The 72,089-nt window shown below is 36.6% G+C and overlaps 2 protein-coding genes across 18 annotated transcripts; one reads left to right on the top strand and one right to left on the bottom strand.

Moving 5' to 3' along the window:
- Positions 1-3,612: 3,612 nt before the first annotated feature.
- On the top strand, positions 3,613-10,756 carry LOC112777250 (uncharacterized). Of its 2 annotated transcripts, XM_025821583.3 has the most exons (9): positions 3,613-4,170; positions 4,251-4,385; positions 5,561-5,677; positions 6,015-6,143; positions 6,834-7,010; positions 7,335-7,475; positions 8,617-8,802; positions 9,719-9,790; positions 10,400-10,756. In XM_025821583.3, exons 1-9 carry the CDS (start codon positions 4,075-4,077, stop codon positions 10,556-10,558), a joined length of 1,212 nt encoding a protein of 403 aa, XP_025677368.1. In that variant the 5' UTR covers positions 3,613-4,074; the 3' UTR covers positions 10,559-10,756. The 2 variants fall into 2 exon arrangements, with proteins under 2 accessions (XP_025677368.1, XP_025677369.1); XM_025821584.3 differs by lacking the exon at positions 8,617-8,802.
- A 12,853-nt stretch (positions 10,757-23,609) lies between these two features.
- Positions 23,610-26,708, bottom strand: LOC112775832 (protein SENSITIVITY TO RED LIGHT REDUCED 1). 16 transcript variants are annotated; one of them, XM_025819723.3, is made up of 4 exons: positions 26,287-26,706; positions 25,725-25,932; positions 25,039-25,191; positions 23,610-24,559 (listed from the first exon to the last, which is right to left on the bottom strand). In XM_025819723.3, exon 4 carries the CDS (start codon positions 24,490-24,492, stop codon positions 23,662-23,664), a length of 831 nt encoding a protein of 276 aa, XP_025675508.1. In that variant the 5' UTR covers positions 24,493-24,559; positions 25,039-25,191; positions 25,725-25,932; positions 26,287-26,706; the 3' UTR covers positions 23,610-23,661. The 16 variants fall into 16 exon arrangements, with proteins under 16 accessions (XP_025675508.1, XP_072082510.1, XP_072082505.1 ...); XM_072226409.1 differs by having other exon boundaries at positions 25,039-25,160; positions 25,725-25,789; positions 26,287-26,702; XM_072226404.1 differs by having other exon boundaries at positions 25,039-25,160; positions 26,287-26,697.
- Positions 26,709-72,089: the final 45,381 nt, after the last annotated feature.

Raw genomic sequence — 72,089 nt, forward strand, 5'->3', positions numbered from 1 at the left:
ATGGTATGAACAGTGATTATACATATTAAGTGGTGTTATAAGTAACAATGGCTGAAGCTATGTAAAACTCTTAGTTTTTGGGTTGGTGGATTGTATAATACATGATGAATTTTGCAGATGTTGGGTTTTTACATAGAGAAATGTGAAGTTTTTGGTACTTTCATGCTTCTAACAAGGGAATATGGTTTTTTCCTTAGGAATTTGTGAATTTTCTGTCTCATGGCAAGTTTCAATAATGATTTATATTATTTTTGGTACTTTCATGGTTGAATGAAAAAGTGATCATTTACTTCTTTATTTGACTATCACAAAAATTTTCTCATTTGCTACCCCAATATGATCATTGCTCATTTTATGGAACTGTTGATGAATCCTTTTGGTAAGTATCATATACAGAAGTTGTTGAATGTGTGTTCACTGTAACGAACAGAGGGTGAAGATCCTCAAGTTGATTGAATTTCGTTGTTCATCAATTGTTCTTGTGCAAGTGAGTTTTATAAAATGATAAAATGGTACAATGATGTTAGGTTGATGAAAAAGTTAATTGGATGCTGTAGGTTGGGCTGTATTATGAGAAAGCTTTAGTTGCATTGAATGTTGGGTTGTATTATGAAAAAGCTTTGGGCTATATTGTGAAAGAGAAAAACTAGGAAGAAGGAAAATTGGATAAGAAGAGAAATCAGGAATATGAAGTGTTTATAGGTGGAAGACAGGTTATACAAGTAATTTCATAATTCATTAACGTTTTTTTGACGTTTAACGTTAATAGGGACCAAATTGAAAATAAAAAATGTCTAGGGACTCAATTAAAAGGAAAAAAAATATAGGACCTAATTGAAAATTTCGTGAAATTATAAGAACCAACAGAGTAATTAAACCAATTTAAAAAAAAAGTGCAAATTCTGCAATAATTTATGATTAAATTAAAATGGCAAAACTGATATAGCATTTAATAATAAGAAGTTGCAAAAGTGATAGAGTAATATTTCACCCCTCTTTGGTTGCACCTCCAAAGAGTTTCAGAGTCTCGAGATATGTGGTCTTGAAGTTGCTGTTCCAAAATTCGGATAGCATTGTTTATCCAGAAAATGACTATTTTTTAAAAATCATATCTCTCAAACCACACATCGAAAAATTCTAAAATTTTAAAAGAATAATTTAGACATTTCAAAGTTTCATAGAAAAATAATTTCACTCATTTTGAGTGGCTAGATTGTTCTTAGTTTTGTTCACAAATTATTGTCTAAAACTGCATAATTCTACAAGACTACAACATGTAATCTTGAATTTTGAGAGGTCAAAAATTGATTCCTAACTTTTCATTCACTCTAACCTTCCATTCTAACTTTCTTTCACCTATTGTGACTTATTGAAAAGATTAAATCAGCCCCAAATACTCAGGATTAATAAATTATCATTTTTGGTCACTTTCACATTTAAGCATATTCATATAAAATAAAAAATTTCTGCATTACTATAGCAATCTAACCACAAATTACTCAAACAATTCACATATATTATCATCAATTTATTGCATCATATATAACAAATAGTCGAGCATCATCTCAAGTAATCATTAGTATGTATTATCAATTAATTCAATCATGGAACAACTACTGCAACATTGTACACAACCGTTATCAATTTGCCATATTTCACATCATTGAGGGAATTTATTTTTTACACCCAAAAACAGTTACAACATGAATTGAACTTAACATAGACCTCTCTCACACACGTCAAAAACAATGAACCAACTCAAAGGAATCGGAAAAGTTGCATTCCAAAAAATAAAAACGTGCTTGCATTACCACTTCCTACAATGATCCATCTAAACAAACTCAAATTAAAAAAGAATCCATAATTACAAAAACCAGAAAATGGATAGAAAACCTCTACAATTTCAGTTGAAGAAACAAAGCATCGATTTAAAGAAATTATCTAATTTGAGAGAAACGATGAAAATGATCGAAAAACACACTTTTGTATTGAGAAGAAAGAGATGTAGTTGCGATAGACCTGTGACAGTGATGATGATGTCGCGATGGCGTTGTGGACAACGACGATGAGACTTCGATGAGGCTGATGACAGTTTCAAATTTAAAAAAAAGTAAAATGGAAAATTTTGGTTTAGAACAAATATGTCGGGAGTGGATTCTCTCCAGTGAAAAAAAAACTGGATGCTATCTAGTGTTTAATTTGCTTTCTCTCTCCTATTTAATTTTGGTCCTACTTAGAGAATTAAAAGTGAAATATCACACTTTAATCTCTCAAGTGTTTTTTCACTGCAGAGAATCTATTTTTTAAATATGTCATTGTGTCATTATTTGTTCCTTTTTCATCCGTTTTCATCTCATAAGAGAAAAAAAAAAAAACTATACATCACTTCACTTTTTTCATTTTCTCTTAGGGTGTGTTTGTTTGAGGGGAAAATGGGAGGAAAGAAATTGAAAGGAAAAAAATTGGAAGGATTATTTTCTTTTGTTTGGTTAAATGAAAAAGTCAAAGAAAAATAATGAATAGTGTAAAAAATGGGTGGGACCCATTAAAAATTTTTTCCCTCCGACAATGGATGGAAAATAGAAGAAAAATGTATTTTGTATCAATATTTCAATATTATCCTCTATTTTTTAATATATTTTAAAATATTTAAAGATAAAATTATCTTTTCATAACATTATATACTATTTCCTTCTTTCTCATTTTTTTTATTCAAACATATTTAAGGAAAATAAAATTCTACTCAATTTATTTTCTTTCTTTTCTTTCCTTTCTATTTCTTTCTTTTTTATTTTTTTTCCTTCCAACCAAATAAAGTCTTAATTTTCTTTGGTGATCCAAACGGAAGAAAATTTAATTTTCCACCCATTTTCCTTTCTAATGTTTTCTTTTCCCCATATTCCCTTGAACCAGAGTTTTCATCCTTTTGTTTGGTATTCCTTTGCTAGCAAAGGAAGTTTGAAACCAATTTCAAAATACACACTCATTGTCCATACGTCAGAAAAAACTAATGACAGACCCACACTCTATGAAGCACGGATTCTCCTATGGTGCCGGTGTATCCGTGTCGGACACGAATCCGACACTGACACTCGACGAATACTTCAAATGAGCGTGGCGTGTCTTTTTGCGGTGCAGAATTTTGGTGAAGCTGTCACGAATCCGAACGAATCCGACCCGATTTTGTGGTTTTATGGTCCAATTAACTGATTTTTTTTTAAATTTTAAAATAAAAACAAATCAAAATTTAAATTTAAAAATAAAATAATTAATAGAAGCAGAGTTGATGACAATAGTCCAGATCTGAGTGAGGTTTCGTATTTATCTTTAAATGTACCAAACATAGAAGCGGTGGTATATGCGGATAATGGACTTGGAGGAGAAAAAATTGATACATTTTCTATTAGCGAGATGGCAAGAGTAGATTAAAATTTTTTATTTTTTTAATAATTGCATAATTTTTAGACTTTTTAATGCAACTATATTTCCTTTTATATTTACAATATGATATTTTATTAATTTAATATATTATTTAAATTTTAATTCACAACGTATCCTAAACATATCATATTCAATTTTTTATAAAAAAGAACGTCTCGGCATATCCGTGTCGTGTCGTGTCCGTATCGCCTGTCATATAGGTGTTTCCTGGCCCACACTGAACCCTATCAACTACCGAAACCCACGTTCTCCATCGCCCAGGTACTCTCCGTCGGCCATACGGTACCGTAGCCGCCGGACTAGCCTAACCTTTTCATCCCACTTCAATTCTCCCATTGGCGTCGCTCAGGTTAATGTGAGCCATGCTGACGGCCTTTTTTTGCCGGCGCACCTCAACTCCGTTGTGGACTCGCGTTCCTCTTGTCGGAGTCGCGGTCGTTTGATCTCTCCTCGCCGTGTTTCTCTGTTAGCAATCTCTCGCCGTGTTTGACCCAATCAACTCCTCTGGTCTACTCTCTTCAAAAGTGCCACGTGTTCCTTGGCCACCTTAGCCATTGTTTTAGTCTGGCCACCACAGACGTCACCTTATTCTTATATTCGTTATATTTCAAAGGTGGATTAACAGGCACATCAATGGCCGCAGCGCTCATGTCTCCGACTCCTTTCTTTCGCCGCTTCCTCACTCAACGCTCCAAACCAACCATTTCCTGCTGCTCCCATTCCTTCAAGGTTAGTTGTCACTCCATCAAACAAATTTCAGGGATAAGCAAAATTGTTTTCCTTAGGTGTGACCTTTTGTGTGTGTGCAGTTTAAAAGGCAGTACACGAGCGTGATGATAGTGCCTACAGGGATTGGAGCTGCTATTGGTGGTTACGCTGGAGATGCTTTGCCCGTTGCTCGTGCTCTCTCCACCGTCGTTGATTGTCTTATCACTCATCCAAATGTATGTATGTATGTATATGTATTAATGCTGCTGCTACTTTCTTATCACTCATCGCTGCTCCTTTTTAACTCTTTGAGGCTGTATTTGGATTCTGTCTCTAAGACATTGAGAAATGTTAGGGACAACGCTTTTTATCAATGTTACCTAGCACTTTTAGCCAACACTTTATTTTTATATTATTAGAATTTAGGGTCTATTGTTTAGGGTTTATAATTTAGTACTTAGGGTATAGAATGTTGGCCAAAATGTGATAAATTTTGTTGGTCATGTAGCATTGCTCTAGGACAAATATTACGAGCTGCGGAGTAGAGACATTTGGGTGAGGAAACTTAGTAGGCACGTTAGTAGGACTTTTGGCCATTCTTTCTTCAATCTCTGGCTGTACATGGATTCTTGGCATTCAAATGCACTTGTTTTTCTTTTAAATTTTGTTTTCTAGTTAGTATAATAGTTCATAATCCTTTTGAACACATTCTTTATATCTTTGATTGGCGCATAAATAACTGATCATTAATATATACTATGAAGTATGAATTGATTAATTATCGGTATTTTTAAGTTCTATAAAAGATTGTTGTTTCTAGTTTTTCTTCAATATGTGATCATTTGCTATTTATTAATTATTTATTTTAAAGCTGATCTCATTACAAGTTTTTTGTAAATTCTGATATATGAACAACAGAATGGTCTTTAGATAAAAGAAGAGAAGGTGCTAGAGTGAAATACAAGGAGACTTCGAGGGAAAGGTGTGTAGTTAGTAGTAGAATTACAGGGAGGAGAGGCTGGGAGGAATCTTGAACTTCCTGCCATATTTGTATCTTTGTAGATCACCACATTGTTCTGGGATCTACAAAGAAATACATGTATATATATTATACCTTTCGCTACTTAACTCAACCTATCGTATATCGTTAAGAGTTTTCGATACATTTTTCTAAGAAAGATCTTATCATTAAAAAGGCAAAACAGTGAAGTACTGGTATTGCTTGTTTGTGTTAACATATTGAACCAGCATGGATGATATAAATCCTATATTGTTTTTATGTAATTTAAGCATGAATATCACAAAATGGGATGGTTGCATGTTACTATGTTGTTCAGTTATATGATAAATGATTATCATGAAGAAATGGGCAGTTGATTTTCTTGGTTGTTTGATTTTTTAAATTCTGCAGGTTCTTAATGCAGCAATGCTATACTGGCCCATGACAAATACATTATACGTTGAAGGTTATGCGCTTGACCGCTTTGCAGAAGGGTTGTGGGCTTTACAACCTGTTCACCAAAATAGAGTATGGCTCTAATGAGAAGTATCTAGCGAAAGGAGTGGTCTTATAGGAGAGTGAAAGCATGAAATTTGGACCCTCGCACTTTGCACGAATGGTCAAGATTAGAAGATAAAGTTATGTGACTTTCTTAAGTGGTCTTGTGATCTTCTAGTACCCTGCCCATCTGTGCATGGATATACGGCCCAAATTTGCACCTTTAACTCTCCTACCACTCCTCTCAATTATACACCCTCATGGCTATCATGACGAGTGTATCTCATGTAATGTTGCAAACTTTAATGGTTCTCTCTTCATCACACTATTTTTTTTCCTTTGTTTATTTATTTTGGGTGTTAAATAGGTGGGAATAGTTCTTGATGCTGGAATAGAGGAGGACCTTCGACTTCGCCATTTACAAGTAGCTGATGCTGCTAGGGCATCACTTGGATTACCCATCATAGAATATATTGTCACTGACACTCCACTTGAGGTATTCAATTTCATACATTTTCCTATAAAATGTAAACCACCATGCTTTTTCAGACAATTTTCTCTGTGCAACATACAGACCTTTGTCTACAGTAACTGACTGCAGAACTAATGATTCGATTCTTTAATAGAATTGCAATGATTCATTTGATAATTAGAAATTTGATGTCACTGAAGTTATATAAAGCTCATGATGTCCCACACATATACTCCATTTGTCAAATTTGCCTTTGCCATAATCACTTGTGTTGCATTATAATTGGTGAAATTTTCTTCTTGTATCCTACATATTGATAAAGTATGTTATGAAAATTGCAAATTGAAGTTAAGTTGTTAAGTGTAAACATTTCATAAAAGTCATATTGTGCACTAAAAAGATTCTAAAGAAAAAAAAATATTATAGTTGGACCTAACAATGGTAGGTCATGGTAATATATTTTTCAAATAAATGTCTTCTCTGCTGTTTATCTCTCTATTACTCTCTATTTTCAAGATAATATTCTTATAGTTGTATTTATTTTGTTCTCACCTCATGGAATTTGTTGTTTTGAAGTTGGATTAAAAGAATTCTTCATGCATGTCTATAGCATCTAAGATTATGATCTTGCAACAATTTAAAATGCATAACCAAAGTCAGCTTTATAGTTGTCTTCCTATGAGATTCTAGTACTTGATTCGGCAAATTATACAGGTGGAGAAGTGGATTGATCCAGAAACTGGAAAATCAACAGGGAGGATTAGGCACCCTGATTCTTTGATTAGAGCTGTACGGAATTTAGTGAATAGGTCAAAAGTGAATGCCATTGCTGTTGTTGGGCGTTTTCCAGATGATGATACTGATGATGTAGATGACTATCGGCTGGGAATGGTACGGTGCTAATGATTACTGAAATGAAATAACACTTCACTAGATATCGAAGAATATAATTTGATTAAAAGAAAATCATAGGATATCTCACTCTTTAACTTTCTAGGGCCATTGTTCTAAGTTCTCCATTTTTATCATTGTCATCGGTTCTTTGCTATTTGCATTTGATTGATTTTTATGCTAAAAGATTTTCAATCTTTAGATGATCTGAAATTTTTTCTTTAATACCTTTGCTGCTGGAGTATGTTAAGTGTTCCAGGAACGATTCTTATCCCATTCATTCCTTGCTTACTTACATTTTCTTCCTCCACCTGAACTTCACAGGGAGTAGACCTTTTGGCAGGAGTTGAGGCAGTTATAAGCCATCTAGTGGTAAAGGAGTTCAAAATTCCCTGTGCTCATGCTCCTGCTATGTCTCCACTTACCATGAGTTTGTCTCTTAGTCCAAAATCAGCAGCAGAGGAGGTTGGTAAACTCTGGATAGCAAACAACTTTATTTTTGGCGGTTCAATGACACTAGAATTTGGTAACTGATTGCAAGTATGCAACCATCTACCTTTGGTGGTCCAAGTAGAGTTTATCAAATTTGAATTTTGCTTAACGTAGCTTCATTTTCTTTTTCAAAATTAATTTAATAAGCATCAGGTAGAAGAAGTAAACAAAAAAATAAAAAAAAATAAAAGTGATCCTGGTAAAAACTAGTTTGGTCTAAATGCCATATTTTCTTTTTTCTTATGCATTCTGTGGATATTGTGTCATGATAACAACTTCCATAAAAATATGTATGCATATTTTGTCAAAATCAATATATCCTATGAATGTGGTGATCTAGGGACTTTCCACTAAAGTTAGCTGTTATTCTACTGCAGCATGTAACCTATTTCCTGCATGGGAATTCAAAAGGATGAGACTAGCATATTGACTTTTGTATTTACACCTGTATTCTTCTTTATTGAAATATCCACCATATCATTCATGTGCACATTCTGGATTGTGATGAAAAGGCTACAGTGTTTCAGAAGGTAGGATCTTAGAAACATCTCAGTTAGCCATTGTGTTCATTGATGCCATGTTTGCAGGTTTGTACAATTTGGAAAAATTTTCTAGCAATTTATGATCAATATATTTCCACCCGTTTCATTGATTCATGCTGATTTTTGCATACCTTAGCAAATAGATATTGTTGTAATTAACTAATTAAGTATTAGTGTCTTAAGTTAGTTGCATAGACCATTAGCATCTAAATTAGATCCAAACACGTCTTATGTTGTTGACATCTATATGTTGTGTTCACTAAACTATTTCCCTTACCTGGTTAGGAGAATATGATTTTTAGTTTAGTAGTGAAAATTTCATTTCCTTTTGTTAAGGTCTAATTTGTTTGGAGCAAAATTGAGAGGAGCATTTTAAGTGTTTGCTCTTATAATTGAAATCATTTAGATGCAACCTGTATGGATTGACTATGGAAATTGTTGAGTGGATACAATTGCAAAATTTTATTTATCTAGTTGGCGCGAACTTGGTTTATTAATGTGTTATTGCAGTAAAAATTATTTCTCGTTTCTTTGCATTTTGGTTGGGTAGATAACTTATCCATGTCTAATAGATTGGCTACACCTTCTTGCCATGTGTACTTGCTGGCTTAAGTAATGCTCCTCAATACTTGGTTAACCCCTCTGAATCTACGGAGAGGAATTTCATATCTGTGAGCGATGTCGATTCTGTGATCCTTCCCAGAGATGCTTGTGGAGGTGATGGAACTCTGGCTTTTGCAAGAAGTGAAAAAAATAAGGTATAATTTCAAACATATAAGTAGGGGTGCACAGACCCGGCTCGGCCCGAAGGCCCGGTCCGGTCCCGAACACTTTAGGGACTAATTTGGTGTGATTTCATCGGGTTTAGGGTCGGGTACGGGTCTCAAAAATAGACCCGGTCATTATTTCGGGTCGGGTCTGGGCCATAGCTCGGGTCACCCGAAGTCGGCCCGGTGGCCCGGTCATCATACACAATTAATATTTTGTGTTATTAGTGATGGATCATGATTATTCTTATGTGGAATTTAAGTATTGTAAACCTTAATATTTTGTGTTATTAATCATTATAAGACTATAAGTTAATGTTTTATGTTTAGAATGCATAAGACTTTAGACTAATACATAAGATTATGTTATTTGTATTGATTTAAATATTTGGTATTATTAGACAATATTAGTATTGATTGTGGTTATACTTTAGTATTGATTGTGGTTATGCTTTAATTTTGAAGAATGGTTAGTTTTTGTTATATTTTTCTAAGTGAATTTTACCATGTTAACCAATGGTTGGAGTCTTGGAAATTTGGATATTTTTACATGCTAGCTTACAAGAAGGTATCAACGTAATGTAATGTTAACGACCTGGTTTTCACCCGGTATAATTATGGCCCGAAAGTGTATTGGTTTCATCGGGTCTAAAACCGGGTTCGGGTCTAATAAATAGACCCGGTGTATACTTCGGGCCGGGTCTGGGTCACATCAAACCCGGCTTCACCCGGCCCATGTGCACCCCTACATATAAGCATTTGGTTTTCGGAAAAAAGCAATGAATTTTATTTACAAGAAACAACGATTATTGCCTGATAACTTTTTTATCTTTCTTTTGCTCAAAGTTGTCTAACCAGCAATTTCTGTTACAATGTTGTTTCGACATGACAGTATTTTTTCTTGCAGCCTCTGATGATTACAGTGGAAGAAAATGATACTGTTCTCAATGATACTGCAGATAAACTTGGTTTTGAAACGGTACAGTTTTTTCTTTTGTTTTGTGCATCTAATACTTTATCCACTTGAATTAATATTCTCAAGAAATGAATTTGCTGAAATATTTGCAATCTTTTTGAGTTAAAAAAAATGGTGGAAATGCTAGACAAATGATATATATGGATAAACTAGTAAATAATATAATACTACCTCATGTTCATAATATCAGTTACTTTGGTTATTTGCATGCTAATTAGAAATCCAAAATCAATAATACAATACCTTTATTAATGTACTTACTACTTAACAATAATGCTCAATGAACATTACATTAAATTGTGAGGATTACGAATATTAAACCAAAAAGAATTCTTTAAAGTGTTTGGTTTGGTTTGTATTTTTATTTTTAGTGTCTTATTTATAAGATTTATGAAGGAAAAATGAAAATAAAAGCACTTTTATTATTTTCACTGCTTTTATTCCCCCCCCCCCCCCCCTTCTTTCAAAATTCGAAAAACAAGGAAGAATAAAAATGGAAACAAAAAATGTTTTCTCAAACCAAATTGTCTTTTCCTTTTAGAGGTGATGCTTATACCATGTGCAATGAAATGAAACTGTGTTGGTTAATGAAATTGTTGTTTCTTCTTTCAGCTGCAAGTCTCAAATTATTGGGAGGCCATTGGAGTTGTTGCTTCTCACAAGGCAGGGATCAATCCCTTCTCGCTTAGACGAAACAAAATTCCTAACATTGGGTGTGCTTCTATGCATCTCAATGGTCACTCCGTTTCAAGAGAAAGAGCTATCTCTTAGGTTTTTTTTTTCCCTACTATGTAAATCACGAGCCAAGTCTATAAAAATTTATGTTATGTTGGTCTTATTTTGAATTTATTTATCGTGCTCTGCCAAAAAAAATTTATAAGTTTTTTTTCAAATGAATTTCAACATATACACGAACAATCAAAACGTTATGTCATCTGAGTGCGAAAGGTCATGACTGAGTTAGCTAAACATGTTATATTGTCAATGTCTAGTGTTAAAAAATACATATTTGCATAAATGTTCTTACTTACAGTCTCTTTCAAGAGTCACCATTGCACCAACCTTCAAGGAAGTTAGAAATACTTGATTTGGTGCATTGTGATGTTTGTGGCCCAATGAAGACTGTTCTGTGCCATGGTGCTGAAGTTTGATTTTTTAAGCAAGTGCTGAAATGAGTTAGCTATGCGGGAAATCCGACGCGTGGAGGCGTTGCTGCTGGAAGAGGAAACAGCAACTGAGTTGAAGCAGGGGTTGCAGTAAGTTGTCGGATGGAGAAGGTGTAATTATGTTGCAGAATGGCACAATTAGTATGTAGTAATTTTTAATTTTGGTTACAATTGGGTTGGTCCTTTTGTTGGGGTTGCGCTTTTTTGGTATAAAGATGGGCTCTGATGGATAGAAGGATTTTTAAGGTGGTAGAGGAGCAAGAGCAAGTCGAGCAGACGAGTATTCGACAATGAATGACGACCTCGCGGGACACCTTCATAAATGCAAATTTATTTCCTTTTTCGACATTTTACCTTCTATGCACAATTCAAAATAACTATATCTCATCTCTTATTATATGTTCTCACATTATTAACTTTATTTTTCATTAAAAAGATAGCAAAAATGCTCTTTTTTTTTTTTTTTTTTTTATCAAAAACACAATAAATATACACAATTCTTGCTTTATCGTAACATTACTACGATTCATACTATCAAATGTTTTTCATGGTAGTAATGCAATGAAATTTCTTTTCTTCTAAATATTCATGACAAGGTAGTCTATACCTTACCATTAGTTATTTGTCTCTTATTTGTTTTCTTAACACTTAATGGCATATCAAAATCTACCATGCACATTTCAAACATTAAATACATTACACGTCTCAAATTTTCAGCCGCTATTTATACATTCAATTTTCAAACCATTTTTTTTGTTTTTTTGGTTCTCAACCTTCTTTTTGATAGGATCCACAAAAATCCAACAAGTGAAATCTTCATAAAATTAGTTCAATAAACCTAAAATCCACTTTTATGGCCAAAAGAACCCATTGCAACAAAAAAGTCCAACCCAACCACCTAATCACCATTAACAGATTAGCTAATTAGTACAATTATTAATGTTTGTAAAGACTTATATTTTAATTTTAAGACATTATTTTAATTTTATTCATATATTTTTTTTAGTTATGATTAGGTTAATCGAGTGAATCAGTAACTCATCAATTAAACCAGCGATCCGGTGATTCGGTCATATAACCAAATTAATTATAAGTTCGATTCTAATAACTATGGCACAAACTACAAGAAGTCAACTTCCTGTCTACGCGTGGAGCACCAACCATTTCCTCCATCGAGTAATTCCACCTCATTATAGCACATGCTGAATATTTAAGCCTTCAGCACACTAGCATTGACCCTTTAACATTCATTGATCACGTTTCCAGAAAATTGTGGTTTATACTTTGAAGACCAAGACCAAATTGTGTGTATTGAGAAACGAGGAAAAGGTTAAAATGCATTCCTACCGACAATGACAAAGAATATTTGGGTCTATTTGATGGTTATTGCAGAGTATGAAATCCAACGTGAAAGAACTTCACCAAAGACTCCTTGATTGAATGGTTTTAAAGAAAATCTCATGTCCTGGTCTTGTTCAAACGGTGATGTTAAAGGTTTTAATGAACTAAAGAAAAAAGTTGAAGAGTAAACGTTGACAGAAAAATGGAATCTTCTCATTTCTAAAAAATTAGAGTGAAAAACTGAACTGTTAATTAGGTGCTCACATTGGTGGAGCTTTTCATAGGCAATGGGGGGTCATGGCCCCAAATAATTTTTAAAAGAATGAGTAATTCCATTATATAGATAATGATTAGCTCATTTGGTTGAAAGCTTTTATTGAAAACTAAGTTACAAGTTCAACACTCACATAACCCATTTGTTCCGTCCAGAATATGCCTCCGAGGTATGATCGGTGTAACGACTGAGATACGACTCGGAAGCGCTCTCCTGTGAACCTTAGCCTCGGTGTGGACCCTGCAAAAAAGGACTCCGACGCTCAAGTCAGTTGCCAGAATAATAAGCTCACAAAAAATAACGTTTAAGAAGATAAGGGGTGAAGAATAAAGTAGTAGGTAGAGATTGTGTTCCTCTTTAGGCGAGTTAAGTTCGCCTGATTAAATAGGCTGTGCCCTGAGTACGGTTTGAGTTGGAAGTTACGTTATCCCCAGATCTCGGCCTCATTTGAATTACTGGATTTATTCTCGGTTATGCAGTTTTGGTTGCCGAAGATAATGGGAGATATTGCCGAGGATATCGGTTAGGTACACAGCCCCCAAGCTCGGCATGAGGAACATGTTGGGCTTTTCTATATCCTCGGCAATGTTGGTGTTTTTTGTGTAGATGTATTGCCTGGGTAGCCCCCAAGCTTAACGTGTTGCTCATGCTAAGTTGCTTTGGGCCTGAGTGAATGGGCTTTATGTTTTGTATTGTTTTTTATTTATTTTTTGTTGAAGGCGGGAAGTTTGGGAAACGCCAGTTATGTTTAATGGGGAAGTGGGAAGGTTACGTGGAGTAACGTGTCGAAGTAACTCCTTGTCTCCGTATCCGTTAGGCTCCTGCAAGTTTGGCTTTTGAGTGTCAACATGAGTAAGAAAGGTAACTTCTTTTCGTCTTTCTTTTGTCTGTAGCGTTACTGTTGGCAGTTTGTTGGCATGGGTAAGAAGGGGGTTGAGGTTGATGAAAATGATCCTTACGGCTGGGTTGACAGTGATGTCAAGGCCCGGGCTTCAGTTTTCAGTGGTTATGATATGTTGTCTCAGTTGAATAATGCGCGGTGGGTTAGGGGTGGGGATAGCTTGAGGGTTAGGTTCTTGCCCTGCGAGAAGAGTGATAGGGTGTGTGAGAAGAGGAGTGATTGGTCGTACTTTTACATGTATACCTGTTTGTTGACGGAATTAGGTGTTCGCTTTCCCTTTACTGACTTCGAATGTGGCATATTATCATTGCTCAATTGCGCTCCCACACAGCTCCACCCTAATTCGTGGGCATTTGTCCGTGCATTTGAATGTCTGATGGAGTATCTAGGGTGTTATCCGTCTCTGGGGGTTTTCTTTTCGCTATTTCAAGCGAAAGGTGTTTGGAAGGGAGGTTGGGTGAACTTGAGTAGTCACCCTGGACGGGCTATCTTCAGTTTGTACAAGTCTTCTTTTAAAGACTTTAAAGAGTTTTTTGTGAAAGTTCAGATATGTGAGGAGTGCTATCCGTTTTATCTTGATGCTATGATGGAAGAAAGATTTCCGATTTACTGGTCCCCTGAGCCTCGGCAGGTTTTAGAGTGTGAGGAGAGGGTAAAAAGTGAGGACTATGTCATTGGTTTCCTGATGTCTGCCATGTCATCTTCCGAGCTGTTGTCTATTCAGTCTCTACTGAGGCTTGAGGGGGATAGGGAGGCGTTAGAAGAATATTTGGGTATGTTTTTTGTAAAAGTTAGCCGTGTATAATATTTTCAGCAGTTTATTTGATTTGGTTTGGTTTGTTTTTGTCAGGTGAAAAGGCTTCAACCCTAACTACTGCTAATTTGAAGGCTTTCGTTTCGAAGGCTAGGAAGAAGGAAAAAGAAGGTTCGTCGACGAATGTAGGAAAAGAGGGTGGGGGTTCTGTTGGTCAGGAAGCTCCTCTTAAGAGAAAGAGGGGTGGAGGGGCTGCAAAGGTGGTTGATCTGACTGGGGCAAAGGAAGATAACGCTGTGTTTACGGCGGAGGAGATTGAGGCTTCCTACCAGAGCCAACTTGTCCTTCATGGTTATAAGGATGGCCCGAGTAATTCGATATGGTCGGCCTCATTTCCCTTCATGGCGGTGGCTGATGAGTTCGCGCAGGTTGATGCTGATGTGAAGACGATCCATGATGCTGGGAAGATAGGAGTCGCACGTTATCTGCAGGTTTGACTTTATCTTAGCTTGTCCGTTTTAGTGTTTTTGAGTATTGGTTGATTAGATCTATTGTTGTAGGTTATGGGTGCTCGTTTGCTGTCGATTGGCCGTACCTCTGAACTAGATGCCATATTGGATGCAGATAATCTGGCTGCTGTGAAGAAGCTTAAAGATTCGTTGCAGGAGAGGGACTCGAGGATTGAGAAGTTAAGGGCTGAGGTAAGGAATGTGAAGAAGGCATCTGAAGTCGAAGTTGTTAAGCTGAAGGGTGATTTAGAGGCGAATGTTGCCGAGCTTGTGGGGTTGAAAGCGAGAGTTGCCGAGCTTGAAGAGGAGGTTTTGACTGCTTTTACTCTGGGTTTTGATCGGGCGGTTGCTCAGATTGGTGTCGTCGCCCCGGATGCTGATGTGAATTTATTGGACGTGACAAAAATTGTGAGTGATGGTCGTTTGGTGGATGATGGTACTCTGCCTGAGAATCAGGGTGATAGTGAGTCGGTGGAGAAAGGAGCAGACTAGAAAACTGCTTTGTAATTTATTTTGTTGAATTTTGAGGTAGGTATTTTGTACCCGCTTAAGGGGTTTGGTATTTTGATTGTAGATGTGCGCACATTGTTTTGGGATTGACACTTTTAGCGTGGTATTTATGATAATGTTGATATTCTGATTAGGAAACATGTGTTTGACTATTATAGTACATGAATGATATGGGGTGGGGGACCTCATTAAAACCTCTCCAAGAAAAAACCCTTGTTTTCGGGAAAAAACCTTGTGAGTAGGAAAAAGAGTGTCTCCCCGTTTCCATATCTGTTTATGAAAAATATGATCGTAGAGATGATACATTCCATATTCCAGGGACGTCGTTCCCTTGTAGTGTTTGAAGTTTGTATGCTCCTTTGCCGAGCACTCTTGTTATTCTGTAAGGACCTTCCCATGTTGCGGCGAGCTTTCCATGTGTTTGTGGTTTCCTCGCCTCCTCTGTTCGTCTTAGGACGAGGTCCTGTTCTACGAAGGACCTGAGTTTGACTTTCTTGTTGTATTTCTTTCTTATTATGCTTTGCATTGCCTTGTGTCTTATCTCGGCCTTGTGTCTGTCTTCCTCTATTGTGTCTAGCTCCATTTGTCTGGCTTTATCATTGTTTGTTGCCGAGGTTGTTGTTGTTGTTCTTGCCGATGTTAGGGCGACCTCGACTGGAATCATTGCGTCGGCGCCATAAACGAGTCGGTAAGGTGTTTCCTTGGTGGTTGTTTGTGTTGTTGTGTTGTAACCCCATAGTATTTCTGGGATCAGCTCTGCCCATTCTCCTTTGGCTTCGCCGAGTTTTTTCTTGAGTGCCATAAGAATTATCTTATTAGCTGCTTCGGCAAGTCCGTTTGTTTGTGGGTGTTCTACTGATGAGAAATGATGCTTGATCTCGAAACCCTGCAAAAATCCTGCCAAGCTTTGATCGGTGAACTGCCGACCATTGTCAGTTATAATGGCATGTGGTATACCGAAACGACAAATGATGTTTTTCCACAGAAAAGCTCGGACTTTGTCGGCTCCTATTTTAGCTAGTGGTATGGCTTCTATCCATTTCGAAAAATAATCAATTGCTACAAGTAAATATTTTACCTGTCCTGGAGCTTTGGGGAATGGGCCAAGAATGTCAAGCCCCCATTTATAAAACGGCCAGCTTACCTCCGAGGTGTGCAGGTTCTCGGCTGGGTTGTGAGTTAATGGTCCATGCTTTTGGCATCTGTCACATCTTTTCACTTTTTCGACACAATCGTTCTTCATTGTTGGCCAATAATAGCCTGCTCTGGCGACTTTCGATGCCAGGCTGATCCCACCTATATGGTTGCCGCACACTCCTTCATGGGTTTCATCCATGGCCAGCTTAGCTTCGTCCGTGCTTAGACATCTCAGTAGTGGTTGGGAGAATCCTCTTTTGTATAACTCGGTTCCAATCAGTGTGAAAGATGCTGCTCGCCTTTTAAAGGTTCGTTCGTCTTTTATGGTTGTTGGTATGGTTCCTGTTTGTAGAAATTGCTTGTATGGTGTTCGCCAGTCTTGTTCCTGTGTGATAGAAAAGATTGTTTTGCCAAAACTTGGTTCTGCAAGGGTTAGCTGAGATATGACGGAATCATGCATATTTTTCCTGGTTGTTGCTAGTTTTGATAAAGCATCTGCTCGGGTGTTTTGTTCCCGAGCTATGTGTGTGATTTGTATGGAAGTAAAATGAGATATGAGTTCCCTTACCAACGCGTGATATTTTTCTAGCAGTTGGTCTTTTACCTGAAAGTTCCCGGTTACCTGTTGTACTACCAGTTGTGAGTCGCAGTATATTTGTAGGTGTGTTATGTTTAGGGATTGTGCGAGTTGGAGGCCGGCTAGTAGGGCTTCGTACTCGACTTGATTGTTGCTTGTTTGAAATAAGAATTTGATTGACTGCTCTGTTTGGAGGTCCGAGCTGTTTGTCAAGTACACTCCTGCTCCCGATCCTTCTGAGTTTGAGGCTCCATCTACATAGAGCTCCCATGTGTGTGCGTGATCCTCCTGCTCTGTTAACTCGGCTACAAAATCTGCTAAAAACTGTGCCTTCAACGTTGTCCTCGGCTCGTATACTATGTCAAATTCAGATAATTCTATAGACCATTTGGTTAGTCGTCCTGAGACCTCGGGTCGAGTGAGAATTTGTCGCAAGGGTTGATTTGTTCTGACGATGACCTTGTTGCTCTGGAAGTACTGTCTTAATCTTCTTGCTGTGAGTATAAGTGCATATGCCAGCTTCTCCATTGGTGGATATCTGAGCTCGGCATTTTGCAATGTTTTACTGACGAAGTAGACTGGTTCCTGCTTATCCTCTATCTCTGTGACGAGTACTAAACTGATGGCTTTTGGTGAGACTGACAAGTATAATAGTAGTGGCTTTTCGTGATTTGGCTTTTGTAAGGTCGGAGGGGACGAGATTATGGCCTTTAATTTCTGAAAAGCAGTTTCACACTCTGTGTTCCAGTTGAACTTTGTTTGTTTCTTCAGTATGTTGAAGAAATGTTGGGAATGTGTTGATACATTTGGTAGGAATCGGGAGAGTGCGGCCAGCCTTCCATTTAGTATCTGGACTTCCTTTATTGTTCGGGGAGGTCTCATGTTAATGATCGCTTCACACTTCTCCGGGTTTGCCTCGATGCCTCTTGACGTCAGCATGAAGCCTAGGAACTTTCCACCCTTCACCCCGAAAGCGCACTTGTCCGGGTTGAGTCGCATGTTATGTTTCCTCAGCTGACCGAACACTTCTTCTAGGTCGGTATCATGGGTGGTTTCTTTTTGGGTTTTGACGACCATGTCGTCAACATATACCTCTAGATTTCTCCCTATTTGTTTGCTGAAGACTTTGTCCATGAGGCGTTGATAGGTAGCCCCTGCATTCTTGAGGCCAAAAGGCATAACAGTATAACAGTAATTTCCTAGTTCAGTTATGAAAGCTGTTTTATCCTTATCTTTTGGATGCATTAATATTTGATTGTAACCAGAATATGCATCTAAAAAACTTAAAATAGGATATCCTGATGCATTGTCTACCAATTTATCTATGCATGGGAGTGGATAGGCATCCTTGGGGCATGCTTTGTTTAGGTTAGTGAAATCTACACACATGCGCCACTTACCTGAGGCCTTTCTTACCATAACTACGTTTGATAACCATGTAGTGAATCGGAGCTCTTCTATGAATTCTGCTTGGAGGAGCTTCTGTGTTTCCTCAAGGCATGCTGCACGCTTCTCGTCTCCCATGTTTCTTTTCTTCTGGGAGACGGGTCGTGCATTCGGATTGATTTGCAGCTTGTGGCAGATGAGGTTTGGATCTATGCCGGGCATATCTGCTGGTGTCCAAGCGAACAGGTCGGCATTTCGCCGAAGTAGGCTTGTTATCTTTTGTTTTGTTCCTGAAAGGAGGGAAGAACTGATGTGAGTGTAATGGTTAACATTGTTATCTAATTGTACCTTTTCTAGTTCGTCTGTTGGTGTTGGTTTGTCATGGAGATCTCCTCGTGGATCGAGCTCGGCAACGCCCGATATGTTGGCGATGTTGTATGTGCCTTTGGTTGGTTCGGGGTTTGGTCGGGTATCTGTCCTGATCTTTAAGCTCTCATTGTAACATCGGCGAGCTTCAATGTGGTCGGAGTGTATGGTGGCTATCTGCTCCTCCTGTACCTGAAATTTGACACATAGGTGCAGTGTGGAAACGATGGCGCCAAAAGAGTTTAAAAAGGGTCTACCCAAAATAATATTGTATGGGCTAATGCAATCTACTACGAGGAACTGCACGTCCTTAGTTTTGCTCATTGGATGTTCGCCTAAGGTCGTCTTTAACCAGATGCTGCCGAGGATTGACACTCGTTCCCCTGAGAATCCGACCAGCTCTCCTGAAGAGGGTAGAAGGGATCGTTCGCTGAGTTTCATTTTCTTGAAGGTTGAATAAAAAAGGACGTCGGCGCTACTGCCGGGGTCGAGGAGGGCTTTTCTAACGAGGAGGTCCCCTGCTTGGATAGAGATTACGACGGGGTCATCCAGATTATCGGAGTGGGTTTGACAGTCTGTTTGTTTGAAATATATGTTAGGTATATTCGGATTGGCCGTCGATATCTCGGTCGTTCGCTGCAGTGTTAGCATATCCCTGTATCGTCGTTTTCGCGCCGAACTAGTGTTGCCTCCACTTGCGAACCCCCCAGAGATGCAGTTGATGACCCCCCTCGTTGGTGGGGGTAGGGTTCTGGTTTTATCCAAGGTCGGCTGCTTTCGCTCCTGGTGCCGATTATCAGGGTCGTCGGAGGTACCCCTTGCTTTGCCGCTGATGTATTTGTCTAGGTGTCCCTGTCTCGCTAGTCTTTCCAGGAGGTCCTTTGCGACCACGCATTCGTCGGTTGTGTGGCCGAACTTCTGGTGAAAAGCGCAGTATTTGGACTTGTCCACATAGCGCTGGTCCTGATATGAGCCGGCTCTGCTCGGCGGCTTTATCAACTTGTTATGTAGTATCTCCTTAATGATGTCTTCCCTCTTGGTGTTGAATCTGGTGTAGGAGTCGTATTTGGGTGTCAGCCTGAAGGGCTTCTTTGAATCTCTGGTGTTTGTCCTATCTTCGTCTCTTTTGTTCGGCTGCCTCTCACCCTTCCGAGTTTCTCGTAGTTCCTCTATCTCGATTTGTCTGGTCGCTTTCTCCCGAAACTCCTCTAGTGTTCTCGGCTTTGCAACCGCAATTGCTTCTTGAAATTTTCCTGGGCGCAGGCCACTCTTTATGGCGTGTAATTGAACTTCTGGGTTAAGGTCGGGGATCTCCATGGCTGCCGTTGTGAAGCGAGTCATATAGTCCCGCAGGCTCTCGTGCGGTCCTTGTCTGATGGTACTGAGATAGTCTGAGTCTCTTACATAAATCTTGGAAGCCGCGAACTGATTGATGAAGAGTTTGGAGAAGTCGTCGAAACTTGTTATTGAACCTGCAGGCAAATTGGAAAACCACAACAGCGCAGCACCGTCTAAAAAGGTGGGGAAAGAACGACATAATATGGGATCGGAATCGCTATTGAGGAACATCATGGACTCAAATTTGGTCACATGAATCTTAGGATCTCCGATCCCTTTGTAAGGTACCAGTGTCATAGGAAGCGTGAAGTTCTGAGGCATTTTGAAACTCATGATTTCCTCAGAGAAGGGGTTAGCTCGTCTCCTTCCGGTCTTCGGGGTTTTCTCCTCTGTTTTGTCATTGGATTCTGACTGGTGTTCGTTTTGCTGATCAGTGTTCACTTCCTTGTCGACATTTTTCCTTTCACCTTTGTTTTGCAAGGTCGCCAATAGTTCGGCCATTCGCTGATTCTCTGCCAGTAGTGCCGCGTTCGCAGCGACGAGGTCGAGACCAGCTTGTTGATGGGTGCCCGATTGGTCCGTCATGCTTCAGTTCCTGAAAAAATAAGGTAGAGCACAAGGTATGTGTGGGTTATATTCTAAAGTGAAGAAAAAATCGGGCCCCACGGTGGGCGCCAATTGTTCCGTCCAGAATATGCCTCCGAGGTATGATCGGTGTAACGACTGAGATACGACTCGGAAGCGCTCTCCTGTGAACCTTAGCCTCGGTGTGGACCCTGCAAAAAAGGACTCCGACGCTCAAGTCAGTTGCCAGAATAATAAGCTCACAAAAAATAACGTTTAAGAAGATAAGGGGTGAAGAATAAAGTAGTAGGTAGAGATTGTGTTCCTCTTTAGGCGAGTTAAGTTCGCCTGATTAAATAGGCTGTGCCCTGAGTACGGTTTGAGTTGGAAGTTACGTTATCCCCAGATCTCGGCCTCATTTGAATTACTGGATTTATTCTCGGTTATGCAGTTTTGGTTGCCGAAGATAATGGGAGATATTGCCGAGGATATCGGTTAGGTACACCATTCATTCACATTTTTTTGGTTTTTCTTCTCCTGAGTGCTCGTTTCGATCTAAAGACTTTATGGTTCAATTTTATTTGGCACACATCTTTTTTTCTTCTTCTGAATGCCAGTTTCAAAATAGGAGTTTTACGACTAAGTGTGTGTTTGAATTACAGGAAAGTTTGCATAGAATTAATTTTGCAAACTTGATTTTGATGAAAAGTAAGTTTGTGTTAACGTGATTTATGTTTGGCAATCTTTATATTAAAATGGATTATAGTAAAATAAATGTTGTTTGGATTATGCTACTCAAAATCACTTTTAGAAGAAAAATTACTAAAAAAGACATCAATTTAAATAATTTTTTATATTATCCTATCATTTTACTTTAGATATTTGAATAGATCTTAGTAATTCATTTTATAATAAAAATATTTATCATATAAATAAACATTATTATTTTATAATAATAAAATAATATATATCTTTGAAAAAAAATACAATAAAAAATAAAATTATAAAAGAGAATACATACTATACATTCTATAATGTTAAACAAAAAGAAAATGTTCTATAATCTTTTTAGTACGTTATTACTCTTTACTTTATATCATTTTGGAATATACATTTTTATTATTCATGACTCTTTTGTTACTTATAATTAGTATATAATAAAAACTAAAATAAAATACAGTAAAAAATACAATAAAAATAAAAAAAATAAAAAATTATATAATAACTACAACCAACAACATGTATCATATGAACAAAAAAAATTACAATAAAAAGTAGATAAAATTCATATGAATAAAATAAAATTAAAAATTAAAAATTTTATACACAACATAAATATAGTACAATAAAGAATAGAAAAAAAGAATTTATATAAACAAAAAATAATAAAAATATCATAAAAATTAATAAAAATAAGAATTTATATCAACAATAGTTGTCATATGAATAAAAAAGTACAATAAAAATATAATAGAACACTAAAAAAATAATATAAAAAAATTTATCGTATAAATAAAAAATACAATAAAAATATAAAAATCAAAATATGAAAGACAGTACTAAAAATAATAAAAAAAAAATTAAATTTTTTACCTTGGCAGTGATTAAAACAGATCTGAAAAATTTTGAAAAATTTTGATAGAAAAAAAAATTCAAAACAAAGAATATACACAATAAATGAACAAAGAACTACTGTGAAAGTTATGGTTACTTACATCTTTTTTATAGAAGAGAATGGAGGGTAGGGTTGGTAGAAAAGGAATAAATTTTTCACTTAATTCCTTTAACGGTAATCAACTTTCTCAACGTGAAGGCAGAAGCTAGAAATTTTAGCTTCACGTGCGTACGTTCAAAGGTAAAAGCACTTCTGGGTTGCTTCTGGGTTGTTCCAACAAATTGCCAAACATAAAAATGGGACGTTCAAGACACTCAAACGGACTTCTCTCTTCTTCAATGTGAACCCAAACACACCCTAATTAGTTGAGGAAATACTAATAGTCATTTATAACTTTTAAACTAATTGAGAAATCAGCTTTGTACATAACATTAATTAGTCATTTACTTAATAGTCTTTTAGTTTAAACTTAGTAAGTTCGACTAATAGACTTTTTTTAATTGTCTAATTTTTTTATCAATTTAATTTAATATTATTTTATGTTTTATTTTTTAAAAATTAATTTTTTTACACAAAAATTAAGATATTCAATCATTATTGATACTATTATATCCAAAGTGTCAATCTTTCAAGTTTTAATTATAATTTTTTTATTATTTTAAGAAGTTGAATAACTTTTTATTTATTTAATTTAATATTATTTTATATTTTCTTAGTTCTTTAATTAAATTTTTTGTTGCTAGTAAAAAAACATTAAAATATTTAATAAGTATATATTGTAATTTTTAATATATATCATTCGGGCTATATATATTTTTTTAAATTATTGTTGGCTCCCCAAAAATTTACTTCAAGCACTGCCACTGGGTGGTCATACCTTATATGCTCCTGCTACAATTAATTACAGCCACATTAAATAATTAATAAACTAAACTAAACTAATTTTTATTTTGATTGGTATACGCTGAAGTGACTAACTAACTATAGTTAAGCCTACATCTACTGCTAATTGAAAATTATTTAGGTGACAGGTTTAGTTGAGAGAAGGAACAAATATTTCTTGAACTCTATTTTTTTCAACTTCTTGATGTCTTTGGACTATTGTTGGTGGCTAGTTGATAATCCAAAAGAGCTGTATTGCTATGCTCAATTATTGCATATTTTCAAACACTTTGTATGTTTGATTTGGTTATAATGGAACATTTTATCATCCTGTGGTTTTTTTACCTCTCATAGTGAGGAATATTTTTCGACGTGAAATTTTGGTATGGATTTTCAGTTTTCCATCACATTTGTTGCTGTTGTTTTCATTGATATATTGTGTAGAGTTCTAATATTGTGCATAGGGTGTTTGCGTGCCATTCTATTTGAAATAAAGGACATATAAGTGCAACATCTTAATTAATCACTATTGCGGGTGGTAAAAAAATACACCATCAAGAATCTGAAAGTTGCAGCTCAGTCTCCAGGACAGGGCTAAAAAAATGCCAACTAGAATCATGAAATGCATTATAATAATCATCTGAAACTGTTTTGATTCTAAACTCTGTTGTGAACCTACGAACAGACAAAATATGCTCCATTGAGTTAACACGTGAATTCTTACACAATGAAGCATGCTCCTTGTATGTTTCAAAGCTGTTACCAAACAATACCATGTTTCTTAATAGATTCAGTTTCCAATTTGCCTGCAACAAGTTATTATATAACTCTGCCTCGCAATGAGGCATGAAGAACATAGTCGGTTTTTGTGCCTCTCGCCTCCCATGCTCATTTACTGACATGACAGAACAACCGAGGGATTCTATAACCCGAGACTCAGATAGAGATAGAACAGGATCATACACCTCTATGTTTCCGATCCAACTGAAATCTCTTCTCATCAATATTGCAAGGCTAAGTTGCAATCGAGGGGGCTCGTACGATTCGATGCTGCCAATACCATAAATGACCATTTCCATCTTTGTCTCTGAGCCTAACACCCTATGGACATAATCAGAAAGTGATGTTTGGATTTGACATCTCATAGTACTATAGAACTCGGAGCTCCCAACCCTATTTATACATCTTTCCATCTTCTGCATCATTGATGTTTCTCGGCTTGGATCAGTCTGAGAATCCGTTGGAGCCCATGGTTCTTGTTTTTCTTCTGAAACTCCAACTTTGGTAGCTTTACTTCTTTGTCTGCCACGACGGGGTAAAACAACTGTCCATCCTCCATCAGAAGTGCAATTGTGAATTGTTTGAGGTTTTGCCGAAGCTGCCATTGGAATTCAAGAAATCTCTTTACTCGTTCGGATATACTGCTTCAACCTCGAAATGCAATACCAAATTCTGGATAAGAACATAGAATATTAGCTCATGGCTTCACATGATATGAAATGAACAAAATGTTATGGATTACATTAGCGAGTTAGTTAATTGATTGATCAGTTAGTCAACAGCTGGAGTTAGTTAGAAACCAGTTAAGTTAGTTATTTTCTGTTATCCACCCAGCTGTCATATTCATTTCGTAACGAATCATTTCATTCAATCCATCTCTAGTTTCAATATGGTGTCAGAAGTAAATTCTACGATTTCTCTCTCTAATTATTAAATACATATTACACTATACAGTATACACTAGTCAACATGAAGATCAAATATCATATAAACAAATTTTAAATGTTAAGCACTCATGAAATTGCAAAATCAGCAGCAGTAATAAGTTAGTAATAGTTATACATGTGTTGTCAAAAAATCAAAATGATATAAGCAAACATGATTACATTCACATGAAACAAGAGGGAGACGCAATTCAGTGAATTTCTCACCCTGCAGAAGAACCAGAAGCATAAGGTAGCAAACTGGCGACGAGGAGGCGGAGCAGACTGGCGGCAGAAGAGAAGAGCAGCGACTTAGCTTTCACTGCTGCAACATACAAAGCATAGGCAAACTTTCCAGCCACCAAACATAACCATTAGGACCTATAGATGCAATCAAGAAATAATAAGACTAAAAAATTCTGATCCCATGAAAACAAGCACAATGGCTCAAGGACGAAACAAAATTTTTTAGAACAATTCAATGACCTAAATGAAATAATAAAATCAACAATTCATTGAATTTAAATGATAAACGTAACAACTACTTAAGTGAAAAGTCATTGAATTTAGATTCATATTCAATCAATTATAAGTTCATATTTTCTTCTTCTATCAATCACAGTCTAAGCACAATTTCTTCAACATCAGCCTGAAATGTATTGAAAAAATATGATTTATGGCACAAACAATATGTCCAATTTAAATGGTGCATTACAGTGTCACATTACATGTTTTTTGTGCATAAAATTTTATTGTGACCATCTTAGAGTCAGAATTATTGTTCACATTACAAGACACTATTATATTATTCTGATTTGAAGCTTTGTTGTTGTCAGCTACCCCGCATTCTACAAACAAATGCAATTGCAAGATACTATGGACTAGAGAAAGGGCAAGTAGTTAAGATAACTTACAGTGGTGATATCACTCAGATGCATGTCACCTATCGATGCGTTTGGTGATGCTTATTTCTTGTATGCTGCTGGTAGAATTCGTAGAAATGCTTAAGAACTAGTTAGTATATGATTTGTATAATTATAAGCTTATGTAGTAACTTGCATGCGGTTGTGTGAATTTCACTCGAGCAGATGAACAAATCCGCTGAACAGTTTCTTTGTATGACTAGTTTGGAAATCACAAAACAGGAAAACACAACACAGCAAAACCAGCAGCACATCACTAATCATAATCAATAATCAAAAGACATTCAATAATCAATTATCACAAGACCTTCAATAATAAATAATCAGTAAAATAACTATTCAATAAAAAATAAAGAAGACACAAAACAGCAACACAGCAGAACCAGAGCTCATTCAATAAAAAATCACAACACAGCAGAACCAGAGCTCATCGGTAATCAAATAATCGTTCAATAAAATATTAAAACAAAAACATTCAAATAATCAGTAATCAAATAATCATTGAACAGGGCATAAACAAAAAACGCAGAAGACGGTGGTAGGTTGGAAGAACCTGCGGCTGAGCAAATGAAGAGCAGACTCAAAGACGCCGAGCTCGAGGAAGAAGCTGCAATTGGTGGGTTGGGGACTTCGAGCACGACGACCAGACAAAGACGGTGGTGCCTGAGCGCGCGACGGAGCAGATGAAGACCAGGGACTGACGCGCCGAGCTCGAGGAAGAAGCTGCGATTCTTGAAGGAGGAAGAAGCACGAACGACCAGACGACGATGGTAGTGCCTGAGCGCGACGGACGGCGGCAGTCCTTGAGGCGGTGGTGGAGAAGCTAGGGTTTCATGTTTCAACTTCCTTCTGATTTGGGGAGAAGCTGTTAAGTGTTTGGAGTGAAGACTAAACGGAAGGGGAAGGAAGGTCACGCGTGCGTGAACCAAAAATAATTTTTTTTTTTTTTGGTAAAGTTCAAAACGACGTAGTTTCATTAAAACGATTGGTTTCAATTTCACTTCAACCGATCAGTTTTCAGACTGATTCAATGGTTTATTAACGGTTTTTTAATTAGCGATTTTACATGATTAACTGGATCGTTAATGCTGCCAGTTCACGGTTTGACTAATCGATCCGGTCCAGTTTTTAGAATTATGGATTACATGCATGGCAGGTCGCGGTGAGAAGCAGCAAAGAGGGACACGGTGAGTACATAGGGGAAGAGGGAATTTTCGGTGGAGTGGTGAAATGCGTAAAGATTGGAAAGAACACCAACGACGAAAGCATCTGCTGGGCTGACACTGACACTAAGAGACGAAAGCTAAGGGAACGAATGGAATTAGATACCCTAGTAGTCTTAGCCGTAAACGATGGATACTCGGGATTGCGTGTATCGACTCGTGCAATGCTGTAGCTAACGCGTTAACTATTCCACCTGGAAAGTACGTTTACAAGAATAAAACTCAACAGCAAGGCTTGGCGCAAAGATCGGTGGAGCACGGTGGGTGGCTGCAGTTTGGCTGTGAATTACAGAGGAGGCTGAGGTAGGATTTTATTTTTACAAAGAAATAAATGAAGAGTGAAATGGAGGGGGAGGGGGTGAGGGGGAGGGGATTTGAATATGGCCTGGATTTTGATGTAATGCCTCCGTATGGGCTGCTGGGTGAAATTTTTGAAGAAAAAATATAGGCGAACAACGTTTTTTCTGAACAATGTAAACAATAGGTTAAAAAAGAAATGTTAATTTTAAAAATTAAATTTTGAATTAATTAGGTTTAATCATAATAAAAGAAAAGTTAATTTTAGTTTTAAAAATCAAATTTTGAATTAATTAGATTTAATCATAATTTTGAATTAAAAGCTAAAGGAGCGAATGGAATTAGATACTCTAGTAGTCCTAGCTGTAAACGACGGATACTCGGTGTTGCGTGTATCGACCCGTGCAATGTTGTAACTAACACATTAACTATTCCACCTGGGGAGTACGTTTCGAGAATGAAACTCAACAACAGCAAGGCTTGGTGCGAAGATCGGCGGAGCACGGTGGGCGACTACAATTTGGCTGTGAATTACAGAGGCTCATCTAGGGTTTTATTTTAACAAAGAAATAAATTAAGAGTGAAATGGGAGGGGGGATTTGAATATGGCCTGGGTTTTGAGGTAATGCCTCCGTATGGACTGCTGGGTGAAATTTTTGAAGAAAAAGTATAGGAGAACAACGCTTTTTCTGAACAACGTAAATAATAGGTTAAAAAAGAAATGCTAATTTTAAAAATTAAATTTTGAATTAATTAGGTTTACTCATAATAAAAGAAAATTTAATTTTAGTTTTAAAAATCAAATTTTGAATTAATTAGGTTTAATCATAATTTTGAATTAATTAGGTTTAATCATAATCAATCCTGTGCCACCGTCGTCGCTGCTGTATCGCGACCCTGGTGCCCCCCACAGCTGCTGTCTCGTTACTTATTTCTTATCAACCAAGTCAGATGTTTATTTTACTATGTATGTGAATGGTTCTTTTCATTCTAAAGTGGATGTTTATTTGGGTATACTGTTGATATTTTAATTGATTTGCTTGATTCTGCATGCACATGTTTCGCAGGATGTTCATTTTACTATGTATGCAGATGGTTCTTTTCATTAAGATGTGGATGTTCATTATTAAACACCACTCAAAGAAAATCTCCAATTTCTTCTCCCTCCAATATATGGTTTGAAAAAATAAACAGGTGCGAATGCGATAAAAAACATAGGAGACTCATGGTAGGGAGGGTGGTGGCGCAGTTGACGGAGAAAAATTGTCGGTAAAGAATTTCACAAAAATGTCGCGTTGCAAGTATAGTTCTAAACCGACAAGCAATCCTCAATCAACGTTTAAATTCTTTGTCACTTAAGCAAGCCCAATAAAATTAACCGAAATATTTAAACTTTAGGTCGTCTCTCAAAGGAATTGCAGGGAAGTGTAGTTTATTATTGGCTATGAAAAAATATATTTTTGGGTTTTGTAATAAGAAACAAGAAAGTAAAATGGCAAGAAAATAAACTAATAACTAAGAAAGCTCTTACCAAGGAAAGAGAATTAGAAGTCCTATCCTCATTATCATCGTCAATTGTGATGGTAAATATAAATTGCTTTCACTTAGTTATCCTCTAACAAATGAAGGAAAGTCAAGCGAGCAAAATCGACTTAAGTTCACAAGTCCTAATCAAAGACTAGATTTTAGTGAGGCTCAAGCCAACTAGAAACTTTCAATCACCAATCAACAAAAGAATTTTGATAACTCAAGATTCTCTAATTAATCAATCTAAGTCAAGAACATAAAAATATAAATTAAAATCCACCCAAACATTTTATCAAACACTTGAAGGCATAAAATAAAAACATAGAAAATTGACAAGACATAGGAAATTCTAAGACTAACCAGAGCAAAGAAAGAACAATAACAAAGCAATTGAACAATAAGAAATATGACACATAAATTGCATTAATGAAAATTGAGAGTAACACATGAACTCATAAACTAAATTAGCAAAATAAAGGGATCAATAAGGGAAGTAGATAACTCAAGTGCTAGAACAAATAAAAGTAAGAGAAAACTAAATTAAAATAAGACTGAAACCTAAATCTAAAGAGAAATTGGAAAAAGAAACCCTAAACCTAGAGAGAGGAGAGAGCTTCTCTATCTAGAATTCTACATCTAAAACCTAAAGTATGTATGAATGAAAAGTGAATGGTGAATCCCCTTCCAGCTTCACTCTGCAACCTATTGTCCTCATTTTCGGGACTGAAACTGGGTCAAAAGCAGCCCATATATCGCCCCCTAACATTTTCTCGTAACTGAGGCATGTGATGCTTGTCACGCGTACGCATTGATGGATATTGAATTGGCCACGCGTACGCGTCATCCACGCATGTGCGTCATTTGTCTGCTGCGCCAGTCACGCGTATGCGTTGTCCATGCGTGCGCGTCGGCTCCAGCTTGTCAAACTCTCAATTTCTTGTGTTCCTTCCACTTTGGCATGCTTCCTTTCCATCCTCTAAGTCATTCCTGCCCTATAAAATCTGAAAACACTTAACACACATATCACGACATCGAATGGTAATAAGAGAAGATTACAAATTAGCAATTTTAAGGCCAAAGAAGCATATTTTCAATCATAGCACAAAATTAGAAAGGAAACTTAAAAACATGCAATTTATATGGATAAGTGTGAGAATACTTGACAAAATCCACTCAATTCAATACAAAATAAATCATAAAATAGTGGTTTATCAATTTCTCCACACTTAAACATTAGCATGTCCTCATGCTAAGCTCACAAGAACCAAAAGAATGAAGAGGGATGGTAGGACTTATTAAATGCAACCTATCTATATGAATGCAACTACATGCAAAAATGCTTCTACCTACTTGGTTAAAAGTAAATAAATCTTTCAAGAACAAATATGAACTGGATTCCACTAATTCAAATCTCAAAATAAAGTACAAGTATACTTGCAAGAAAAGAGCTCGTGAAAGCCGGGAACAAAGAATCGAGCATCGAACCCTCACCGGAAGTGTATACACTCTAATCACTCAAGTGTTTGAGGTTCGATTCTCTCAATTCTCTACTAATCTTGCTTTCTAAGGCTTGCTATTCTTCTACCAATCAACAAAAGTTTAATGCACGAATACACATATCAAGAGGTCCTTTAAGGGTTGTAATGGGGTTAGGTCAATGTATGATTGTATTTGGTCAAGTGGACTAAAATCTGAATCATTGATTAACCTAAACTTCCCACCTAACTTCAGACAATTCATGTAATCAGAATATAAAATCTAACTACCCATTAACTATATTTTCCACATATTCATGCATCTGAATTTGAGTACAACTCATGCATTGCTACCACCATTTACTTTGGGGGCATTTTGTCCCATTTTTATTATTGTTTTTCTTTCTTTTTTTTTATTTTTCTTATTTTTCTCAATGCATATGATTAAGGTATTGGATGTAGAATATGTGCTCAACTATCTTTTTCACATTTTCACAAAAATATACAATACCCAATTCCCAAACCAAATATTTCCAAACCCAACTTCCCCACACTTAATTCATGTACACTCTCACTAGTCTAAGCTAACCAAGTACTCGAATTCAAGACATTTATTATTTTCCACTTAGAATCAGTGATGTGCCACAATAAAGAACAAATGGGATAAAATAGGCTCAACATTGGTTTGCAAAGGATAATGAAAGGGTAAGGCCATATGGGAACGTGAGCTTAGTGAAATAAAGGCCTCAATCACATAAGTGCATGCATACATCAAACAATGAAAATATAGAGTCAAGCAAGACAAATATCACAATTTTAGAGAGAACAACACACACCGAATCAAAATATTGGTTGATAAGATACAATCAATCAAATAGGTTCAAAAATCTCACTGGGTTTGTGTGTTCGAGCTCTAAAACCATGTTCCAAAAATAAATTTCTTCAAGCAAATTCAAAGATTTTAATTCAAATTAGTGAAGTGCCTTAAAATAGTTTCTTGGAAAAGAAATTATTACTTCAACCAAGTAGTACCTAAATGCAAGCAACTAACTACATATGCAATCTATCATGCAATGCAACAACTCACTAATAAAGAAAATTAAGAATTAGTATTGAGAAATGGAATTGTTACCCACGGAAGTCGGTATCGACCTCCCCACACTTAAAGATTGCACCGTCCTCGATGCATGCAAAGATGAACAAGGTGGGTACGGAAAGTTGGGCTGCTACAACTGATGAGTTTCTTCAAAGGATTGTGCGGAAGGATTTGTTGTTCGCTCTTTTGAAATATTTTCCGTTCTCCTTTTGGTGGCCAGCCTGAAAAGAGAGAAAAAGGAAGAAGAATATCCCACAAACAAAGATATGAAAACAAATAAAATATGGGTGGGCTAATGCCAAATAAGAGTGATGTTCTCAATTACATGGTAGCTACAACATGTGAGTGAGAAAGCAATATAAACTAACGGTATGTCAGCTAAATATCAAACAAGTCAAGAAGTACTCAAAATGATTCAAGAATTATTCAACAGTCGAGTGAGAAAATTCAACAACAATATTAAGATATCAAAAATAGAAAAGAAAATAAGAACAAGTATAAAGTAAAAATGCAATGGATGAAAGTTTACAAATGTAATAAACAAAGGAGAATGAAAGATGAGAAAAAAAATAAAAGTGAAATTTTGAAAAGAGGGATAAGAGGAAGATAGAAAGGGAAGAAAAGAAATGGGAGGAGGGAAGAAGAAGAAAGGAAGAAAGAAAGAAGAAGAAATAAGAAAGAAATAACAGACAGGGATGCGATGCGGATGCGTCGCCCACGCGTACGCGTGGTGTGCAGTAGAAAGGAGGGACGCGTACGCGTGGATGGCCAAAAATAGACAGTGACGCGTGAGCGTCGGTCACGCTTGCGCGTCACTCTTGCTTCTCAAACCCTCAATTTCTTGTGTTCCTTCCACTTTGGCATGCTTCCTTTCCATCCTCTAAGTCATTCTTGCTCTATAAAACCTGAAAACACTTAACACATATATAACAACATCTAATGGTAATAAGAGAAGATTAAAAATTAGCAATTTTAAGGCCAAAGAAGCATGTTTTCAATCATAGCATAAAATTAGGAAGGAAACTTAAAAACATGCAATTTATATGGATAAGTATGAGAATACTTGACAAAATCCACTCAATTCAATATAAAATAAACCATAAAATAATGGTTTATCAGCAGTGATGGACCTGGTCAGACTTGACCATTAAAGATACGCGGTAGGGAGGATGATTGGCACTGGTTCGAGGCTGTGGCAGCGACCACACCGGGGAGGGACGCGGCGTTGGGGAGGACGCTGGACAAAGGTGCGTCGAGGCAGTGGCAGAACGAAAAAGGAGAAGGTGGCTTCGTTGCAGTGACAGCAAGTGAATGCGGCGCTAAAAAGCTTCATGCCGGCAATAGTGAGCGACGTCACAGGAGAGGCAGCAATGAGCGTCGTCAAAGGGGCTGCGGCGATGGAATGATTGTGGTGAAACTAGGATTTAGGATAGTTAAAGGTGAAAATAAGTAAATGTGTCATTGGACCTGCGGGTGCATCCCGTTATTCACATTGTTTACAATCTCGTTGTCTACCTAGCAGAATTGAATTTCGAATATGGGCAAGATGTTTTTTGTGTTAACATTTTTTATGGCTTTTTTTATATAAATAAATATCAAAATTATCTATTAAATAGAGATTAGATCTGTGATGGATTAGTCTTTAATCTGTCGGGTTAATAGATACTCTAAGTAACTAAAAAAAATATCAAAATTATCTTATTTCCAAGAATATGCATCTCTCTAAAGTTGGACAAAAATTTGCATGGCCCAAATCATCTAGACCACGTGCAAAATGGATTTCACCATCATTTCATTGGGCTATCCATCTCGGTTTTTGACAATTTCTTTTAAAAGATCACGAAGTTCCAACAAATTTTTTTTTTTCGATTCTTAATCTTTAATTTTTTAATTTTGTAAGACTGGTTAGTTCTTTTATCGGTGGTCTCTCTTGAGTTAACGGAGCGTGCCAATGTGACATGTTAATTGGTTGATTTGTTCGTTAAGAACAGTTTATAATTTTTTTCTCTATTCTTTTACCTTTTTTTTTATGTAAATTAACTAAATTTTTTTTGTAAGAATTAAAAAATATTAGTGATTTTTTATTTTTTTATTTATAGAAATTGAATAGGATATACATATTAATAAGAATGGCATTACTTTGTATATTTGTAGTTTTTTCAGCACATTGTTTCTCACAAGTTACGATTTTAATTCTTAGTTATTTCTTAATTCTTAATTTACGTTTATGGTAGTTAACTTAGCGATGAAAACATTAGGGTTCACCAATAATAGTATTATTTTATAAATTATTGTCAAAGCTAATATGATTGCTTAGGCTTAAAATAATGAATATAATAGTATAAGATTAATTTTATACTCTCTTAAATTTAAGTAGAGAGTTGTACGAGTTAAACCCCAAAATGGTTCTTGAGATTGGCGTCATGTATTAAAATTGTTCCTAAGATTCCAATTGTATCAATTACGTTCCTGAGATTAAAAAAAATGCACCATATTAGTCCCTGACCTATTTTCCATTAACGACGTGATGACATGGCATGATAACGTGAACTGTATGTGACACATGTCACTTCATGATTTGGCCACTTGTAATGGTATGATGATGTGGTGACCAGTGAGGGACTAATTTAGTGCATGTATAACGATGACATAATGGATGACACGTGGACGAATACTGTTATGACACGTGGCACAAATGAACACGTGGCACAAACGAACACGTGACCAAATAACATTGTGACACGTGGCACAATCATTCACGTCAGCATGCACGTGTCACTGGTCACCACATCATTATACCATTACACGTGGCCAAATCATGAAGTAACACGTGTCACTTACAGTTCACGTCATCATGTCATTAATGAAAAATGGGTCCGAGACTAATATGGTGCACTTTTTTCGATTTCAAGAATGTAATTGGTGCAATTAAAATCTCAAAAATGATTTTAATACACAATGCCAATCTCAAAAGACTATTTTAGAGTTTAATTCGAGTTGCACACAAAAAATGGATAATTTATACGCATGATGTTTGTTTTACTTATATCCGTGTTTTCACTCTATCTATGAATAAATGTTAGAGAGCATTTAATAAGTGATTTTATATTTGTTCTGGTGTATCCTGCTGTTTACTTGGTAGTTTTCATAAGGAAGATTCCTTGAACTTTCTTAAGGAATACGAACAAACAAATAGTTAATGAGGAGAATTGATGTTTATGTTGTCACGTCTCTTTCTTTTTGCTCTATATTTAAATAAGCGGGATGCTTTTATGTTTTAGGTTGTTTTTCTTATCCTATTTTTTTAGGTTCCTTTTTTCTTCGTCTTTAATATTAACAATTTTTGTTGATGACCTTCATTAACTTTTTTAAGTTCTTTTTATCCTAATTTTTTTCGTAGGTCTCTTTTTTGTTCGTCTTTAATATTAATAATTTTTGTTGATAACTTCCACTAATTTTTTAAAGTTTTTTTTAATTTTAATTTTTTTTTGTAGGTCTCTTTTTTCTTGTCTTAAATATTAACAATTTTTTTTTATGATTTTCACTAATTTTTTTAAGTTCTTTTTATCCTAATTTTTTTATAGGTCTCTTTTTTCTTCGTTTTTAATATTAACAATTTTTGTTAATGACTAATTTTTTTAAATTTTTTTATCCTAATTTTTTTTGTTAATCTCTTTTTTCTTTATCTTTAATATTAACAATTTTTGTTAATGACTTTCACTAACTTCTTTAAATGAGGATTAAACTATGTTTGTCTTTTGTGATATAATATAATTTATTCTGTCGTATACTTATTTAACGGTGTTGTGATAAGTACTGATGTGGATGTCCATTTTCAATAAAGTTTAGTTTATCAAAAATGACTCTATTAAATGTAGTTTAAAAATGTGTCATCATGTACACATATAAATAGAGGCTTAAGCCTCTGAATGAAAATACACTACAATTAATAATAAATACTATTCTCTCTTTCTTTACAAAGCATCAATAATAGCAACGTTCTATCTCTCGTATATTTTCTCTCTCTCTCTCTCTCTCTCTCTTATATTTTCCCTCTCTCTTTTTTTTTTTCAAAGATAAGAGACTCGAACCCACAACCTCTTAATTGAGTATGTGGAGACTATGCTATTTGAGCTATAACTCATTGGCAAATACTCCTCTCTCTTACTCTTTATATATAATATTAGTAAATATATTAATCATCTCTATTATATTGAGATAGTAATTGTGGTGAATATTGCTATCTAATTATACTTTCTTATTTTATATTACCTCTTCCTTATTTATTTATTTATTTATTTAGTTATTTTACAACACGTTATCAGCACGAGACTCTGATCAAATTATTAGGAAGACTCATGTAACAAATTTTTATTATGTCGAATCTCTTTCATCTTAAATATAATGCTTTTGATATATTTGGAAACAATTATTTATCATGGATACTTGATGTTAAAATCCATCTTGATTCAATGGATCTTGGAGATACCATTAAGGTTGAAAATAATGCATCCTAGAAGGATAAAGCCAAAGCCATGATTTTTCTTCGTCGTCATCTTGACGAAGGATTGAAAAATGAATATCTCACATTAAAAGATCTCGCAGATCTTTGGAAAGACCTTGAAGAAAGGTATAATCATAAAAAAACGGTGATACTTCCTTAAGCCCGATATGAATGGACGCACTTGTGTCTGCAGGATTTTAAATCTATAAATGAATATAATTCTGCAATGTTTCGAATCACCTCACGAATGAAATTATGTGGAAAAAAGATATCTGATATTAATATGTTGGAGAAAACTTTCTCAACCTTTCATGCCTCGAATGTGCTCCTGCAGCAGTAGTATCGAGAAAAAAGGCTTTAAAAAATATTCTGAGTTAATTTCTTGCCTTCTTGTTGCTGAACGCAACAATAAATTACTTTTAAAGAATCATGAAGCACGTCCAGCTGGCGCCGCCCCATTTCCTGAAGTAAATGCGGCAAATTACCCCAGAAGAGGTAAATGGCAAGGTTTTAATAACAAGAAAAATTATGGAAGGAAAATAAATTATATTCAAAAGAGATGATCTCACCAGAAGTGGGATAAAGAAAGAAATTCTGGGCAAAGTAAATCAACTGAGGATAAATGCTTCTGTTGTGGTAGAAAGGGCCATTGGTTACGTACCTGTCGTACCCCAAGGCACCTAGTTGATCTTTACCAAGCATCTTTGAAAAATGATGACAAAGGAAAGGAAACAAATTTTGTTTCAAATGATGCTGAAAATTCCACCACTCATTATGATGTATCTGATTTCTTTGAGGATCCTGAAGGAAATATTGGTCATTTGATCAATGATGGAATAGTTTAATATGTGAGATTGTTAAGTATCCATGTAAATAAATAATGTAAAGAACTTATTGTTAAGTATTATTTTCTATGTATTTGAGTTTCAAATATGATGTATATAAATAATGAAATATTAGTGTTTATAAATTTTGAAATCATTAAATGTGACAAGTTTTAAAATAAAATTTCAGTATATGACATTATTTTTATGTACAGTATTTCTTAGAAAAATAATTTCAATCAAGTATTCAATTTAACTATGCATATTACTCATTTTATTATTATTTGTCTTTGAAGAAAATGGCAAGGATATATAATGAAGATGTATGCCTTGCGGATAGTGCAAGTTCGCACACTATTCTCAAAAGTGATATATATTTTACCCATCTGGTGCCAAAAGAAGAATGTGTTAATACTATTATTGGCTCAGACAATGTGATAGAAGGCTCCAGAAGAGCTATAATTTTGTTTCCTGGAGGAACAAAATTTATAATAAATAATGCACTATTATCTACCAAGTCCCTGAGGAACTTGTTGAGTTTCAAAGATATTCGCCGAAATGGATATCATATTGAGACAATGAATGAGGGAAATCATGAGTATTTATGTATCATAACTCATGATTCAAATAAGAAAGTCATATTAGAAAAATTATCCTCACTTTCATCTGGGTTATATTATACCAATATTAGTGCAATTAAATCACATGCCACTGTAAACCAGAAGTTTACTAGCCCAAATGAATTCATAACTTGGCACGATCGATTGGGTCATCCGGGAACAACCATGATGCGGAGAATTATTGAAAACTCCCATGGACATTCACTAAAGAACCAGAAGATTCTTAAATCTAGTGAATTTTGTTGTGCTGCATGTTCTCAAGGGAAGTTAATTTTAAGGCCATCACCAATAAAGATTGGATTTGAGTCCCCTGAATTCCTAAAAAGGATTCAAGGTGATGTATGTGGACCTATTCATCCACCATATAGATCTTTTAGATATTTTATGGTCCTGATAGACGCATCTTCGAGATGGTCACATGTATGCTTATTATCTTCTTGCAACCTGGCGTTTGCGAGATTACTGGCTCAAATTATTCGATTAAAAGCACAATCTCCAGAAAATTCAATCAAAGCAATTCGTCTTGATAATGCTGGTGAATTTACTTCCCAAGCTTTTGATACTTATTGTATGACTAATGGAATAGGTGTTGAACATCCAGTAGCTTATGTTCACACACAAAATGGGTTAGCAGAATCACTTATTAAACGCCTCCAATTAATTGCTAGACCCATGCTTATGAGAACAAATCTTTCAACCTCGGTTTGGGTCATGCTATTTTACATGCCACAGCACTTATTCGTTTGAGGCCAACGAGTTACCATCAGTTCTCTCCTATGCAATTAGCTTTTGGCCAGCAGCCAAATGTTTTCTATTTAAGAATATTTGGGTGTGCGATATATGTTCCCATTGCACCACCTAATTGCACCAAAATGGGACTCCAAAAAAAATTAGGGATATATGTTGGATATAATTCTTCCTCTATAGTGAGGTATCTTGAGATACAAACTAGAGATGTATTTAAAGCCAGATTTGTAGATAGTCATTTTGATGAATCAAAATTTCCAATATTAGGGGGAGAGAATAAGCTTCCTGAAAAGGAACTTAATTGGAAAGCATCATCGTTGATGCATTTAGATCTTCGATCAGGGCAATGTGAACTAGAAGTTTAAAAGATTATACATTTGCAAAGAATAGCAAATGAATTGCCTGATGCATTTTCCAATACAAAGAGGATAACCAAATCTTATATACCAGCGAAAAATGCCCCAATAAGAATTGATGTCCCAGTAGGACAAGTAGCCACTGAAGCAAATTCACGCCAGAAGCGTGGCAGGCCTGTCGGTTCCAAAGACAAAAATCCTCGAAAGCGAAAAGAGGTAAATACTATTCCTGTTGAAAAAAACATAGTAGAGACACCTGCAGTTGTCCAAAATTCTGATATAATTTTAACGCCAAAAGACGTTCAGGTACCTGAAAATTGTGAAAATGACGAGATCTCGATAAATTATGTCTTTACAGGAGAGAAATGGGACCGAAATAAGACAATTGTCAATGAAATATTTGCATATAATGTGGCATTAAATATCATGCATGAAAGTAAGGATCTTGAGCCAAGATCAGTCGAAGAATGTCGACAAAGGAATGATTGACCAAAATGGAAAGAAGCCATGAAGGCTGAGTTAGACTCACTTGCAAAACGTGAAGTCTTTGGACCTGTAGTCCGTACACCTGAAGATGTAAAACCTGTTGGATACCGATGGGTATTTGTGAGAAAACAAAATGAGAAAAATGAAGTTGTGCGCTACAAAACTCGACTTGTAGCACAAGGTTTTTCACAAAGACCCGGTATAGATTATGAAGAAACGTATTCCCCTGTAGTGGATGCGATAACATTGCGTTATTTGGTCAGTTTATTTGCATATCATAAACTACATATGCACTTAATGGGTGTGGTAACAACCTATTTATACGGCTCATTAGATCGGGATATCTATATGAAAGTCCCTGAAGGACTAAAGATATTTAAACCATCCAATGAATATTCGCAAGGGTTATACTCAGTCAAATTGCAAAGATCTTTATATGGTCTAAAGCAATCTGGACGAATGTGGTACAATCATCTTACTGAGTATCTGGCCAAAAATGGATTCAAGAATGATGATATTTGTCCATGTGTTTTCATAAAAAAAAATTCGCATCTGAATTCATTATAATTGCTGTGTACGTTGATGATTTAAATATCATTGGGACTCCTGAAGAGATTCCAACAATTATAAAAACTCTAAAAGAAGAGTTTGAGATGAAAGATCTTGGAAGGACTAAATTTTGTCTCGGCCTGCAGATCGAGCATATAAAAAATAGGATATTTATTCATCAAACAACATACACAGAGAAGATCTTGAAAAGATTTTATATGGATAAGTCACATTCCTTGAGTACCCTAATGATTGTAAGATCTTTGGATGTGGAGAAAGATCAATTCCGTCCTAAAGAAAAGAATGAAGATATCCTTGGTCCTGAAGTACCATATCTTAGTGCCATTGAAGCGCTAATGTATCTTGCTAATAATACACGACCTGATATATCATTTGCTGTGAATTTACTAGCAAGGTATAGTTCCTCTCCAACTAGAAGACATTGGAGTGGAATCAAGCAAATCTTTCGATATCTTCATGGGACAGTTGATATGGGATTGTTTTATCCCTATGGATCCAAGTCACTATTAGTTGGCTATGCAGATGCTGGATACTTGTCTGATCCATATAAAGGGAGATCTCAAACAGGATATCTGTTCACATATGGGGGTACAGCTATATCAAGGAGGTCCGCGAAACAGACAATTGCTGCAACATCCTCTAATCATGCCGAAATACTAGCGATTCATGAAGCTAGTCGCGAGTGTTTTTGGCTTAGAAGTCTGATCCAATATATTCTGTCATCATGTGGACTGATTGATTATAAGATAGCTCCAACTATCTTGTTTGAAGATAATACAGCATGCATTGCTCAACTTAAAGGTGGATACATCAAAGGTGATAGAACAAAGCATATTTCTCCCAAATTCTTCTTCACTCATGATCTTCAAAATCAAGGGACAATTGATATCCAACAGATCTGCTCAAGTGATAATTTGGCAGATTTATTTACAAAGTCACTCCCAAAATCCTCCTTTAAAAGCTTAGTACATAAGATTGGGATGCGCCGATTTCGAGACATTAAATGATGTCGGCAAGAGGGGGAGACTGTACTCTTTTTTCCTTGGTCAGGTTTTTTTCCATTGGGTTTTTCTTGACAAGGTTTTTAATGAGGCAGTCCCCATCACTAAAGGATATTGTACTCTTTTTCCTTCACTAAGGTTTTTTCCCACTGGGTTTTTCTTTAGTAAGGTTTTAACGAGGCAATAATCTTAAATGGTCATCCAAGGAGGTGTGTTGTGATAAGTACTGATGTGGATGCCCATTTCCAATGAAGCTTAGTTTATCAAGAATGACTCTATTAAATGTAGTTTGAAAATGTGTCATCATGTACACATATAAATAGAGGCTTAAGCCTGTGAATGAAAACACACTAGAATCAATAACAAATAATATTCTCTCTCTCTTTACACAGCATCAATAATAGCAACGTTCTCTCTCTTATATTTTCTCTCTTTCTTATTTTACAAGTATTTTAAATACTCCTCTCTCTTACTCTTTATATATAATATTAGTAAATATATTAATCATCTTTATTATATTGAGATAGTAATTATGGTGAATATTGTTATCTAATTATACTTACTTATTTTATATTACCTCTTCCTTATTTATTTATTTATTTAGTTATTTTACAACAAACGGCTGATTTATCTTATTTGCAAAAAACCATATTGAGCCAAAGCAAGAATCTTGTAACCAAAATGCGCCAAATCCAATTTCGTTTCAGCAATGAGCCAAAGTGTATTTTAATATAATTCGAACCAAGCTGGTTCGAATTGCACTCCTTCATAATTCGAACCAACATGGTTCGATTTAGTGTTGAACGTTTTTGAATAATTCGAACCAATAAGGTTCGAACTTCTCTCATACATAATTCGAACCAGGGTGGTTCGAATTATGCTTTGAACTCGATTCCATGTAATTCGAACCAGGCTGGTTCGAATTACTCCTAGTGCACTCCTTCATAATTCGAACCAGGCTGGTTCGAATTAGGTGTGATTCGACTATATAAGGAGTTCGAATCACCCTCATTCGAACCATTCTCCCTCCCCCTACCCCACAAAATCTCAGAGAAAACGACCCAGATTCTCTCCGAGGAAGACCTGAACGGACTACTCTGCTGATGGGGGACGATCCGGCACGGTTATATCGGTTGGACGGAGTCGCTCATATAGCCGGGGTCATCAACGACGAGGTTAGTACGGAAATATTTTTGATTCAAGCGTTAGTTGTGCCTTAGTGGTTTTGTATCTTGGTTAGACGGTACTTTATGTTAGTGGTTTATGTAGGTGGTTTAGGTGAGGGGATTATGTAGGTGGTTTATGATAGTGGTTTAAGCTAGCGGTATAAGTTAGTGGTTTATGTTAGTGGTTTAGGGTGGTGGTTTAGGGTAGTGGTTTTTGTTAGTGGTTTAAGTCAGTGGTTTTTGGTAGTGGTTTATGTTGGTGGTTTATGTTAGCGGTTTTTGTTAGCGGTTTTTGCAAGCGGTTTTTATATGTGGTTTAGGGTAGTTGTTTAATGCTAGGTGGTTTAAGTAAGCCGGTTTATTGAATTTGTTTCTTGTTAATGGCTCTCGTTAATTGTGGTATATGCTAGCGGTTTAGTTGTGTGGTTTAGGGTTTGTTTTCCAGTTAGTTATCTTTCATGTAATGTTATGCTGTTTAATTTAGCAAAATGGTTAATGTAAACCGGTTTATGTGAACCGGTTTACTGTAAAACCTGTGTAGTTATATATCTCAGTATGCGGTTCTTTTCATGCGCAGCCCGAGCGATGCATTAGGAGCATGAGGCGGCAGCAGGGCATGCGTCTTGATGACAGATACGTTCCATACTTGTAGATGGCAGGGCTATACCATCTTGCAAGGCTGAACGACCGGTGGTTCCGGGTAGACGAGGCGCTCGTCAGTGCATTCGTGGAGAGATGGCGTCCCGAGACGCACACTTTTCATATGCCGTTTGGAGAGTGCACGATCACACTCCAGGACGTGGCATACCAGCTGGGTTTGCCATTCGATGGGCGTTACGTGAGCGGGTGCCTGTCAGAGTTCCATATATACATCGATGGCGGCCGTCCACCCTGGGTCTGGTTCCAGGAGTTGCTAGGAGTTATACCTCCTCCCAGTCAGGTTCAGAAGTACGCAGTGAACTGCAGCTGGTTTCAGGAGACCTTTGGTGAGTGCCCTGAGGATGCAGATGATGACACTGTTCACCGATATGTCCGTGCGTACATCATGATGTTGCTGGGCACGCAGCTGTTTGCGGACAAGTCTGGCAACCGGATTCACATTAGATGGCTTCCATATGTAGCGAGGCTGGAGGAGCTGGGTACGTACAGCTGGGGTTCGGCAGCACTGGCCTGGTTGTACCGGTGCATGTGCAGAGTGGCAAACAGACATGTTGTGAAGTTAGTGGGCCCGCTTCAGCTACTGCAGTCTTGGATCTTTTGGCGGTTTCCTCAGTTTAGGCCTGCAGGATATGAGACTTTCAGCTGGCCGTTGGCGTCGAGGTACTATACTGGGCCTATTCTTTTTCAATATGACTTACAGAATTGCGTGTATGTTAATACTCTATTGCATAATGTAAACACAGATATTAGTATATGTAACTCATGTGTATGGTGCAGATGGGCAGGTTACAACCCTTCCGGTAACGAGAAGGGTCCGAGAGTGCAGACGTGGAGGCTTAGGATAGACCGGTTACAGTCCAGGGAGGTTAGTATGCTAATTAATAACTGATGCTCTTTTAGTTAAATATTTTACACTTGGGTCGTACAGTTGCCCTGATAAGGGTGGGTTCGTTCTGCAGTTTATATGGATGCCGTACAGTAGCCCCGACGTACTTCAGGTGTTGCATCCGGAGGTTTTGGAGCCTCGGCACATGGCGGTGTGACGCTCTGTGACCGCGCTGATCTACTTTGCTGTCATAGAGTGGCATCAGATAGATCGTGTTCTTCCTCAGTTTGGAGGGGTACAGGCCCCTCCGCGTCCCGCCTTGAACATCGACTTTCTGATGTCCAAGGACGGGAGAGGCGGCGATCGATGGTTCCCCTCTTCCATGCGGAAGTGGCATGCATACTGGGACGCTCGTCAGGACAGTGTATTGAGGTTCGACGTTGTTGCCGACCCTGGACCGTCTCATCAGTTCCTTCAGTGGTGGAGTCAGCATGGGAAGAGGTTCTTGGCCCCGGACACTCAGCTGGGGGATCCGAGATCAGTTCCTATACCAGTTGAGTCCTCACAGCGGGGTCCGGGGTGAGTGCCTGACATGGATCCTCCGGATGACGTGCCTGACAGGCGCAGGGTTGAGAGGAGGATGGGTGTAGGGATACGGAGGAGCCAGCGTCAGTGGAGGTGGCCAGATCATAGGGCGAGGAGGGGTGCTGACCATGGGGACGACGATGACGACCAGCCTGGCCACGTTGGAGGAGGCACACACGATGGAGGTACTAGTACACACGATGGCGGTCATGGAGGTGAGTGGTATGGCACAGGGCTCGGTGACGGGGCTGACACTGGTGACGCTGGACCTGGATCGGGCCCTCTCGGAGATTACTTCGTTGGTGTGCCAGCGGATGATCAGGCTGAGCAGGGTGGTACACCTTGGCGCATATCAGGATCACAGTGGGCAGACTTTGTTGGGTCAGACTCGCTTGTTGGGGACTTCGGGAGTCCACGCTTCCTAGATGAGATCACCGCCATCATGCAGGGTGACGTGACCCCCCGCAGAACTGGCTAGACCTCAGGGATCCAGGCCCCCTTAGATGTTGATCTGAACGAGCCTCCATCCTCATCCGCTGGTCAGCAGTTTCGTCTTGGAGGTACCCCTACATCCGCCTTCACCGCTGCATCAGAGTCTATCACAGGATCGTCGGCAGCCCCGTTGCGTGTTGCGCCACCAGTACAGCCTGCTCCGCAGGAGGAGGAGGATGAGATAGAGGATGAGGAGCCGCTTGTCCGTCGAGGTCAGAGGGCACGGGTAGCACGTCGCTGTGGTACTGGTTCGCATCTGTTTAGATGAGTCACATTTCATGTATTTTGTTTCCTCTATTTCAGTCATGTATGATAGTTAGGTGTACTTTTCTTGTTATGTAGTGCTCTGTTTATGTATGTTGTTCGTAACTTGTGTTCGGGGACGTTGACTATTTGTATTAAATGATACATGACAAGGTATAATGATTTCGTTTAGTTATTAAAATGAGGATCAACGAGTCCTGTAGCATTACTTGTAATGAAAGACAACATATTCATTACTACTCGCAAATACCAAAGTACAATGCATTAATCTCAACAAGTTACATACGTGGTCAAGCAATGCATCTAACAAGACAACTTAAATGTAAATAACACTAAGAATAACATCATGGAAGCTAATTTCGCCCTGTCTGAGACGATCCTACTACCTGTGGGCATCTACGTCTAGTGTGTCCGGGTTGGCGACAAAGGCCACACCGTTTTGGCCTGTTTGGATCTGCCTCATCCATATTTGTCCGTATCCTTGTGGATCTAGGCCTCCCCTCTCTCGCACGCCTTCTGTTTGGGTCCGGAATCACGGTGGGCCCATCGTAGGGTGGCCAGAAGCCCTCCGGGATTGGAGGTGTGAATCCCATCCGATAGACATTGAACACCGAGCTAATCTGATAGACGCTATGAACATAGGAGCTCCAGCTCACACGTGCGTAGGCACAGCATGCAAGTGCGTGCTGACACGGGAAATGAAGCGCCTGAAAGTACCCACAGTCACATGTCCGGGAGGCAAGCGATACTCGGTAAGTACCCAATGAGAAAGTACCAGTCGGAGTGGTCTCCACTACGGTGAACTCGGAGTTATCACGGTCATACAACGTCACCGTGAAGCACTTGGCCGTCTTCAAGTTGGCCTCAATACACTTCACCAAATGCTGACTGAACTGCTGTCCGGTGCCCATCTGGGCCTCAGCCTCTCGCCCCTTGCGAACAAAGAGTTCGGCCAGCCTACCATATGTTGCCTTCACCAGGGATGCTACAGGAAGATTTCTTACACCCTTGAGGATTGAGTTCACACACTCGGAGATATTCGTCGTCATGTGACCGAATCTCCTCCCCTCATCGCGATGCTGCGTCCACAAGGAGTAATCAATACAGTTCGCCCACTCACACATCGCCGGGTCTTCAGACCGCAGTATATCAAACCAGTAATCAAACTCAACCTCAGTCTTCGCGTACGCTGCATTCACGAGAAGCCTCCTAGCGTCTTTGCCCTTGAAGGTAAGGGCGAAATTAGCCGCTACGTGTCGTATGCAGAATGCACGGTACGCAGATGGCGGTAACCAACCTCCGTCCGGGGCCTCAAGCGCAGACTTGATGCCGTTGTGCCTATCCGATATAACCAGCAGCCCGGGCTGCGGGGTCACGTGCTGCCGAAGGTGCGAGAGAAAGAATGTCTAGGACTCCGCATTCTCACCCTCTACTAGTGCGAATGCGACAGGTAGAATGTTGGAGTTCCCGTCCTGTGCAATCGCAATGAGCAACGTTCCCCCATACTTACCATATAAATGTGTGCCGTCAATGCTGACTAGCGGCTTGCAATGCCGGAATGCCTCGATGCACGGAGGGAAAGTCCAGAAAAGTCTGTGGAAATAAGCTTGAGACTCGTCCACCTGTCCTCCAACTAGAACCGGGCTCGTCCTGAGGACCGCAACAGTACCAGGCATCGTCAGCTGGACACCCAACACCCACCTAGGTATCTCGCTGTATGACTCATCCCAGTCACCGTAGATGAGGCCAACGGCCTTCTGCTTCGCCATCCATACCCTCCTGTAAGTCGGCCTAAAACCAAAATGCGCTGCCGTGGCGTTCAGGAGCACCTTGATGCTAACCGATGCGTCAGCCCTAACCATTGGCATAATGAACGCCGAAATCACAGAATGATCCAAACTTCTGTGATCACTTGATATGGATGTGGCCAGGCAAATGTGAGGGCCATTGTACCGTTTGACCTCCCAAATGCCCTTGCGCTTCCGGAGACTGAGTCGAATCAACCATGTGCACCCATTCCCGAACTCGGAACACTTGCCCACATACCGGCGGTGATCGGACTCCACCACCTTGTACTGTACCCCTCGCCGGATGATGTAAGTCTTCACACTTAACAGGGCCTCATCTTTATCCTGGAATTGCTGACCAACCTGGAACTCTGTGAGACCAGCATTCCCTTCCGCATCTCTAGCTCCGAATCCAACAGGGTGCCCTAGCGCACCCTCATGCGTCATGGCGTCCAGGTCCAGCGAAGAAAAATATGGTGGATACTGCTGTGTGCCAGAGCTAGAACCACCGCCAGCCAATGCAGGCCCAGCCGCTACAACCTCGTCCCCGCTATCATCCTCAATCGTTTCGGGCTCAACGTCGTCCTCATCAGGATCACCCAATTCTCCGTCTCCGACACCAATCGGTGGAACGCCGTGTAAAGCGTTTGGCAGAACATCAAAGGATCCTACCTCGTCGCGGACGCTGTCATTCAAATCAACAGCAAATGACGGAGAGGCGACAAGTTGGGCCGCTGGCTCGTAAACTGGGACGGAGGAAGAAGCCACAACAGCCATGGAACTGGAGCCAGCTGCCGTGGCTACATTGGTGGTATTCCGGTTCGAACCCCCTGAGCTGGATACCACATCAACCAGCTTTGCCAGCAACTCTGGTGTGCGGACCTCCGAAAACTGCCTCCGACAAAGAAACATGACTTGGAGGTCCTCATCACTACCAATCGTGAGACAATCATACTTCACCGTATCGTGCAGGATCGTGACTGGAATGCGATAGAAAAACTTCTTAATCCGCTTCGCACCTTCCAGGCCAAGTTTCATCAGCACAGATCTAACCAGGTCATCATAGCTTGTCGTTCGATTCACCACAATATAGAGAGGATTCTTATCTGTGAACTTCACTCCGGACCGAGTTTTCCTCTTGATGGATCCTCTGTGGTGTACCAAAACAGCAAAACTCTCCTCCTCACTAGCCATCTTACGTCCTCTAATGAGAGCAAATCACGTTTACAGGGTTTATATAGAGCTCTGAGTCCTACTAATTCGAACTAACCTGGTTCGAACCATGATACATGTAATTCGAACCAGCCTGGTTCGAATTACTACAATCAACCTCTCTCCCCATAATTCGAACCAACCTGGTTCGAACTAACCTGCTTCGAACCATGATACATGTAATTCGAACCAACCTGGTTCGAATTACTACAATCAACCTCTCTCCCCATAATTCGAACCAACCTGGTTCGATTTATTACACTAAACTAATCTCCACATAATTCGAACTCAACCAGTTCGAATTACATGGTCACCTGGTTCGAACCTAACCGGTTCGAATTATTTACATTTTTCCAGTAGTAGTTCGAACTTAGATGGTTCGAATTACTTGCTAATAGAGTTCGAACCTTGGTGGTTCGATTTATATAAATATGCCTCTTGGCTTATTGCTGAAACAAATTTCTATTTGGCATATTTTGGTTAAACATTTCTGCATGTGGCCTAATATGGTTTTTTGCCTTTATTTTTACGTATATAATCATCTATTTAATTCTTCCATTTTCACATAATATTTTATATTTATTTTAAGTTATGTATTCGTTTTATAATTTGCGGAGGTAATTCTCTACATTTATAATCTGACGACTAATGTTTAAGATTTATTGTTAAAAGTGGTTAGATTTTTTTCAGTGGAGATTTGGGTTTATAATATGAATCGTAGTGACTGTTGCGGAAGTTCTATGTTAAAAACGTCGATTTAATTTTTGGTATGTTTTGTGTTTTATTTCTTCTTTAGAAAAAATTAATAAGGTGTTGATCATTATTTTCTTCTGTTTTTTTTTTTTTTTTATTTTCAACTCTACCGTTTTAAAGAAGACTTTATGGATTCTTTGAAAAGGTTATGCCTCTAATTCATGTATTATTTCTGATTCAATTTCTTTGCGGACTCAATTTTATGGTTATGGAAGTCTTGTGTGTGATCTGTTCGGATATGAATTTATGGGTGGGGTACAAGACAAATTTATGGAACAACTTTTTGTGAGTGTCAGAATGTAAAACACGGACCTTGTGAGTTGCTTGATTTAAAAATTTTGCTGAAGCAAATCGGATGGTCCGATTTAAAACTTGGCAAATTTGAATTTCGAAAGGAGGAAATCGAACCCTCCGTGTTTTTTGAGATCGAAATTTTTATATGAATGGGAAAATGAAATCTCACTGTACGATTTGATTATTTTAATTTTTTTGAATCAAGTTAAACTAATCGAGAGAATTTTGTTTTTGATATTGGAATAGCAACGGTGTTTTTTCAAAATGTGGGTTGATGGGGTGTTATTCTCAAATGTGGGATCGTTTAATTAGATAAACAAAAATCAGACCATCCGATTTGTGAGAGTACAGAAATCGGACCGAGGAATTTGTGAGAGTACAAAAATCGGACCGAGGAATTTGTGAAATCGGACTGAGGGATTTCTGTTAAAAGAAATTAAAAAATTTGAAGTATAGAAATCGGACCCTCCGATTTGTATATCTTCTACACTTTTGAAAAACACCAAAAATTACAATGTTAAGGTATATCACTACTTTTACTTCCATATACAAAAAAAAAGAGCCACGATTTGCTTGTAGACGGATATATAAAAGTGTGTAACTGGTGGAAGAGATCAATTCGCGTCTTCTTCTCCTTTTTGTTCGACTTCTTCTTCTGGTTTCTTCTTTCTGTGTTTCTCTTTTGCTTGGTATGAAACCAAAAAATCTGGTGAGTCAAATTTCTGTTTTTTGTTTAAGTAATTGAGAGAAATGGATGACAAAGTTCTTTTAAAAATGTATTATTTTGGTCAGATTTTGTTACAAACATCTGAAGGGGTAAAATTTGTTTGTGAAAATCCGTTAGATGTTGTTATTCCTTTCACAATCTCATTTGAAGAGCTCAAAGGTGTGATCTGTGAGAAGATTGATTCTGAGAGGTCAAGAAAAATATCATGTATTTTATACAGATATCCCATACCGGTGTTTGGTGGATTTGTCCAATTTCAAACCAAATATGTAACGGACGAAGCGAGCATGCAAGAGATGTTTTCAATGTATATTGAAAACTGGGCTCAAATCTTGTTCATCGAGTTGTACGTTGAATTTGAATAATCTTAGGCCGACCGGAATATTATATGAGAAGATTACAATAGTGACAGTGAAGAAGAGTTCGAAAGTAATTACGATGTTGTTGGTCCAGACGAAGATGAAGATCAAGGTGACAACACTATAGCTCCAGATGTGACAGACGTGGCAAATGCACTCGCAAACGAAGTGTCGTTTAAGGAGCCATCATTCATGCGAGTTTTGGATTTGGAAGCCATGCATGTTCCGGAGTTTTCGGAATATATGAGTGCAGGTACGTAATTTCCCGTATTTATAAAAAGGATTAGAATTTTGTAATAATTTATCTTGATCGATGAACCAAATAGTTAAGTGAAGTACAAAAATATACTCAATTAGTATTTGTTTATCTAACAACAATAATAATTAACTTCTTAATAATAATAATAATAATAATAATAATAATAATAATAATAATAATAATTATAATTAAAAAATATTAAAAAAATTTCAAAAAAAACTTACAAATGTTGAACAAATAATAATAATCATTCTGTTTATATTCCTAAATTCAATTTCTAACAACAATAATAATAATCAAGTTTCTAACAATAATAATTATAATTATAAAATATTAAAAAAATTAAAAAAAGAACTTACATAATCAGGATGGCTGAGATAATGTATAATATGAAGTTCGGGGTGATCAACATCTCTAGTTTTGTGTTTCTTTGGCATTTTAATTTTCCTTCTAGCATGCACAGCAAGAAGTAAGAAGCAATGGAGAAATGAAGAAGAAGAAGAGAGGTATGAAGTTGAAAGTGATTTTTCAGATGGTGGATGTGGGTCTCTTGCATGGGTCTATGTAGGGATTTAGGGCACCGTTCGTGGAGTAGCCGGTGCGCGACATGTGTCCGGAGCATCACAACTCGGACCGTGCGTTTTGCTTATCGCAACTCGGACCGTCCGTTTAAGGGGGGGGGAGAGGACTCGCATGGTCCGAGTTCTATTACTTTGACACCACACGGATGTGAAATACCTGTGTTCTCCATATCCTAGTCCAACCCCATTGTTACTTCTAAATTCAAATTAAAAAGTGTTTCTTTGCAAGTGTATTTTTAATTTTTTTTATTTATTTAGCTTTTTTATTTTTATAATGTTTGTTGACTATTATCGTTATATACGACTTCTAGGTTTTTGTATTGTGTTCATTAAACTTAACGTGATATAATGTTAGTTTCCTCTACTTCAATATTAAATTGTTGTATATTTTAGGTGATATTTAGGGGTGAGTACGGGTTGCAGGTATTCGATTATCCGTCTGAACTCGAATCGAATCAATTAGATTGGTTCTTGAATTAATGGTTAATCGGGTCTAACCCAAACCAAATTAATGACTCTCTCTAGTAATTGGTTTGGATAACGGTTCTGGAGTACGGAACCCGAACCAACTCGTAGACCCAACCATATATTAATTAAATAAAAAAAATAAAAATTTAAAGAGGCGCGCTACACATCCATGTAACCATGTAACCAAGTTGGCCCAAGTCCAAATAGAGTCACGCCCATTAATGACGAGTGAAAACACGCGCTCGAAAACCCTTCGCTACTTAGCGCTCATTATGAAAAACGTTACTTCTTCCTAAACATGAAACCGCTCCTTCTCCTCGAATCTATCTCAAAATCACTCAAACTTCAGTCACGTTCTCTGCGAAAATCACTACTGGAGAAGAATCGCAAGAAGATTTAGCAAGGAACAACCAGAAATGAACGAAAACAGCAACAGAGATTCGCCTTCCTCCTCCTCCTCATTCTCATCCTTCTTTTTCGCGTTTCTTCTTCTTCACGTGTTTTCTCATTAGCTTCATTCTTTTGTTGTTATTGGTGCTGTATTTTTTTTTTATCTTTTCCTCTTTCTCTCCCTTGTGAAGAAGCAGTAGAAGGTGAAGAGGAAGAGTTTTAAATTGTGCAGAACAAAAATGAACCGAAATGGCCAACTCCACTGAATCGAATATCATTCATGTGCTGAATAAAACATCATAAGCATTTAATCATCAAAGAAAAATATACTATGATAGTAAATTCACTGCCCTCTCGAGCCCTTATTGTAAATTCACATATGAGGATTTAGATAGTAAATAGCATATACTATGATTGGCTGTTTGTAATTAACAATATTTTGTTTAACTTGTTTAAAAAATAAAAAAAATTCTTACTTCAATTGTATATATGTGAATATTAATCTAAATGTTAATGTTAATATTTATATTTGACTCAAGAGGGATTACTCATCTGAGATGTTAATTTATATATCTGTTGGAACTGTCTGGTTGCTGTTTTATTCCAGGTTCTCAATGATTGCAATAACTGTATTTACCAATACATTACGAACTCCAAAAGAACACAATGAACTGAAATTAATACACTGGGCGAACCAAAAGTTGGAAACACACTGAACTCCTAAACCCTAAACCATAAACCCTAAACACTAAACCAGAACCCTGAACACTGAACCCTGAACCCATAAACCTTAAACCCCTAAAACCCTAAAATCCTATACCCTAAAATCCTAAACCCTGAACTATAAACCCCTAAACCCCTAAAACCTTGAACCCTGAACCCTAAACCCTAAACCCTGAATCCTGAACCCCTAAACCCTAAACCCCTAACCCTAAACCCTGAACCCTAAACACGGTGAATCAAAATTAATACACTGGGTGAACTGAAAGTTGGAAACACACTGAACCCTAAACCTTAAACTCTAAACCCTGAACCTGAACCACTAAACCCTAAACCCTAAACACTAAACCTAGAACCCTGAACACTGAACCATGAAACCATAAACCCTGAACCCCCAAACCATAAACCCTAAACCCTGAACCCTGAACTCCTAAATCCTAAACTCTAAACCCTAAACCATGAACCCTGAACCTTGAATCCTAAACTCTAAACACTATATTCGTCTAATTATTTTTAGACTCCTTTCTGCATATCGAACCGAACACATGCACATAGTGAATCAACTCTTTAGTAATTACCGAACCGAAAAGTTACTCACATTTACTCACACTCACAGTTACATATTATCAATTCAATTAAGTTCAACTCAAATATAGATCACCTCAGTCCATTCAATTCACTTCAAATAAAATTAGCAATTTTATTACATTGAATTCGATTCAAAATTCAATAATCTAAACCTTATCAAATTGATGCGTTTCGGAAGAATTATCCAAATCGCACTCATTCAACTGATTTAAAGTTGATTTATTCATTGTTTCAATTCAGAAGTGCAGATTGAAGAAGAAAACGAAGAAGAAGATGAACGACGAAGTTAATTACGTTGAAGTCAATCCAGATCCATAATGCAGAGAAGAAAAATGCGATAGAGGAGAACAATGAATTTAATTAGGTTGAAGAAGAAGAAGGAGAACAGGAAGAAGAAGAAGAAGAACAAGAACAAGAAGAAGAACGCAAAAAAGGTTTACGTTATATGGAAAGGTTTACGTTGAGAAAGGTTTACGTTGAAAAAAGTTGATCACGCAAAATAAGAATTACGTTTATACATTATATGAGGCGCGTGTAAAACAAACAAGTGTGTGGGTAGGGAAAAATACGTGGAGTGAAAGGTACTTGAATACCATCCATCTAATTTTACCTTAAATTCGAATCAACCCGATCAGTATTCACCCCTAGTGATATTGTGTTTCAGTTATTTAGCCATTAATATTTTAATCTTGCCTTTCCGTTTATCAAACGTACGTTGCTTTTGAGTATAGGTGTGTGTATTTCCGATAAAAATAAATTTGTTGTCAAAGTTAATGTTAAATTAATAATTTTTGTGATTGTAATTATATATATTCGAATGCGTTAGTCATTCAGCTGTGTTATTTTTTATAGTTCAGGTAAAAAAACAAATAAAGAAAAATTTGATATTGATATATACCTCTAAATTTAGGAAATTATTTTGAGGTTTCTAATCTCATTAAAGATTAAACTAGTATAATGTAAAATGGCTCCAGGCCTGTTCTAAGTTTGGGGCCTATGACTCAGTGGTCGCTTTCCACTACCCAACGTATACGCCAAGGACAACGTAATAGGGGATACTACTATATTCCTTTTTCATAAGTGACACCATACCTCCAAACAACATCGTTTTTTGTTTTTTATTTTTATTTTATGATGATATAGAATAAAATCTATATTATGAAACTATAGTTTATTTTTGTATAATCTTCAGTTACTCACTTCCCACTATTATTATTATTATTATTATTATTATTATTATTATTATTATTATTATTATTATTATTATTAGGGTTAAGTACTCTTTTCATCTCCAACGTCTTGGGTCAAAATCAAAATCGTCTCTAATCTTTTTTCCTTATTAAAATCATCCTCAACGTTACAAAACGTTATAAAATCGTTCTTTTCTACATCAATTTTTTTGACCAAATTACCCTTAACAAATAATAAAGATAATATTAAAAAATAATAACAAAAAACAAAAACACCCCCACCCCCACCCCCACCCCCTACCTCTTTGAACTCCCTCTATTCCCTGTTCCCTCCCCATCCCTTCCTCCTACTCCTCTTTGAACTCCCCCTTTTCCAAATCCCAATTCTTCTTCTCAAACTTAAACAAAACACCCTCCCCCTTCAGCCAATTCAGCAACAACAACAACAACCACAAAAACAAAAACAAACCCCCCACCCCCGCCCCTGCCCCCGATATCTCTTCCCTGTTCCCTCTCCATCCCGTTTCTTCTAGTCTCTTCGATTCCCCTTTCCCCAAACCCTAATTCTTCTTTTCAGCTTAAACAAAAAACTTTTTCCCTTCAGCCAATTCAGTAACAACAATAACAAAAAAAATAAATTTCAAGAGTTAAGTACTTTAGATTTAGCAACAACAAATTCTGCATTTTCAGCCAATTCAACAACAACAACCATAAAATAAAAAAAAATAGAAACTTTAGATTTAACAATTCAACAATCATCATCAGCTGCAACTTCAGATCAAAATCAGTAATAATAGAAATTTTTTATGTTCTTCAAAAATAAAAAAATAAAAAAAGAAAGAACGAAAAGAAGAAGGAAGTGACAAAAATAAAAAAATTTCTCCTACTGCTGCTGGCGCTGGTGCTGTCGCAGCTATGGGTGATGAAGCTCGACGCTGACAAGAAGAGCTTTCTCTGTAGACCCGAACTTGATCCGCCCAACGGGCTGTGTGATCTTGCGCATGGTTGAAGAGGATGCGGTTGCATGTGAAGATCCCGTAGACCTCGCGGTGGTGGAGATGTGGGAGCGCACGGAGTAGGCTGGGAACGGAGCAAGAGAAGCATGTGTGGAGGGAGGAATCAGAGGGAGCGAAGATAGTGGATGGACCGGTCCAGGCGGTGGAAGCAGTGGTGGCAGTGTCGGAGAGCGACGGCACCGCCGTTGCTAGCTCGCGAAATCGAGATTTGAGAGGATCAGAGGCAGCATCACCGTGTGAGAGAAGAACGAGTGTTCTTGGATTTGAAGAGATTAGGAGGAAGGGGATGGAGAGGGAACTCAGAAATTGAGATTGGGGATGAGGGTAGATTAGGAGGAAGGGGATGGGGAGAAAACTCAGAACTTGAGATTGGGGATGGGTGGGATACTGGGGTGTGGGATGTGGGGTTGGGCCGTTGGGGTGGGGTGTTTTTTTTTATTTTTAATTATTTTTATTATTTTTATTAATTGTTAAGGGTAATTTCGTCAAAACAATAAAATTGAAATAAAAAAGGACGATTTTATAACGTTTTGTAACGTTGAGGATAATTTTAATAACAAAAAAAGATTGGGGACGATTTTGATTTTGACCGAAGACGTTAGGTATGAAAAGAGTACTTAACCCTTATTATTATTATTATTATTATTTATCTCACCGGGTCACTAGCTACGAATAATATATGATAATAAGCTAAATTAGATATTAATTATAAACAACTAAGCAGATAATAAATTTGACATACGCTTATTCAATTGACTTGTCACTCATAGCTTCTTTCGTATTTCAAGTATAGAACTATAGAAGATAAGCTAAAAGGGTGTGGATACCTCTCCCTAGCATGACGTGTTTTGACGAGTGAGTGTGGGGGGCTTCGGCTATCATCCCTATCGTCAAAGGCAAAACCGTGAGGCCTTGTGTGCCAAAACAGACAATATCGTGCTAGCGAGTGGTTTAGGCTGTTACAACGTACAAGAACTTTGATTCCATAATCTCAATGAATAATATCTTAGCTTTTATATGTGTTCCAAGAGACTCAGTATTGTATTTTCCATAGTTTTAAAAAAATCCTCAAATGATAAACATATTATATATATAAGATATATTCTTCCGAAACTCAAGAATGGACAAGAATACATGGTTGTCACAGTGTTATAGGAAAAAAAGTCTTGAACATGTCTCACTTGAAGGTCATATATATTGGATCAATTGTTCAACTGACCAGTCCTCAGTACTAGAGTCAATTGTGATTTTCTCGATTGTAAGGAGAGAATTCAATATTCTGCCTATACCAATACAATTTCGATTACATTGTCATAAGATATTAACTTATCAAAAAAAGGTTTGTTTCCTCTCTTATTTTCCTCTCTTATCTTGGAAGTGTAGATAACTATTATGTATCCATGTGAAGCATTGACACTTTCTCATGGAAGGGAAGACTCAAGTTACAAGGTATAAAGATATATGACCATCCTAGATTATTTATAGACAAAGATCTCATTACATTGACGGATGAGAGTATACATGCAGAAAAACCTTCCAATAATATTGTACTATCAAGATTCAAATATTCCAAAGAATATTTAAGACATCATCTTCAATGTGGCATCTAATTGTAGTCAATTCTATTAACCAACTTTGTCTAGGGCTATTCCCAGTTGAGTAGGATTGTAAAAATGGTGTGCGAAATTTAAACTCGCACAACTTAACCGGCATGTGTACCGGGTCATCCAAGTAATACCTCAAATGAGTGAGGGTCGATCCCATGAGGATTGTCAGACTGAGCGAGCAGTGATTATCCTGCAGATCTTAGTCAGGCGAATAGAAAGTTAATTGGTTGTTGTTGAGTGTGCATAAAATAAATAAGAAAACAATAAAGAAATTGCGAAGAAACTATAGTGAGAAATTAGTTAAGGCTTTGGAGATGCTTTATCTTTCTGGATTAACTTTTCTTACTGTCTATTCCAATAATGAGTGATTCATTCCATGGTAAGCTGTAAGTGATTAACGCCACGCTAATGGTCATTAATCTCCTCTGATCCACATCAAATGCCACGCTAATGGTCATTCAATCTGAACGAGGGTAAAGCTCTAGCAATTCAATCTCTGGTGATCCTACTCAAAATGCCACAACAAGGTCAGATCTTCCGGACCGGAGAATGAAGCTTTATGATTCTAGCTTATACTATAAAGGCCCTAATCGCCCTAGACTCGACTGAACAAATGTTCCCATATCCCCAACGTAAATTAGCCGTCTAAGAGATGTATAATCAAGCTTGTAGTTCAATACTATCGCTCTCGAGACTCGCAAGAACTCATATAGAACAAGGGGTCATACGCTAGTTTCACCCCAGATTCATAAGGATTGAAGAACGAGAATACATCTTAGAATAGAATCAAACATAAATTGAAATAGAAACATCAATATTATTAATCCATGAGAATCAGCAGAGCTCCTAACCTTAACCTAGGAGATTTAGTGACTCATGCTTTACAGAAAAGAAAGAAGAGGCTCTGAATGTGATGTCTATGCTTCTCCCCTCCTGGGAGGCATGATCCTCAGGAAGAAGGAAGTCTCTTATTTATAGTAAATACTAGACCTAAAAGATGATACTAATAATTTAAAATTACAAAAATGTGATAAACTAAGCTAAAGGGTGCGAAAATTCACTTATGGGCCCACTTGGTGAGTGTTTGGGCAGAGCTTGGTGTCCAACTTAGGTGAGAGGGCGTTGAATGCCCTCTAGGGGGTGTATTTGCAGCCTTGTATTCCCTCTTGGGCGTTGGACGCCAGTTTGGGCGTTCAACTTGGGGGGTTGGTCCTTCTTTGGGCGTTGAACTCCAGACACGGGGTAAGTTGGGCATTCAACGCCCATTTTGGGCAGTCATTTTTGAAGCAAAGTATAAACTATTATATATTGCTGGAAAGTCCTAGAAGTTAGCTTTGCAACGTCGTTAAGAGCGCATCATTTGGACCTCTGTAACTCAAGATATGCTCTTTGGATTGCACAGAGGTCAGGATTTGGCAGCATCTGCAGTCCTTTCTTTGTCTCTGAATCAGATTTTGCCAAAACTTGTCAGAATCACCCAAAATTCACCTAAAATCATAGAAAAACCACAAAGACTCAAAGTAACATCCAAAAAGTGATTTTTGCACTAAAACCTACTAAAACATAATAAAACTTAACAAAACATACTAAAAATACTGAGAAAATAATGCCAAAAAGTGTATAAAATATCTGCTCATCAAAACACCAAAATTATTCGTATTATTGTTTTGTGCAGAAAATATGAGCCAAACAAGTTGAATGCTTTGTTTGCTGTCATTCTTCAAAAAAAAAAAAAGCTATTATACCTGACCAAATTCCGTGTAATTTAATTTCTATAAGTTGCACATCATACCAAAAATGATAAGTATAAATATATCAATTAAGCAATTACAAGAAAAAGATTGTGAATACAACATCTATTTTAATCAATAAAAAGGGTTTTTTAAATAATAATAGTAATAAGATATATTTTTTTAAACACAAAACCAAAAAAAATAAATAAATAAAAGAATTACATGAGATACATTAGGCCAGTGGCCTAAAGATATTTTAAACAAAACGGACAGAAAAAAAACATAAACCAACAGTACAATAAATAAGTGAAGAAAACAAACGTTCACTATTTTTGTTTATAAAATACTTGTAACAACCCAATTTCTAGTATGAAATGCTCATACCAAAACATCGAGTGTTACCAATTTGAAACTACACTGACACTGTTATTAATAATATCAAGCATGTAATCTGGTTAACAGAACTCAATTTTTATGAAAAACCTTCCTTAAAGAAAATAAAAGTGCAACCAAAATGATAAATAGATACATATAAAATAGGATAATAAACTAATATATATATATATATATATATATATATATATACACAGCACCTAAAAGATGAAAAGTTAGTTACTCCCTCACAGTTATGTACATATATACAACTCAAAACATCTCCGACGTCTGGGCCATATAGAAAGGCCCTAATCTGACGCCCAGATTAGCCTAGTCTTCTAACCTTGTCTCTTGAAAAACAAAAGTGAGAGTCTAAAAGAAAGACTAAATCGGAGAGATGCCAAAAGAAGATGCTAATGTCGCTACCTATTCGCTGTCAGAAGTCAAGTCCACGATCTCTATATCCATCTCGGGATCCTCATCGTACTTAGAAGTTAGATCCACAAGCTATATCTCCTCGATGTCCTCGTCGTCAGAAATAACGATGACCTCTGATGTACTCTGGGGACTACCATCACTGCTGTCACATGCGAAAGCTATACAACTAGGAGAAACCTGCCCAACTACTGAGGGCTGACCAAAAGCTGCGGTGGAAGTCACGATAGGCTCTATGGTGAAAGGGTCAGAGAAACAAGTAGAAAGAGACTCTATCGACATATCCAAATCTACTGGAGGAGACTCAGGAATGTAGTCATCGATAATAGGACCAGGCTCAAGCACTGCCTAACATCCTGTTGTGCTGGAACAGAACCTCCATGCACATGATCAAAAGGATGATGAATAGAATCGGGATGTAACCAAGACAGCGGAAAAGCATATGGTGCATTAGGATCAAAGAGGGGTGAAGCTAGCGAGTGCTGAAAGGGATGATCTCTAACTACGTACTTACGGACTTGAGGCTCCACGGCCACCACATAGAAGTTGTGAAGGACAGAACTCTCGTACACATAAGGATGCTCAAGCTCATAGAAAATGACACCCGACTCCATTTGAAGGGGGGGGGTGTAGGAGGATAGGGGGTAAGAATTGGAGAGTTTTTAATAGGGTCGGGGTAAAACAAGTTAAGTTGTTTTTTATAAATCGGTCACGTGTCCCAGATCAATAGATCACAACAAAGGAACATAGAGCAAATAACAATCAAGAGCAAACAACACATAACATACAGCCACAAGGACGAATTCAAAACAGACAAAAAATAAGCACAAACAAGTATGATGCCTGTCTAGTCCTAGTGCAGGTAATGAGTTCATCCGTCGGTTTTTGACCCACGCTCGATATTACATCCTTACGGATGTTGTCTCTCGTTGCCATCGTTTCAGGGTATAGTGCCCGGTACTCTTGGTTTATAGCGCCTGCACACTCTTGGGCTATATCGCCCATACCGCTCCCACGATTAAAGTGACGGGTCACACTCTTGGGTTATAATGCCCGTACCGCTCTTCGGTAATCTGCCGGATAAATCGATGACAAGAAGAGTCATTGGTGTTTCTCTTTAAACCTCAATCATCTCATCACATAATCAAATACCTTTCAAGATATAATAATTCTTTATCCATAATACCACAATTTTTCTAAAATAATAAACTGAAATAGAGCGGGCCATGAGATTTAACTTTAGAATCACTTTTTCAAATATCTCAGAGTTATGCTTAAATTCTATAAATATTTTTAAAAATATACATAAATATGCCCACAAAAATAAAATACATAAATATTCTTAAACTTTGAAAAATGGCTTATTCTGCAAGTTACTTTAATTAAATTGACGTACTTTAAAATTACTTTGAATAACACTGAACTTCTATAAAAGAGACCCAGTCTTCACTGGCTACTTTATAAATTATTCAAAATATTATTTAAATTTTCAAGTACTCAAAACTTCATTAAAATAAGTAAATTGAGTACGGTTCTTCCATTTTCGAAATAAAACCTTTTTCGTTCAATTAAGATCATATTTCTCCCAAAACTGTCTTCCGCTTTAAACCCTTTATTGCAAATCCATTATTTTTTTTCAAAACCAAACTCAATTAATTTCAATAAAATTTATATATTTATAACTAAATAATTTTATTCATTAAATTTTTCTCAAAAACCAAGCCTCTGCTCCTTTTTACTCGAACATCCGTTCAAAATATTCATTTAGTTATAATTAATTCTAAATCAAAATCCGACCGTCAGAACTCAGTTATATACTATTATATTACTCAGATCTCAGCTAATTATTCAACAACAACATCTCAGTACCTTATTTCTCAATATGGTCGAAACACAATAACAACTCCAGTAGCAATTTAGCTAAATATTTAACAGCCAACATCACAGATTTGAGTAATAGACATCAATAGACAACAATCCAACCACATATATCAATTAATTCATAATTTTAACTGATTAAAAGTCAAACCCTACTTCTGTGAAGCCCATAACACACACAAGATATCGGAGGAGGTTTCTGATCTGTCAAATGGAGCAAAAATGTCAAAAAGTCAGTGGTTCCTCCCTCCCTTGGTTCGGCCGAACTGGTTCCTGACAGAGACAGCTCTACTTCACAATTCCACTGAACAAAACGCACGTCACCGCATAGAGGATAAAGATATGGTTACTTCTATCAGATCAGAATTTTTGTGAGGTCACGGATCTCAAGAAATCAAGCTCGAAAAGTCTGAAAATCAACAAAATGTCTCATTCCTCCCCTGCATGGCTATGGCTGTTTTGTGAAGAGAGAGAGAGAGAGAGAGAGAGAGAGAGGATTTGTGCTTTATATATCATGTAATTAGTGACTAAGTGTCACTTAATTAAAGGGGAGGAGGCATGTTTCGCGACACGTGGTACATTAAGTGTTGTGTGTTGCGATTTTGAGCCGCTGAGTCAGTGAGGTTAATTTTTAAATATCTTGGAAGGTAATTAAGGTAATTGGGCATGGTAAAAACTCAAATAATTATCTCAAATGGTGGTATTTAATTAGAATAAAGATTGGATAAATTACTAATGTAAATGACATTAGTAAAGTCGAGTTTTTTAAATCTTCCAGACCCAATATCAAGTGACCTTCATTCGTCAAATAAAATTAAATAACAACATAATATTAATATTACATTATTATTCATTTTATTTAAAGATCGTAGAAAAAAATTATCATAAACGTTACGCGAACAAAATGTAAAACTTGTATACGCGACTCTAACGGAAAAAAAAAAGATGTTACAATACTAACTAATATCATTAAAAAAAATTTCAGACCCATCCCATCAACATCAGAAATAATTGGAAAATCTAAAAAAATAACAAAGTTTTATTGGGAAAGACAGTAGCAAACTAAATTTATCCCTGGATTTCTAAGAGATTTGAAAAAAAAATCAATCCTCATTTTTTATGGCCAAAATAAACAAATTAACAAAATATTACTGTTAGTTAAATTTAGCCATCAAACAAATTTCTTGCTTGATTATTTTTTGACATTTAAATAGCACAAAACACAATAATAAAATAAATAAAAACAGAAAACAAAAAGTCATAACATATGCATTTGCACTAAATGCCACTTTCACAAATTCACATAAGGACACGGCCTTTAACCACATTCTTAAGTTTTTTTCCATGATAAGAAAAAAAAATCATAACATTATAGAAAATTAGAAAGTAACGGAACCGATATATCTATTAATATATAATAGGAGTGTAATAGTGGTCTTTGCTTGACATGTGGATCATCATTTGCTTGACAAGTGTATCTCCTAATCCAATGACATCTGGCAACCTAATACAATACAGTAAAATGAGTCAATATGTAGAGTAGTATACCAACCCAGCGGAGTAGTCTAATTTTTCAAACCTGTGTAAAAATATCTGAAGGGTATGATATGCTCATGAATGTCAATGCCAAGAAGCTTGAATGGAAATTTCAAGTGTATGTTGTTCATATATGGGAAAATCCAAACAGGTACAACCAAAAGGAAGTTAATAGCATAGAGATGGTACTTCAAAATATTAAGGTAAGCTATTAACTTTATTCACTTCATTTCAGTTCGTTGTTGATAAATGAGATTCTTATAGCAAATGGATTTTTTTCCCAAGGAGGAAGGATCCAAGCGTCAATCAATAAAGGTTTATTCAAGAAGTGGAGGGGTTTTTTTGAGGAGTTTAAAATGTACACTTTGAGTAACTTAATAGTTGTGGAAAAGATGGAGAATATTAAAACAACAACAAATCGATCGACTTTGAACTTTTCCCACAGAACAGTTGTTGTTCGTGTGGAAAATCCAAGTTTTCCTCTCAAACCCTTCTGCTTGAATCCTATCCCAGAGCTCCTTGCTGCCAAAAAGCTTGATGATTCTCAACTATTGGGTAAGCAACTACTTTGTATGTTTCTTTAGATAGTAACCATCCTTTCTAGTATCCTTGATATTGTGACTTATTTGGTATCATTCATTGTTCGTTAGACATAATCGGGGAGGTCGTTGGAAAGGAGGACCCAAGGGATATAATCACAAGCAAAGGAAAGGAGACAAAATGTATGGTAGTTGTGATAGCAGACCTAGAGTAAGTTTCTTAAATAAAATAGACAAGTTTTATGTTATTTGAAATAGTATACATCAGTTTAATCTAGATTTGTATGGGTTTTGTGTTACGCAGTAACAACAATCTTGATTGTGTGTTGTTTGGTGACATGGTCGATCACATACTTCCCCCATCTTGAATATGGCAGAGTTGAACCACTGATAGTGGTGTTGCAGTTCTTTAAACCCAGCCGATGGAATGGTATGCATCAACATGTTAAAATTCCTAACCCACTCCATTAGTAAAATTGGTTTGTTTACTAAAGTTGGTATGTGATAAAGCCATGTTTACTAAAGGCAAAATTTATTCTTATTGTTTATGTTTTCAGATAAGGTATCGGTTCAGAGCCACTTTAATGTCTCTAAAATACATGTTAATCCTGACATGAAGGAAGTACATGATTTTTGAAAAAGGTTTGTCTAACAATCAATGGGAAGCACTTTTTTTCTGTTGTGTTCCCATTAATGACGTTGTTTAATGGAATGAATGTGTAGCTTGCTTGGCAGTGTAAGGTCTAATTTGGTCAGGATTAGTCAGGTCTCCGGTCATGTGTGCAATCTGGTGCTGCAGAACTGAAACGAGGAGGTGTCGTAGTGAAATCAATAGAGGATGCACTCAATTCAACAAAAGGTCCAATTAGCTAACACTTTTACTAATAACTAAGTGTATTAGGCATTCACTAAACTCAACAATGATGCTTTGATACTTACACCTGGGCTTGGTGCAGGAAGGTCCTATATGGATTGGCGGAACCATTGTCTCTATCGATGCTGGCAACAACGATTGGTTTTACAAATCGTGTAGGAAGTGTCCAAAGAAAGTAGAAACCCAGATTGAAAATCGATATGAATGTTCCAAGTGTGGTCACACACATGGCAGTGCATCCCTTAAGTGTGAGACAAAACTTACCTTGGATGCTTTTAATAGATTTCAAAGAACAATGTTTTCAAGTGGCATTTCAGATGCAGTTTAATTAACATTAACTTATTTGCATCAATTGTAAAGAATTGCTCTTTATTGGTCTATTGAACTATTTGGCAGGGAAATTTATTAAGAGAAAATCCTTTTTGACAATTGGTATTGCATATTTTATAATAGGTACAAGGTTGAAGTTATGACCTATGATGGAACATGAAGTATAACTATACTAATGTGGGAGAGGGAAACAACATAGCTTATAGGGAGGCAAGCTGAACAAATCAAGGATGAAGATGTATGTTGACGATCGGATTTCTTGCTAGTAAAGAATTTTATAAAAATAATCATGTTGTAAGTATAGTTTCTAAACCAACAGAGAATCCTTTCGTACAAAAACTTTGGTTGTCACAAGTAATAAAACCCAATAAAATTTATAACCGAAGTATTTAAACCTCGGGTCGTCTCTCAAGGAATTGCAGGGTAGTGTGATTTATTATTGGTTATGGAAAAAGATATGTTTTTGGGTTTTTGAAATAGGGAACAAGTAATTTAAATGGCAAGAAAAATAAATTAATAATTATAAAGACTCTTGGCAAGGTATGAGAACTGGAAATTCCATCCTAGTTATCCTTATCAGGTGTGATGAGAATTGTTTATTGCTCCCACTTAGTTAACCCTTACTAAATAAAGGAAAATCAAGTGGACGAATTAACTTGATTCCTCAAGTCCTAGTCAACTCCTATGGAAAGACTAGCTTTAGAGGGATCCAAATCAATCAGCAATTTCTAATTTTCAATCAACCGCTGAGTTTGATAACTCAAGTGTCACCAATTACTCAACCAAAGCAAAGGGAGAAGAAATCTAAATTAAATTGAAAGCATCAATAACATAAATGGAAGAAAGCAATCATAAATCTAAAATACCTCATTGTATTGAATCAAATTAAACATAAGAATTCATAAACCAAATTGGCAACATCAAGTAATCAACTAAAGTAACAGAATGAATAAAAGTAGAAGAGAAACATAAATTAAAGGAACATTGAACCTGGTATGAAGAAATAACCATAAAATAAGAGAAATCCTAATTCTAAAACCTAAGAGAGAGAAGAGAGCCTCTCTCTCTAGAGAACTACATCTAAAATCTAAAATTGTGAATTATGAATGTTGTCTCCACTGTGTCCCTTGATTCCCCCATTCTCTAGCTTTTATTCTGTGTTTCTGGGCTTGGATTTGGGCCGAAAAAGGGTCCAGAAATCGCTGGGGGTGACTTCTGTAATTTTCTGCACGTGGTGTCTGTCACGCATGCGCTTGGGTCACGCGTGCGCGTTATTTGGAAATTTTCCTTGTCACGCGTACGCGTCAGTCACGCGTACACGTCGCTTGCGTTTTGCGCTAGGCACGCGTCCGCGTCGTCCATGCGTGCGCGTTGCTTGTGTTTTCTTTGAAATTACTTAACACACAGATCACGACATCGAATGGTAATAAAGGATAATTAAAATTAACATTTTCAAAGCATAGGAAACATGTTTTCACACATATCATAGAATAAGGAAGGAATTGTAAAACCATGCAAATTGTATGAATAAGTGGGTGAAGAATTGATAAAAACACTCAATTGAGCACAAGATAAATCATAAAATAGTGGTTTATCATATGTTTAGCATATGTCCTTTTTAGATATCAAATTTTTGGATTTTTTGTGCGTATACACTAATTGTGATTTGTTTATTCTTTAAAATTTTCAGTGTTTAGAAGGGGAAGGTTACCCTCGAACCCTTGGTAACATGATGGAAAAGAAGTTACTCTTTAAAATTAATGTTAAAATAGCCAACATCAACAAGCATGACCAGGTTTGCACTATCATGAACATATGTGACGATGAAGACATTGTAGAAAAAAATTTGCCCTATGGAATTCATCAGCAATCCTTCTGACGTCTTAACTGTATGTATCTTCTATGTCTATTGCTGTATAAACTAATAATCATTCAACTCAGAAACTGCCTACAATATCTAAGAAGGATTATTGTGTGCCTTTGTGTAGGAGAATGGGATTAGCAATTCAATGGATGTTTTAGCTGCTGTGGCTAATCTCAAGTCTGATAATAATTCTCAATGCTCTGTGGGGTGTATTTAAAGTTTTTAATTAAACATATGAAGGACATCTAGGAATAATTAGTTTATTTTCAACTAACACAATATACACTTATGTATTCCACAGGATGTTGTGGAGGATTCTGTCACAAGCCTCAAGTGCAAGACCCCAACTAGGAGAGCTCTCAATGGGGTAAAACATGCAGTGTCATTGAACATTGACAATGAAGAAGATTTTCAACTCTCCACTAACAAGTTAAGCCAAAAGGGTGGCAAGAAGAGGTAAAAGATGAAACTGTTGAATGTGATAATTAAACCTAATGAATATTTGAGTATAGTTAGGAAATTACACATGATTATTTGCATTTTGGTTATATAATGTATCAACCAGTATTAATTTAGGTCTACTAGCGTTTTGAGTACTAATGTATGCCTTAATGGACAAGTTATTTGGGTCTTTTAGAAGTATTGCAATATGTGATAACCAGTATTGATTTATATATGCTAGCATTTTGAGTACTATTGTATGTCTTAATGGACAAGTTATTTGTGTTTTTTGGTAGTATTGCAGTATGTATTGTTATGGATTAAACAGATGAATTAAGACTTTGTCAATACTAATAGCAAGTATAAATTATCAACAAAGTCTATAGATTTATAAAATTCAGAAGTCTAAAATGCTTTATGGTTTATTTTTATTATTGACTTATGTTAAAAAATAGTCGAACAACATCATAGGTTTAGGAAGTACAATTTTTCCAGAAAAGTACAAGTTGAAAATTTTTTCTTAAAGAAAGCCAGTTGTAGTTTCTGTAATTCATATGCTTTATAGGTAGCATAACTTGAATATACAACAAAGGAAAATCTACTAAACAAGATAAACAATATCATGCTACACCATACTCAGCTAAGGCACTTTAAAATGAAACCATTTGCTAGGTCAGGGCTAAAAAAAATTGTGATTTGGCTTTTGAATTCCTAGTTAGGTACGTGTCCAAAAGTGCAGGTATCTATGCTAATGACCAACAGATAAAGTGCTCACATGATGGGTTTACATAGCTATATGTCATTTGAGATGATGACATATACCTTATTAGTAAAAACGTGTGCTGGGAAGGGAGTCAAAGGATAAAGCAATTTTGAATAAAGCAATTATGCGTAAATAATAATCAATTGTGAGTGACCCTTGGTCAATACAAATTTTTTGTGGATAAAAACTCGCATCAATGCAAATATACAACCGTTTAAGGAGGTTTATCCCTAAGCAAATCATATCAAGTAAGATTTGCACAAAAAAAGTTGGAATATTATTTTGAGAATTACTTTCATAAATTTTTTTTTTAAAAAAAAGAAAACTCAGGCTATACTTATATGATATTTCAACTAATAATTTATTAGGGTGGATTACAACAGCGGTTTATTCATGAAGCTACTAAGTGACCTATATTTTTAGTTACAATCACATTTTATTGGTATATTAAACTATAGGACATCGATTATAAGAATAGAAAATTCATTAGTTCATGGTTCACTTAATTGCTTTATCAAACCCATTAATAGCACACTTCTTGAAATATCCCAACTGTGGTGGTGGATATCATATGCTCAAGCTGATTAACAGAACTGCCATGCTATAATAATATAGATTAGCATTAAAAGATTATGTTACACCAAGTTGTTAAGTGTTAAGCACTACTAATACTCTATATATTGGGGAAGGATATCTGCTAATGACAAAACTATGGATCTAGCACTTTCAATAAATATTACTTAAAATGGACAACTTCATTGGTTGAGTTATCTCTTAAAATGAAAGTGTTAACTATATTTTAGCTATAGGGTTATATCTAAAATGTTTTTCCATCAAAGGTAGCAATAAACAAGAAAAATGTTAGCATGACTTATGTTTTGAAAAATAATCCAACTACATCATAGGCTTAGGAAGTACAATTTTTCAAGAAAAGTATAAGTTGAAATATTTTCTTAAAGAAAATCAGTTGTGAATTCTGCAATTCAGATGCTTCATAGGCAGCATAGCATGAATATACAATACAGAAAAATCTACTAAATAAGATAAACAATACCATGCTACACCATATTCAGCTAAGGCACTTTAAAATGAAACCATAAAGGTAGGCCAGGGCTAAAAAAATTGTGATTTGGCTTTTGGATTCCCAATTACTTACGTGTCTAAAGGTGTATATATATATATATGCTAATGACCAACAGATAAAGTTCTCATATGATGGGTTTATATATCTATATGTCATTTGAGAGCACGAACCATACACTAATTAGTGAAAACATGTGCTGGAAAAGGAGTCATAGGATAAAACAGTTTCGAATAAAGCAGTTATGCCTAAATAATAATCAATCGTGAGTGACCATTGGTCAATACACATTTTTTATGGATAAAAACCAGCATCAATGCAAATACACAATTGTTTAATAGGTTTATCCCTAGGCAAATCATATCAAGTAAGATCTTATCACAAAAGGTTGGAACATTATTTTGAGAATTGCTTTCATTAAACAATTTCTTAAAAATTAAAGAGATATCAGGCTATACTTATATGATATTTCAACTAATAATTTATTAGGGTGAATTACAGCAGTGGTTTATTTGTGAAGAGACTAAGTGACCTATATTTTTAGTTATAATCACATTTTTTGGTCTGTTGAACTATAGGACATCGATTATAACAACAGAAGATTCATTAGTTCATGGTTTACTTAATTGCTTTATCAATCCCATCAATAGCACACTTCTTGAAATATCCCAACTGTGGTGGTGGATATCATATGCTCAAGCTGATTAATAGAATTGCTATGCTATAATCATATAGATTATAATTAAAAGATTATGCTATACCAAGTTGTTAAGTGTTAAGCACTACTAATACTCCATATATTGAGGAAGGATATCTGCTAATGACATAACTATGGATCTAACACCTTCAAGAAATATTACTTAAAATGGACAACTTGGTGGGCTGAGTTATCTCTTAAGGAATAATGTTAGAAAAATCAATCCTAATTATGTTTATGCTTGAGTGGGATTCCAACATATTTTACCATATATCCCCTAAATTAAAATAAGTTACTCATATTAACTCATATTAATAGATGTTTTATATAGCTCTTTTGCCTTGCAATAAAAAATTATTCCCACGTCCTTATAGAATGATTAAACAATTCTGCACATGCATAACATATAAGCTAATTATATAAATAGGGTAGAGTAAACTGTTGTGTGGTATTCCAATTGAGTGACCATTCCTCTAACTCACTAAACCCCATTAACCAAACGTTCAACCCCTTTACAGCCACAATGAGTGATATCCTACCAAAGAGAGGCGATCTTCCATTCCTGAGTGATGATATTATCTTGAAAATATTTGGGAAAGTAGATCCAAAAACAGTAGAAAAGTGCAAAAGTCTGAGTAAAGCTTGGAATTCTAGACTATGCACCAACTTATTTATCAAGCAAAACTATAAGAAAATCAAAGACAGAGACCGAAGAGTCATTGTCGGGATTGGGTCCCCCCCAAGTGATCAAAACTCAATGTGGTGTGTTCGAGCCTCAGTTGATACTGGGCGGCAGTTTAATTTCAATGTGCCAATAGAAATCAACTATTATGGCTTCTACTCGATCATAGGCTCCGACCATGGAGTCATTTGCTTGAGGATTTCCATGGGGGTCTCAATTCTAGGCTACTTATATGGAATCCCCTCACCCGAAAGAGGCGTTTTGCACCAGACGAAGCTAGCAAGCACTGCTGCCACGTTGTATCTCTTTATGCCTTTGGGTATTTGGAAGATAGTGTGGAATACTACATTGTGCATGTACACAAGTGGCACTACTCTGATAGCACCATGTCTTGGAGTCTTTATAGTTCAGTGGAAAGGGAGTGGACTCATGAAGGTTCATTTGAGAGTAATATTCAGAAGCTTGGACCCAAATCTGTTGTGGACAATGGCGTCGTTTATTGGATAGGTTGGGAACGTCCTAACTTTCCTGAGCCGGTAAGCATTATCACATTCAATCTCAGGCACAGATCTTTCCACGAGGCTACAATACCCGCAGAGGTGAAATCTAAATATCACTCCCTGACTCCTTTTGAAGAAGGTATATGATTATTAACCTATCACAATGTTGGATTGTCAAGACAGATATTGGTTTGGGAAATGAAGCAAAATGGGGATCAAAATCTTGATTGGGCTAAGATAATCAAGGTTACTGGGTTTGAAATTCCATACAGTCCTTGCTTATTAGTTGGTAAGGATATCCTATCCGTAATGGAGACTAGGAATGATTCTAACTGTTCAAATGACACTGAGAGGACTGATCTACTTATAATAAAGCTGAGGTTCATGAAAGCAAGAAGAGTCCACCTGGTGCACCGATTTTGGCAAGAGCATGTTAATGTAAAGACAATCACTCTGCACTCCAATGGACTGTATATGGTTTAGTATATCTCGATGAGGGTGGGATGGGAGTATAACGATTCCGGTTATTTTGTTTTGTGCCACTCTGTACCTGGACAATTTGTCTTATATGATAGACTTTGTCCACTTTCTTTGAATTAGGAGTTATTTCCTTTTGGTTTACAAATTATAATGTAATTTTATCAATGGGAGGCAACCATAGTCATAGGAATGGTTTATCAATTTGGGATAGCCTAAAAGATTAGTAGCTTTATTTTGCTAGATTTATTTATGTTTTCAAATTCAGGTCAATATCTTATGTATTAGCAATATATATGTAATGGTAAGAGTGACTTGAAATGATATATTGATTTTTAACAATATATATCTTATTCTGAGGAGTATAGTGAAATGGAAGCTAACACACCGATGAATCTTGAATTAAAAAAAATAATCACTAATCTATATATTGACATAATCTAATTAAGAAAATGATCACTAATCCATGTATGACAATTATAGAACATAATCAAGTGTTCTATCAAATTATGTTGCAACAATAATTAAATAAAACTGTTTCGTGAACTATTATCTTTTAAAAAGTTATTTATAATTAGCTTTTACATACAAATCGATTTTTTATTTTCCATAATGACCATTACTCAGATTATTTACAAAATATAGCTAGGACATAGAGAAATTACTGTGGTCCCAAACTGAGGGGTTATGCATATGCGGGTTTAGATTTTGGGGAACTCAAATCAAAACACGAAGTTTTAGCAATATCATGTAAAAGGCAACATCAATAGCTTTATACTAAGATGTTTCAATAACCAAAAAATATCATTCACCTTCCAAACTAGACTTTGGAAAAATAAATGAAATAATGGTATTTTTATGCAAATTCTTAACACAATGCACATGTGAAGTTTGGCCACTCATCAACTAAAACTTCAAAATAAGCAAGAAAACAACCTTAATAAGCACATGTGAGAATATTTTGCTTCTATGGACAGATAATATAAAATGGAGGATAAGATGACCAGCTTACTTAATTCACAGCACCAGTCTCCACACGACATGACGACCAGAACCTCCCTTACAAAAATCAGGAGCAACTCTCATACAAAAAATGCAGGTACGTAAGATATACTCTCATACATGGTTATTGAAAAATATAGGCTCGGATCACTTAGTTTATTAGTAGGAAACATCAGTAAACAAGAGAGCAAATCCATTTGGTGTTATTAATAATAATCTTTTCCATACCGCCATGTGTAGATGAGGATGAATATGCATCTCTTAAAAATAAAAAGAAGATGAACCAGTATGTCACAAACCACCAAGATGTGAGTTATATACCAACGGAATCAGTTCTACATCAAAATGGCATTCAAGATATCAGACAAGGTAACTAATTAATCAACCAAAATAAATAATAATGTAGATTCTTTGTCCAATACAAGCCACTTGGGGGGTCAATCTAAACCTTAGTAGATTAAATTTTCTTGCAAGCTAAC

Source organism: Arachis hypogaea, chromosome 19, assembly GCF_003086295.3.
Source record: "Arachis hypogaea cultivar Tifrunner chromosome 19, arahy.Tifrunner.gnm2.J5K5, whole genome shotgun sequence".
In the NCBI taxonomy this organism is placed as follows: Eukaryota; Viridiplantae; Streptophyta; class Magnoliopsida; order Fabales; family Fabaceae; genus Arachis; species Arachis hypogaea.

Excerpts from the sequence above, each read along its gene's own strand:
- LOC112777250 (XM_025821583.3), top strand. The coding sequence starts at position 4,075 with ATGGCCGCAGCGCTCATGTCTCCGACTCCTTTCTTTCGCCGCTTCCTC. Across the intron at positions 4,171-4,250 it reads GCTGCTCCCATTCCTTCAAG|TTTAAAAGGCAGTACACGAG; the intron begins GTTAGTTGTCAC and ends GTGTGTGTGCAG. Across the intron at positions 7,476-8,616 it reads CAAAATCAGCAGCAGAGGAG|ATTGGCTACACCTTCTTGCC; the intron begins GTTGGTAAACTC and ends CATGTCTAATAG.
- LOC112775832 (XM_072226402.1), bottom strand. The coding sequence starts at position 24,492 with ATGGCAGCTTCGGCAAAACCTCAAACAATTCACAATTGCACTTCTGAT.